Source organism: Taudactylus pleione, unplaced genomic scaffold (assembly GCF_031769625.1).
Source record: "Taudactylus pleione unplaced genomic scaffold, aTauple2 ptg001107l, whole genome shotgun sequence".
NCBI classification, from domain to species: domain Eukaryota; kingdom Metazoa; phylum Chordata; class Amphibia; order Anura; family Myobatrachidae; genus Taudactylus; species Taudactylus pleione.
Genome location: NW_028285508.1, coordinates 1,187,270 through 1,259,358, shown reverse-complemented (window position 1 = coordinate 1,259,358; position 72,089 = coordinate 1,187,270). Strand labels below are relative to the sequence as shown.

General features: G+C 46.5%; 1 long non-coding RNA gene across 1 annotated transcript; it reads left to right on the top strand.

Moving 5' to 3' along the window:
* The first annotated feature begins 25,843 nt into the window (after positions 1–25,843).
* Positions 25,844–70,824, top strand: LOC148453715 (uncharacterized). The gene is made up of 3 exons (XR_015874880.1): positions 25,844–25,869; positions 46,264–46,417; positions 70,576–70,824. It is a non-coding gene; the product is annotated as an uncharacterized LOC148453715 (long non-coding RNA).
* The last annotated feature ends 1,265 nt before the right edge of the window (positions 70,825–72,089 follow it).

Genomic DNA, 72,089 nt, shown 5'->3' with positions numbered 1-72,089 from the left:
TCCCCTGTTGTGTTATATTGATTTTACTAATGGAGTGGGGGTTGGTCTTGTATCTGTTTCAGCACCAGAGGCTCAGGGGATATCTTCCCCTATGTCACGTTGTCACACTTTGCCCATCTGCGCCATCTGTCACGTAAGTATTGATAAAGATAAGGTTTTCCTAGTTTGTGAGGATACAAAATTCACAGTGAACATTCCTGGGAAAGCCATTTCCCTGCCCTCTGACACCTAATAATTAGATAGCATGGCCGTTTAGTCGTAGGCGGTGGTGAAATGAACTATATATGACTGATAACTGCAGGAGAAGACAGCCGGTGGCCAGTCACACGTTCTGGTGTCCTGTACTTTCTCACTAGTATTATAGACAGCCGAGAGACAGACAGAAAAGTTAGATTAGCAGTGCCGGAAATATTGGTCCACGCTGAGCAAGTGACATTTTGTGATTTCTGATGTCTATTTTTTGCAATGCTTCCTTTATAGAACAAAGTGCACGGTTAGTGGGGATGGCAGTGACTACAGATGTGCGGCATTTTACCTCTCCTGATGAGGCAGATAGGGGCGCCCCTTGCAGAGAGCTGGCCGGTATTTCAAGCACATGCAAAAATCAGATTATGGGTCCTATTTAGTAATGAAATTGAAGCTATGAGTCAGCGACATTTATAAAGGAAATCTCACCGAGACGGCTTAGGGTCAACTTATCTCTTTGCTGAGCCCATCTCTGCAGATGTGCACAGCGGAACAGAAAGCCCAAATAAACAGAGTCTAAAAATAGATGCAAGTTGGTTCACGAATGAACAGTTTGGGATTTTTTACAAAGCATTGAATCCAAAAAGATGCTGGTGCTCTAAGCACTAACAGCCTGATTCATTGTTGTATACTATGGACGCAGCTGCTGTGTGCATATTAGCTAATAATGCAGGAAGCGTCTATAGGAAAAAAATGCCTCCAGCCAGGACCTCAGATCCGATGCCTGCGCCCAAAAACGATGCATTGAATCACCATCGCGACCAACGTTCTCGACGTCCGCAGTCATCGCCTCTTTGAGTACGCTTGCTTGGAATTGGCACCGGAAATGCACAGCCGGAAAACCTAGACAAGCCCCCGTTTTAAGGAACACTGGCCAGCCCCGCCCACTTCTTGCCCCTAAGCAGCACTGTGGCCTAGGCGCACTCTAACAATCGAACTTGTACTCAAACCATCAGGGTTGTGTACAAGTCTGAATTAAGACCTAAGAACACTGATATTCCAAACAGGGGATGTAGTCAGATTACCGGTGGCCGGAATCCCGATAGTGGAAGCCTGACCCGGGACTAAAGATAGGCATCGAAATCCCAACGCCTATCTTTAGCTACACGCTGAATCGAAGGTAAGTGGGGATTCTTAGGTCTTGGCCGCAGGGGGAAGGGGGGGAGGGTTAGGTTTAGGCACCCCCCGGGGGGATTTAGGATTAGGCACCCCCCTGGGGGGACTTAGGTTTACAAAAATAGAAAAAAGGAAGATTCCTGCACTAGTTAATGATTGTAATACACAAATTTTTGATCAACCCCATATACTTCAAATTAATTAAAACATAACTTTTAATTCATCTTATAATAAACATATATTACACAGAAATGAACAGCTACATATTAAAAGGAAACAGAATGTTTCAAGACTATAAACAAACGTATATAGTGTGGACTAGACAATAGAAAAAGTATCAATAAAAAACTCTATGTCCCGCTTTGTGATTAATATGAAATTAATAGAATAATTTGTAATGGATTATGGGAGAGACTGCAACTAAGGTTCTATAAACTTCTCAATAGTTGCAACATTATTATCATGTGTCAGACTCCCAATAGATAAATGTAACTATCTGTGTTGACTATAGCCACAGTATTTAGCAAAAAATGATCGTACTGTCTATGATTGCTATAGTCCTATCACAACCCAATCCACTACAAGAGCTATGATGTGGATTGTCACAATATGTTGTAAATAATAATAAATAATAGGACACGGAAAGGAAGTTATTAAATAAATCTATTCTAATACAATAAATAGGTTCTGAATTATGTTATATTATAAAGATCCTGTTGGTCTTAAACACCTAATGGTATATGTGTTATTGATCTCAAAGCCTCTTACTGTACATAATTACTGTCCATGTAATTTAGATTATCTGAGAGCAGTGTTACTTTCCGTGTCCTATTATTTATTATTATCTACAACATATTGTGACATACAGATTATTCAAAACAGATATAATAATCTCTGCAAATAACTTTCTCCTGCATGGCACTACAAGTCTCAGCATGGTAGCTCTTCTTGTCATGTTTAAAATTAGGTTGTGTGGCCCTAGCCCACTTCCTTTTGCTTGGTATCAGAACTCCTCCCATCTACCCTTAGGTGTTTCTAATCAGCATTGCTGTCTATATATTATTAGGGCCCGGAGGGGCTCATGTGCGGTGGCCCATCTCCTTATACTTCTCCTCTGTGCAGTCATCAACTCCCCCTTCCTCTTTAATTTGTGGCACCATCTTTCTGGAGTTTTTACTGGAAATATTGAGCTGGCTGCCGAGGGACCAGCTTCCCCTCATTCATGACTGGTAGTTTCTGGCTGCAGAGTGTGCGGTGAGGGACACCCTGCACTCAGTATACATACACAAAAGATTAGGGGGCTCTATTATGCCAAGTCCTTGATACATTGACATACGGGCCTATTTATCACATCCTGCATTAATGTGTGGATCATGGACGCGATAATATGATCTAAATTTGCAAGTAAAATTAAATATTTTTGCTGGAATTCTTTTCCCGGGACATGGGCTCCGATAAGACCCCCATCCGCTGAAGTGCTGGAAGCAGACTGATAGCTAACAAGGAGAAAATAATTGTGAATCAAGAGGTTCCTCTGGCAGCTATCTCATCTGGCACTGTGCTTAATAATATAATAACTAAATACAAAGTTTATATTCTTTCCCCTCTCCAAAATAACAGCACTAGCACTCCAAGTCTAGGTTGGTAGCTGCGAAATAGAGGGGACAAAGAACATTAAGGTTGACTCAAAATTGCTACCAGCACTAAGCTTTGCAAGACAGGACTGGAGGCAGTCAGTGGCACAACAATGGGGGTGTGTGTGGGGCACCTTGCCCTGGACGCCATCTGACAGGCCCGTCAGAGGGGGGCGCCGCCAGCCAGAGCACAGTCCAGCACTGGGATCAAGTGTTGAACCCAGCACCGGAAGTCCTGGTCTAGTGAGATGTGTCCCCAGCAGGACACATCTTACCGGACTGTTCCCTGCAGTGGGTGACATTTGGAGCCAGCTGCAAGCTGGGTGCAGCTTGCGAACTTGTGGCCATTGAAGAGCGGCGGTCATTTCAATTTGGCGCTGGGCGTGAGTCATGGCTCTAGGACTGGAAACCAATAGAAAGCGGCAGTAGTGAGCCAATCACAGCTCGCTGCTTCATGATTGGCTCCACCAGTGATGTCCAACGCCACTGAGCGGAAGAGTAAGTTTTGATGGTGGGTAAAGGTGAGATCCAGTGACTGTGGAAGAGGCCAGAAGATGCTGGGCTCAATAGAGAAGAGCTCCGGCGGTGGCAGAAGAATGCGGCTGAGGACCAGAGATTGCTGCATTGATGGGAAAGTAAAAGAGCTAACAAAGTTCCCCACTGCAGCCTCTCCCACCGAACTGGTAGGCCCTCTATGAGGCCTTCCCGGCATTAACCCCACCCTAGACCAGAGGATGTCAGGCACTAGGCCCGTGGAGGTTATCAAGGCCTGTGGCACTGATAGGTGGGCATTAGGCCTGTGCTCCTGAGGGTGTAAGTAACCCTGGTCAATAGGCCCAAGTTACATAAAAGGTAGAGATGAGCGGGTTCGGTTCCCTGAGAACCGAACCCACCCGAACTTAGCAGATACGAGGCAGATACGAGTCGGCTCGGGTTTTCCCGCCTGACTCAGATCTCAAAACGAGGCAAAACTTCATCCCACTGTCGGATTCTTGCGGGTTTTGGATTGTATAAAGGTCCCACGATCACCGCCATTTTTCATTCCAGCTGTGACGAGTGAAGAGGGGAAGAGGGAAGGAGCTGGGAGCTGTGCTGCTGTCGCATAATTGTGACTTGTGAGGTTGTGCTGGGAGCTGTGCTGCGCTGCTGTTGTGCATAATAATTGTGGGGCTGGCTGTTGTCTATTCCATACCATATAGGGTCTGGCTGTTGTCGTGCCCATAGGGGTTGGCTGGCTGTAGTCCATAGGGGCTGGCTGGCTGTTTTGAGATTGTCCTGTCCATAGGGGCTGGCTGACTGTTGTCCATAGGGGCTGGTTGGCTGTTGTCCATATTAATCCATATAAGGCTGGCTGTTGTCCTGTCCATAGGGGCTGGCTGGCTGTAGTCCATAGGGGCTGGCTGGCTGTAGTCCATAGGGGCTGGCTGGCTGTTCTGCTGTGTTGTACAGGGGGTCCTCTTTCCATCAAGGGTGCTCTTCTTCACCCCCAGTGTAAAAATAATGTGTGTGTGCGTGTTAGCCACACCACTAGTGTGAAAATAAAAACAATTTTTTGTGTGTGCTGTGTTACTCACATTTATCAGCAATGTAGGTGCGCAGGGGTGCTGTGCTGCCTGTGTCGTTTATCAAGAGACTGCTTCCTGGTCCCCTTCTGGGATGAAAATCCACTCCTAGCAGCAGAAGTTGGCACAGGATTCTCAAGAAAGACAACGTAAGACCTTAAGGGGTAAATTTAATTTACTAAAGTGAGAGTTTTTAGAAGTGAGTTTTATAAGTGATGTTGCTTGCCCATAGAAAATAATCAGATTCTAGCTATTATCTTCTAGAAATTGATGTTAAGTAGAATCTGATTGGTTGCTATGGGCAACAACACTTCTAAAATGCATTTCTAAAAACTCTCACTTCAGTAAGTTACATTTATCCCTTAATATCTTTGTGCTGGTTAAGTGGCAGTTTGGAGGCCAATAACTATGTTTTTTTAATGTCCCTGTACAGGTTGGGAAATGCTTTTTCATATGGAAATCACTAATAGAAGTCTTCCTAGACCCCTTCTGGGATGAGAAAATCCACTCCCAGCAGCAGCAGGCATGGCGCCCAAGGATTCTTCTTGGGCAAGGACTGATGTGAATGTGTCAAATATTTTTTTGTAACTGCCTCCTCCCCTCCCCTTCTCCCTCATAAATTTTCTTCAGAATCAAATAATGAAATTCAATTTATTACCAATCAACCCTTCCTGTCGCTGCCCTGCCTTCAATTACATACATACTCCAACTCCCTCATGCCTCTCTTGAATAATACAAACATTTGTTTCCTGAAGTGCCATGTTGGAAGTTGTACTGCCAATTTGTTTGTGCTACCCATTGATGCCACTTAGCTTAGTCAGCCAGCTAGCTTGGTGCAAATTTTGGGCCTAAACTGGATGAAAACAATATAGTGAGCTGTGAGGAGGTCAAAATTGCCTGGAAATGAGTGAAAATTAATGTTATTGAGGTTAATAATACTGTATGAACAAAAATGGCCCATTTTATGTGATTTTAGCGGTTTTTATGATTTTTTAAGAAAAAATCCAGATCCAAAACCAGGGGAGATTGAAAACCAAAACACGAGGGTCGGTGCACATCTCTAATAAAGGGGGGGGGGGGCATTTTTCCAGCTTGCCCTAGGTACCAAACACCCTAAATATGCCCCTGGTGTCGGTGCTATAGCAGGGAAACTCATATCATAAAGTCCCTTACCTAGACCAGGCAGCACAGCGCAACAGGTGCTAGGTAATATAATGATAAGAGACTAACAGGTATATTTATCGCAATCCGCATCTCAGATGTGGATGGGATGTGGCAAATTCCCCCAAAATTGCAAGGATGTATCAAATAAGGCATGCAGGGACAGAGCTCTAACCCTGTGAATCTCTCCTCTGCACTTCACCCCCCCCGCGCACCTCCCCCTCCCTGCAATACGCCTCCCTTACCCAATAAGCTAACACTTACCCTGGTTGCAGCTTGTGGTCTATTTAGCTGATCACAGACACCAGCTCCCGACTCTGCTCTGCCTGTCAGTAGTCTGTGACATGGAGGAAAGCCGTAATTAGCCGTAGTTATTATCACAGGCCTCCCTCCCATTTTTTTTTTTACTATTTCTTTTAGTAAATCTGAAACATATCGCATTTCCCATTACAAGTATTGGAAATGCGATCTACTTACTAAAAGCATGCACTTTTAAGCTTTTAGATGAGTTTTTTTTTTATGAAAACTGCTCCAAAAGCCCTTTGATACATTTAAATGATACTAAAATAATGTGAAACGGGTGTGAAAACACCCGTTTGCAGTTTTGCACATTATTTTGTAAAAAAATAAGATTGATATATAATGCCCCTTATACTTCAAGGAGTTCATGTAGAATCTGCAATCCTGGCTTTGCAAAATAAAGCCCCACACGCAGATCATGCAAAAACAAAAATAATAGGTTGATTAACACTGTCCTTCAAAGTCTAAGAGGGGTATTCAATATGAAAGGTTAACTTCCCTGGCGAAGTTAACATTTCATATCGGAGTTTTTTTCTGCGTAAAGGTATGGTGCGCGCTCCCGCTTATCCCCGTATTCAATATCAAATTAACGAAAACGGGAAACTCCGAAGTTGGATTTGCGTAAAGTTATGAATTTTTCCTTAAAATAATTGTAAGACCCTCCTAAAGTTGTAAAAACATGGGGGAACACTATGGGTACCCCCGTTTTAGCCTTTAATTGAAAGTCGGGGCTTTAAATAGCTGCAGCAGGTGCTTTTTTCCCGACATTGAAGAAGTGATGCAGAAGAGCACTTAGGTTATTTTTTTCGTTTTTTTAAGTGGTCCCATCAAATTTGGGGTACATGAAAATGGGTACTAGCATATTTTGATGTCCCTAAAGTAAGTTTTTAAAAATTCTGTATTTGTGCACCTGCCGCTATAAATCTATTCTAGAAAACATCTGCCGCATACTTGCAGAATAGCCCTGAACCTATTTCCCTATTGTTATACAATTTTTTTAAATTTTATTTTTGCACCCCAATTTTTACATTAATTTTTTGGGGTGTCCCTATTTTTTTAAAAACTTTTTTGACACAGTTCTTTTTTAAATGTCATTCCCAGGGGTGCAGGCAATGTTTTTAAAGCCTGCACCCCTAAACCCCAATTCTGCACTTTTTTCGACACCTATTCAATGGTGAAAAGTTATCCCCGTTTTTTATCAAAGACTTTTCAAAACTGTGATAAGTCTTTAAAATTGAATACGGTGTAAAACTAAAACAAGTGATATTAACGCAAAAACGTTAAAAAGTGCGATATTAACGCAAAAAACGATGTTATCGCACCCATATTGAATACCCCTATATGACAGATAGCAAAGTCATATTGTAGCAGTACTCACTGGAAAAAGCAACAATTGTAACTGGTATCTGACATATGCTTTCTTTTTATTGTGATTATATTGATGTGTTCGTGACCCCACTCCCGGGTGTTTTATAAAGTGTTGATTGTCTATTTGCCAGAGCCGTAACTAGACTTTTTGGTGCCCTGTGCCAGATAGAGCATTGGCGCCCCCCTCATTTTTCAAAGGGACATAATGCACCCAAAAAAGGGCCATGGCCTCATGGGGAAGGGAAGAGATAGGAGAGGCCAGGAGATGTTGGGGATGAAATAAGAGGAAGCTACAAGTGAGAATGATAACAAACAGAAATTTGAAAGGCCCAAACAGCGCCCCCTGCCCTGTGGTGCCCTGTGCCATGGCACCGGCCGCACTACCCTAGCTGCAGCCCTGCTATTTGCTATTTATGAACAACACCTTGTGTTCTTAATACATTTCCATATACTATCCCTGGCTGTGTCTGATAAGCGCCACCTACTATTTTTGTTTATTCTCTGTTTAGTGTTAGAGGTGTGGCAAAGCCTCTTGTAGGTGTGCAGCATTGAATACCAGCAGGGGAGTTAGATCTTTACACCCCCACTGGTGCCTCGGCTATTATCTTGCACAAAGATGATGCATGACTTACTCAGTGAGGAGTCACGACGCAAATGACAGGTTAGGCCGCTCATTGCTTTCCTCTGATTGGTTTCAAGACACTGCGTCTAAAATTAGCAAAATAAATGGTCCGATTTAGACGACAGAGTTTTCTCTCTAATATCCCTTTTACACCTAAATTCTGGGTCTGACCCGAAGTGTGAACAGGGTTCCAATCCGGTTCAGAAACGGAATTTAGCCAGCGCCGACCCAGGACTTTCCCGAGTCGGTGCCGTTCACACTGGAGTCCGGTCTGCATAGAACCGGCTTTTCCGGCATTGAAGTGGACGCTTGGAGATGACGTAATCTCCAAGCGCCCTTGAAGTTGGATCAATTGGCCGGCATGCGGCGCGCTTCAGGTCATCGTGACCCGGAGCGCGCCGTTCAGACTGCAGGGTTTCACAGGTTACTCCCGTGTTAAACCCTGCAAGTTACCTGGGTTGGATTGCCGGGTCACTCGACCTGGCGAACCAACCCTCTCCCCTTTTACACCAAGGAGCTACCTGGGTTAACCCTGCAATAACCCGGGTTAAAGCTCCGGTGTAAAAGGGGTACAAGTTTCCATGTTTTTTTTATGTTTATTTATTTTAACTTTTTTATTAGTGCTATATTAATAAATATGCAACATTTTATTTATGCAGCTAAAGCCTTGAACAATATTTAGATGCCGTAAGACCTTGGAGAGTTTAATCACTGTGGGTAGGTTCAAGAACTGACAAACATGTTTACCAAAATCCCAGCTCGGGGAAGTTAACCTTGATGCTTGCAACATATGTCTGAATATTCTAACAGGATGATGCTACTGAGTGTATATGTGTGAGTAGGCAGGTAGGAGAAGGATAGCAGAGCTTCATGGCAGAAGGTTGTTTGGGAGAAGCCATATTAACTATCTCTTCATGGAAAGAAAACTTAAGGTCAGTTTCCGAGACGGACTCAGCAGCGATGTCGGACGCAGTGGGGTAATCGTTTCCTTCTGCTCATCCGTCAGCCACTGAATGGGTCAGGGTCCTTCAATCCAAGTGAAAGACACATATATTAGCAAAGTAATATGCTGGAACACTTTGAGGACCCTATTTACTACAATTCGCATTTAAAATATGGTTGTAGTGTGATATTTTTTGACTAAATTCGCATTGCGAATTTCAGAAATATCACATGGATGTACTAACATTCACATGCAGGGACCGAGCTTGTGATAAAACTCTGGCCCTCATTCAGAGGCGGTGGCAAGAAGCGATCGCTCTCTCTGAATGAGGGCGGCCGCTTCTTTTTTTTAGTGCGGCCTCCTGGTCGCTAGCTAAGCTATGGGTTACCACCCACAGCTTAGCGACTGACCAGGGTGATGGCTGCGATGGTCAAGACCATCGCGATCATCGGGGCTTGCGACGAGACCCTAAGATTGGGTCTCGGGAACCGCAAGCCCCAGGGAGCTTCCTGCTCTAATCGAGCAGGAAGCTCCCCACTGACATCACTGCTGATGCCAGTGCGGCCGCCCACAAAACGGCAAGCGTTCCATTAGGAACGCCTCTGTTTGTGTAACCACCCCCCCAGCCTGCCTACAAAATGGGCCAAGCTGTCGATCAACATCGACAGCCTGCCCTTTTGTAGAGAGCTCCGGATCGAGAAAGTTTCTCTCTCGCTCCGGGGCTTGCACACGCACAGTGCGGCCGCTGCGTGTGCGCAGACCAAAACATCGACCCGGGTGGGAGCACACAGCGCTTGCGACCGGGTCTGAATGAGGTCCTCTGTCCCTGCGAATCCCTTTCGCACAGTTCTAACTGTATTTTTCACAAAAAATACAGTGAGAAGGTGCCAGTGCATTCGCCGCCGGCTCACCATACCTCCCCCGCAACCGCAATCGCCCCCCTGTTACCCCCAGCTCAGTTTACAGTTTACACTTACCTCGGTGATCGGTGCTCCGGAGAGATCCCCTCTATGGGGCTCTGGTAATCTGGTCTCCCTGATCCCGCACTGTGACCCCGGTCAGCTGCTCTATGTTGCAAACTGAGGGTCTGATTCACTATCGATCGCAACTGCACTTACGTACACAATCGGCCAATTGGTGTGTCCTGCACATGCATATGCATCGCAGTGCTCGTGCCCGAAGCCTCCACTGCGATCGGGACTGCGATCGCAGTGACTACACAGACCCATCGCAGAGTGATTATCAGGAAGTAGCAATTGGGGGTGATGTCGGGGGGGGATGGTCGGCAAAACGCAGGCTTGTCAGTGCGTTTGAAAGCCATTGCATGGGCATGCATAAATTAGCCACTGCGATGCCTTACACAGCTTATGTACTGACTGCGTGCGATGAGGTTAGCAATTCCTGAGTAAGGTCAGAGCTTGTGCAAGTGTGCGTGAGGCTGCTATGGTACTCGATGTTACCGATGGTTTTCCAGGCTTGCTAAGTATTAGGGTTGTGATGGTAAAGTGGGCGTCCTTATGTTAGGCTGCGACAGCATTGTGATTGCAATCATTAGCATACCTTCGGAGTAAGACCACGTGCGTGATCGCTATTGCGATCGCAATAGCGTTCCTTATTGAATCAGGCCCTGAGATGTCGGTATAGAGTAGCTGACCAGGGTCACAGTGCAGGAGCCAGGAGACCAACTGACCAGAGTCCCAGAAGACCTCACCAGAGCACCGATCACCAGTCCCTGGATGTAGATAAGTGTTTTCTTTTTTTTAACTGTTTTTTTTTTTTTTTGCAGTGACCAGCTTGATGTCTATTTAGACCACACAGCTGATCACAGGGGCTGGCTCCGGGCTCTGCTCTGCCTATCAGAGCAGAGCAGGAGTCGGGGTACCGGGGGAAAGCCCCAATAATGCCATCTGAAGGTAGCGTTATTATCACAGGGATTCCCACGGTATTTTTTCACAATATATTTTTAGTAAATCTGAGCAGATCACATTTCCCATTACAAGTATGGGAAATGCGATCTGCTTACTATGTGAATTGAAGGGATTGGGGTATTTTTCATGAAAACTACTCCAATTGCCCTTTATTAAATCTATGTGATACTAAAATATGTGAAGAGTGTGAAAACACCCGTTTTCACATTATATTAGTAAAAAATATTGTTAATAAATATGCACCATTGTCCATAAACTATAAGCAGAGCAATGGCAGAGTTATCAGTTATAGTACCTGTGTGCAGTTGTTAATAGGGAGTGTGAAGTGGATTGTGCTGGCTACAGTAGTTCTCCAGACACGTTGGTGCACCAGGGTATAATGTATCTGGCCAGAATGTGAGTGGTATTGAATAGGTGTATAGCGCAGTAGTTGGTGCTGATGGCGGTTAGTCCATGACTGGAAGAGCTTAACCAGTTCTTACATTTACTTTAGCAAGTAGAACATGACCCACATGACACAGGGAATTACGCAGGTGTAACATATGGATTGTGGCAGCATGGAGCTCAGGGTATCGCTGGGCAATATAGTGCCCCAGGCATAATCGCAGTACTGGCACCTGCGCATGGTAGCACTGGTGGTTTAGTGTACAACGGGGGTGGTATAGTGTACTTGCTGGTAACATAGAAACACTGCTAGGCTCCAAAGTGGTGAGAGTCTCCAGAATCCAACTGTCCATGTAGAACGTCAGGGAGCAAAGACGGGAATCGGTATGGGATCTCGGCTGTCAGAATCCCGACACCAGCATCCCAACAGGGCTAGCATACAGACACATGTTGGTTGGCATGCTAACCCTCCCCCTCTCCCTATCCTAACCCTAAACCTCCCTCTTTGGTGCCTAACCCTAACCCCCCCCCCCTAGTGCCTGAACCTAACCCCCTAAACCTAACCCTCGCCCCAGTGCCTCCATCCCAACCTGCTACTCCCAGTGACCACCGGCTCAGTCTGCTTGTCAGATGCCAGATGGGCGCAGTGCAGGAGTGCATGCAGAGGTTTGACCTCTTTAGCTGAGCTCCAGCAGGTCCTAGTGACCGCCGGCTCAGTCCTGCCTGTCAGATGCTGGAGGGAGACAGCGCAGGAGCGCACTCCTTCCAACAGCAAAAATAAAACCAAGAGAAAGGCAACACACATTTGCCTAAAATAAATAATACAATTAATATCCCTTATATAAATAATTAGCGCCATGAATGTTCTGCCCAAGCCAATGGCTGGACTTATACAAGTTTCCTTCCCAATATGATGTCCAGTAGTATTTTTATGACTGGCTCCGTATGTCTCAGAAGAGCCCAGGAAGCTAGAATGGCATCTCTGGGCCCCTAACCAAATTTTGCCATGGGGGATTGGTGATGCACTTCTTCCGCCTATGGATATGAGTGACATTATCAAAATGTTTCTGCAAAATATTTGACCCATTCCCCAATTTGGTCTAAGGAATTTCACCTGAAGAGAAGTAGGATGGAAAAAACGTGAAGAGTAAAGAAAAAACTGGTTAAAATATAAAGTGTTGAAAAGAAAACATGAAAGAGAAAATGACTCAATGTGCTAAAATAGGGGGTACTCTGCTTCCTCCTGCCAAATTCTGCCACCCTGTGCCCAGGCCTGTGGGACCTTTCTATAAATCTAGGCAGAAATATATACTGATATTTATCAAATGTACTGTATAATATTTTCTAACAAGGATTTACCATGATGATCGCTTCCAACATTGAGGACACAAGGGGGTGTATTTACCAAAGGTCAATTTTAATCGATTATGATCAGGTCCGATGGTCACTACCATAAGCGGGCTCTGCCATAACTCCATCGCTGCCGGCATCAGCAAGTGTGTATGCACTTGCCGATACCAGCACCCCTGCCGGGTCCCGCCGCTGACGATGTTGCACACACTAGACATCGCCTAGTGTGTACCCGGCTTTAGTCCAGCACTACAAATCTAGACCTGACTATTTATCTGAAGCCTGTCATTACGATGGTGGACAAAAATTATAAAATAAATAATTTTTTTCACATAATAGGGGAGATATATCAAGGCTTGGAAGGCGGGATGTACTAAGCATTGCATCAGCGATGCGGTACATTCCGAATCTCTTCGGGTACTGTACATACAGTGGTTGATTACTGCAGTATTTATATGGCAAAGGTCAGCTCTCCCAATAAGAGCTGTCCTCTGTGATGCCCCTGAATAGAGGAACTTCTGGGTTAAACACCCAGAAGTTCTTCTGGTAATTTGTGCACATGTGTAGAAGGGCACGCGCGCAGGGGGAAATGGGAGGGATCCAATTGGATCCCTCTCAAGGGAGGCATCCCCAAAAAAAGCCCATAGGCACAAGTGGCTGTGCTGCTCTTAGTTAATGTGTATAGGGGTGGGGCATGCTGCTTTATGCTGTGCTGCACTCTGTGTATATAGGCTGTGCTGTGTCCAGACTCACAAGTTGCTATGCTGCTCTTAGTCAATGTGTATAGGGGGGACATGCTGCTGCATGCTGTGCTGTGCTCTGCTGTATAGGCTTTGCTATGTCCAAACTCACAAGTGGCTGTGCTCTCTGTATATTAGTCAATGTGGGTAGGGGGTGGCACGCTGCTGTTTGCTGCACTGTACCCTGCTGTATAGGCTGTGCTTTGTCCAGACTCACAACAAGTGGCTGTGCTGCTCTTAGTCAATGTGTATGAGGGGCACGCTGCTCTATGCTGCACTGTACTCTGCTGTAAATTGGCTGTGCAGTGTCCATCTAAAGACGTTCACGTGTATATATAAGCTCTGTGACTTCACGCAGTTTGAGTAGAGCTGCAACCTCAAAAAATAAAATATATAGTTAAGTTCTTTTGTTTGTACTGTTTGGTGAGCTTTACCCTAGTGTGCTTTGTTCCTGTGCATATATAAGCCCTGTGACTTCATGCAATTTGAAATGAGCTGCGACTTCAAAAAATAAAAATCCAAAGAAAAATAGATGTGTCCAGCTACATCTTTGCCGATCGTGCTACAAAAGTGTGCATGCATCGCACCATGCAATTACCCGCAGCAGCATATGCTACGGTATGCTATGGCGCGCACTGCAATCGCACCATGATATCCTATGGAGGCGTGGGTGTGATTGCAGTGCAGGTATCCACTCAAGTGCGCACTCCTCGCGCCATGCTTGTCGCAATTTGCTGCAGCTGGACACATCTGTATATATAGTTAAGTTCTATTGTGTGTACTGTTTGGTGTGCTTTACCCTAGTGCACTTTGTTCACGTGCATATATGAGCCCAGTGACTCCACGCAGTTTGAATTGAGCTGCAACCTCAAAAAAATCTAAAATCAAAAGAAATATATATTGTTAAAATCTATTGTTTGTACTGTTTGGTGCGATTTACCCTAGTACGCTTTGTTCATGTGCAGTTAGAAGCTCTGTGATTCCATGCAGTGATCTGCAAATTGAAAAATGGATAACGTACAGTTAGAGAAGAGCAACCAAATAATGTCGCTGCAGCTGCTGCCAGCAGTCATGATGGTGACGGTAGTCCTTCAACGTCATCTACTAAAGCCGATGCTCAAAGGCAGCCAGGGCAACTAAAATAAAAAAAATATGCAGTGCTAAAGAAAAAAGCACATCTAATTAAGGGAAAGTGTGATGCAGAAAAACATAAAATTGCCAAGATGCCATTCACCACACGCTGTGGAAAGGAAATATTGAGGCCTTGGCCTTTATTTATGAGTGTTGGTTCTGCAAGTGTCAGTGAGGCATCTTCCTCTGCCTCTCATGATGATGAAAGACCTTATCACTTAGAGTATAGAAGATGTGTAAAAAAATGAAAACCACTATGACAGTAGAACAAACTGTGCTTTCAGAAACAGAAATGTCACAAATCCCTTAGGAGAGTCTAAGCATGTCCACAAGTATGATGTGTGAGCATGACCTTTCTGATACTGTTGTTCTCCCACCTTTCACCATTTCTGTTGCCTCTGCAAAAGTGGGGATGAGCAGCACAAATATAGCTGATGACATAGAAATTGAGGATGCCACAGAGGAAGTGCAAGAGGATGAGGGGGATATTTGTGTAGCTGATGCCGACGCTAATGAGGATGTTGAGGATAAGGATGTTGTTTGTGTAAGTCAGGCAACAGTGGAAGCAGCTCTTGACCATGATAAGAGGAAGGCCATTATTATGCCTGGACATAGGACCAACAAGTGCATCTTTTATGTGTGGAATTATTTTTACCCAAATTCTGACAACAATTGTCAAGCCATCTGTATTGTTTGTAAAACTACAGCAAGTAGAGGTAGGGATGTTAACTGTCTAAGAATCTCCTCCCTGTTCCGTCATTTGCAGCAAACTCATAAAAAGTTTTAGACAACATTAGAAACTGGTGCTTTTCTCTCAAGTTCAACTAGATCCCAGCACCTGCAGTCTCTACCACCAACACCTTCATCATCAATATCCACAGTAATGATCAGAGGTAGTCCTGCATCCAATTTGTTAAGGCTAGGTAACTCCTTCCTTATCCAGGATTCCTCAGAAGAATCATTCAGTGCTAGGCCTGCTGCTTCTACTGCTGGGGATGGATCTTCATCGCAGAAGGGGACCAAGAAGACTACTATTTAAAAAAACAACTCACTGTGAAGCAATTGTTTGCAAGCGGAATCAAGTTTGACAGCTCTCACCCAGTCACATAGCAGATCACTGATGCCATCACGGCTATGCTAGTAATAGATCTACGTCCAATATCCGCCATTAATGTAGTGGGTTTTACACAGTTATTTGAGGTCCTGTGTTTCCATTGCGAAATTCCATATCGGTTCCATTTTACCTGAAAAGCCATTCCTCGGCTGTACCAGGATGTAAAAATAAATCTAATTATTGGCCTACAAAATGCCAATGTATCCACTGCCTACAGTAGCAGTATATAGTGCTGGAAATTTGGGATCAGGGATGTGCGGAAAGGTAGACAGGGGAGGCAGTGCCTCACCTCCCATACACTTTATACTCCAGAGTTTTATTAGAATAATACAAAGAAGATATTTAATATTTTCTTTACATTTTTCTTATAATTTTTATAGTCAAAACTCTGGAGTATACCAAAGTATGACAGGAAAGGTTCTGCCTCACCGCACATCATTTCTGTCCACATATCTGTGGTTGGGTGGTTAAGAAGAGGCAGTGGGCAAACTAAAACTAACGATTACATGACTGTGACAGCCCACTGGGTGGGTGAATCATCCTTAGCAGCAGTAGTATCTAATAAACAACACCAGCTCATTCAGAGGCAGGTTACTCTATGTATGTATCACCAGCTTCACTAATACTGAGTATACACTGTACGATAAGCTGTCAGATTTTATCGATAATGTTTTGCTCACTCAATCAACTTGATGGCACAAATGGCATGATTTAGAGCCGCTCGCTAGATGCGATTGCTCGCACGATGTGTATGCAAATTGCATAGGCAGCGCTACCGCACAGCAATGCATTAGCACACCCAGTATTTCTGAGAGAGGCGGAGGCTCACCTCTCTCAGCCAATGAACGCTCAGCCCCAACACTTCTAAGGGGAATACCGTGGCTGAGGCTGTTACTTGGGAGGTACCGTCAGCCCAGGGGTGCCGGGGATAGCCCCGGGCAATCAGCCTAGGCCTGGGGTGCACTGGAGAGGGGTACCCATTTATTGGGGGGCTCCCCAACTCCCCCGGGATTCCTGGCATGGGCTGATTAACGGTCAGGGGTAATGCTTTGGCCGGGGTACCCCACGGCAATTTTTTTTAAAATGAACACTTAATAAGCATTTAACACTAAGGGTCTCATTGAGACTCGCTCGCAAGCGCCCACACGCTTGCAAGCGGGTCGATGTTGAGGCCCTGCGCATGAACAGCGGCCGCACTGCTTGTGCGCTAGCCCCGGAGCGAGAGAGAAATCCTCTCGTTCCGGGTCTTACTACAAAAGGGGCGGCTGTCGATGGTGATCGACAGCTCACCCCATTTTGTAGACTGGGCGGGGGGGTGGCTACACAAACCGAGGCGCTCCCAATGGAACGCCTGCCGTTTGGGGGCGGCCCCACTGACATCACTCGTGATGTCAGTGGTGAGCTTCTGGCTCTATTAGAGCCAAAAACTCACTGGGGCTTGCGGCAGACAAAACCCTACCACAAGGGTCTCGTCGCAAGCCCTGATGGTCGCGATGATCTTGACCATCGCGACCATACACCTGGCCGCTCGCATTTTGCGAGCGGCTCTGAATGAGGTCCTAAGATACATGCAGGCATCCCACTGATGTATGCATGCATCTGTGTCTATAAGACCTGCTCATGCTAAAAATGAAAACATGAAGCAGGTCTATTCATTTGGGGATTTGAAGTTCAATTTGGAGTGGGATTTGGTGTTTGATTTGTACATGAACATGCAAAATCGAACATCAAATCCCTTCTTAAAATGAACCAAAATTGAATTTGATGAGTTGCAAAGATGAAGGAGAGATGACCAGGAGTCGCGGAGACCACCGGACCGGTAAGTTTCTTTACACCACGGGTATCGGGAGCGCGCATACCCGCGGTAATCCAAAATTGGGCGCAAGGTCTGCAAGGTTTTTTTGTGGTTAAAACCTTGCGGACAAGTAAATATGCCCCTTAGAAATTAATACTGTCAATCACATCTGCAGATGGTCCAACACAAATGTGCTTACTTGTAAACTTTTGCATGTATTTGTGCAAAAGTAGATTTGTGATGTCACAAAAGAGCACAAGTACATGTTTGCACACTCATAAAATAGCCTGTGTGGCTTAGTGGCTTCATCAGTGGCTTCATTTTGACATGGTGGAATCCAATGTGTGTGAGCAATTTACAGGCGATAATGATCCCGTTAAATATTTTCATATAAAATTCTGATAGGGAATATGCTACAGTACCTGCATTCAGTGGAGGTTCTAGGGGGCGGGCTAACAGGGCCGTAGCCCAGAGCACCGGCCCCTAGAGGGCGCCACTGAGTCGCTAAGAAAAAAAAAATCCCAGAAAAAAAACAAAACCAGCGCCGGTCCCCCCGCTAGCCGCCGCAGGGAGGCTCCATTTGCCGGGCGCATATATCAGCGGGCACTCGGCTCCCTCCCTACAGCAGCAGCCGAAAGCCGGAGCTCACTCCTTAGCTCCAGCTACCGCAGAGAGCACTATGGGAGGGATGTCATGACGTCTCTCCCATAGATCCGTGGTGGAGCTGCGGACGCAGGAGCGGGGCTTAAAGTAAGTATTGTGTTTGTTTATAATTGTATTTTTTTTCAGAAGCACCAGCACTGGGGGCATGGCTATAGGGGGTTTACTATAGGGGGCATTACTACTGGGGGCACGATTATAGGGGGGCAATACTACTGGGGGCATTATAACAGTGGACACTACTAATGGGGGCATTAATATAGGGGGCATTACTACTGGAGGCACTACTATAGGGGGCATTACTACAGTGGACACTACTAATGGGGGCATTACTACTGGAGGCATTACTATAGGGGGTAATACTACAGTGAACACTACTAATGGGGGCATTAATATAGGGGGCATTACTACTGGAGGCGCTACTATAGGGGCATTACTACAGTGGACACTACTAATGGGGGCATAAATATAAGGGCATTACTATTGGAGGCACTAATATAGGGGGCATTACTAATGGGGGCTTTACTACTGGAGGCACTACTAATGTGGGCATTACAACTGTGGGCACTATTATAGGGGGCATTACTATTGGGGGCATTACCAATGGGGGCACTACTATAGTGGACATTACCAATGGGGGCACTACTACTGGGATCATTAACACTATGGACATTACCAATGGGGGCATTAACATTGTGTGCATTACCAATGGGGCATTACCATTGCAGACACAACTAATGAGGGCACTGCATGGGGGCACCACTTGGGGGGCCATTGTGTAAGAGGCACCACTGCTGTTGGCATTGCATAAGGGGCACTACTACTGTGGGCATTGTATTAGGGGCACTACAATTGTGGGCCTTGTATATAAGGGGCACTAATTTGGGCATTGTGTAAAAGGAGCACCACTGTGTGTCATAACATGAATAAGGGACTCCTGTGTGGCGCAATTTGAATTGGGGATAATGTAAAATAAAGGGAATTACTGTGTGTGGCACAATGTATTATACAGGACATTACTGTGTGTGGCATAATGTATTATACAGGGCATTACTGCGTGTGGCATAATGTGTTAAACAGGTTATTACTGCATATGGCATAATGTGTTATACAGAGCATTACTGCATGTGGCATAATTTGCTATACAGGGCATTACTGCGTGTGACATAATGTGTTATACAGGGCATTACTGCATGTGACATAATGTGTTATACAGGGCATTACTGCGTGTGACATAAAGTGTTATAAAGGGCATTACTGAATGTGACATAATGTGTTATACAGGGCATTACTGCGTGTGGCATAATGTGTTATAAAGGGCATTACTGCGTGTGGCATAATGTGTTATAAAGGGCATTACTGCATGTGGCATAAAGTGTTATACAGGGCATAACTGCATGTGGCATAATGTGTTACAAATAGGGGTGAGCGGGTTCGGATTTCTGAAATCGGAACCCCCCCGAGCCTCCCCGATCTGAGGCCGATCCGAGTCAGGCTCGACTTTTCCCGACTGACTCGGATCTGAAATCGAGGGAAAACGTCATCATCCCGCCTTCCGAGTCTCGCGGGTTTTGGATCCTATATAAGGTACCTGCGTCGGCGCCATTTTCTCACTCGGCTGTGGACAGTGAAGAGGGAGGGTGGGAGTTAGGGCTGGCTGGGCTGTGTAGTGTAGTGTAGTGCAGAGTAGTGTTGTGCTGTGCTGTGCTGCGCTGTGCTGCTGTTGTCCACTACTTCAAAGTCCATAGGGGCTGGCTGTGTTGTGCTGTGCTGCTGTTGTTAATAGGGGCTGTGTCCACTACTTCAAAGTCCATAGGGGCTGGCTGGACTGTGTTGTGCAGTCAGTTGTCCATAGGGGCTGTGTCCACTCCAAAGTCCTGTGCAGTGTCCCAGTCCTAAAGGGGTGCTGTAGTGTTGTCCAGGGGGTGCTCTGTCCATCAGGGGTGCTCCCCCCAAGTGCTAAAAAAATAATATTTTTTTTGTGTTTGTGAATTGTGTGCGCAGTAGCCGCACGTGCATCAACAAAGTAGTGCCAAGCGTGCGCCTGTGTCATAAGTAAAGGGCCGGCTGGCTTGACCGTTAAAGGGTGCTGTAACCCCCAAAGTACACTCCAGTCCAAACCAAAAAAAAAATTATTTTTTGTGTTTGTGAATTGTGTGCGCAGTAGCCGCACGTTCATCAACAAAGTAGTGCCAAGCGTGCGCCTGTGTCATAAGTAAAGGGCCGGCCGGCTTGACCGTTAAAGGGTGCTGTAACCCCCAAAGTACACTCCAGTCCAAACCAAAAAAAAAATTATTTTCTGTGTTTGTGAATTGTGTGCGCAGTAGCCGCACGTGCATCAACAAAGTAGTGCCAAGCGTGCGCCTGTGTCATAAGTAAAGGGCCGGCTGGCTTAACCGTTAAAGGGTGCCGTAACCCCCAAAGTACACTAGAGTCCAAACCAAAAAAAAAATTATTTTCTGTGTTTGTGAATTGTGTGCGCAGTAGCCGCACGTGTATCAACAAAGTAGTGCCAAGCGTGCGCCTGTGTCATAAGTAAAGGGCCGGCTGGCTTGACCGTTAAAGGGTGCTGTAACCCCCAAAGTACACTCCAGTCCAAACCAAAAAAAAAAATATTTTCTGTGTTTGTGAATTGTGTGCGCAGTAGCCGCACGTGCATCAACAAAGTAGTGCCAAGCGTGCGCCTGTGTCATAAGTAAAGGGCCGGCTGGCTTGACCACTAAAGGGTGCTGTAACCCCCAAAGTACACTCCAGTCCAAAGCAAAAAAAAAAATATTTTCTGTGTTTGTGAATTGTGTGCGCAGTAGCCGCACGTGCATCAACAAAGGAGCAGCGTCAAGCGTGCGCCTGTGTCCCATAAGTAAAGAGCCGGCTGGCTCATTTCTTAAAGGCTGGTGTAACCCACAAAGTGCACTACTCTCCAGCAAAAATAAAAAAATATTTTCTGTGTTTAGCCGCACGTATATATCAAATCGATATAACATAAATGGAGGACCAAACTTTCTCCGATAAAAATAAAATAGAGAAAGATCAAGAACCACTTCCTCCTAGTGCTGAAGCTGCTGCCACTAGTCATGAAATAGACGATAACATGCCATCAACGTCGTTTGCCAAGGCCGATGCCCAATGTCATAATAGAGGGCACATACAATCCCAAATGACAAAGTTCAGGAAAATGACCTTGAAAAAAACATTTAAATCAGCTGAAGAGAAACGTAAACTTGCCAATATGCCATTTACGACACGGAGTGGCAAGGAACGGCTAAGGTCGATCCCTAGTATGTTCATGACTAGTGGTTCAGCTTCACATGACGATGGAAGCCCTCCTCCCACTAAAAAAATCGAAAGAGTTAAGCTGGCAAAAGCACAGCGAAGAACTGTGCTTTCTAAGAAGATATAACAAATCCCCAAGGAGAGTCCAAGTGTGGTGGTGGTTGTGATGCCTGACCTTCCCAGCAATGGACGGGAAGAGGTGGCTCTTTCCACCATTTGCACGCCCCCTGCAAGTGCTGAAAGGAGCACCCACAGTCCACTTGCTGATATGCAAATTGAAGATGTCACTGTTGAAGTACAACAGGATGAGGATACTGGTGTAGCTGGTGCTGAGGAGGAAGTTGGCGAGGAGGATTCTGATGGTGATGTGGTTTGTTTAAATCAGGCTCCGGGGGAGACAGTTGTTGTCCGTGGGATGAAAAAGCCCATCACAGTCATGCCTGGGCAGAAGACCAAACATTCCACCTCTTTGGTCTGGCAATATTTCTATCCAAATCCGGACAACAACTGTCTTGCCATATGTACCTTATGTAAAAGTGGAATAAGTAGGGGTAGGGACGTTAACCACCTAGGAACATCCTCCCTTATACGGCACCTGCAGCGCGTTCATAATAAGTTACTGTCAAGTTCAGAAACTTTGGCTAAGACCGTAAGCAGTCCAGGGACACCTAAATCCCATTGTCCTGTTGTATCCAAGCGCCTGCAAACCACACCGTCAACTCCCTCCTCGTCAATTTCCTCCTTAGTCAGGATCGGAAGTAGTCCTGCAGGCCATGTCACTGGCATGACTGACTCTCCTATCCCGGATTCCTCCGGAGGATCCTGCATTGCTACGCCTCCTGCTGCCGCTGCTGCTGTTGCTGCTGCTGGGAGTCGTTCATCATCCCAGAGAGGAAGTAGGAACACCACTACTTTTACTAAACAATTGACCCTCCAACAGTCCTTAGCGAGGAGGATGAAGTACGACAGCAGTCATCCTGAAGCAAAACGTATAACTGAGGTCTTGACTGCTATGTTGGTGTCTGACGTGCGTCCGGTATCCGCCATTAGTGCAGTGGGATTTAGACAACTGATGGAGGTAGTGTGTCCCCGGTTCCAAATCCCGTCTAGATTCCACTTCACTAGGCAGGCGATACCGAGACTGTACAGAAACGTCAGAAAAAGTGTCCTCAGTGTCCTGAAAAATGCCGTTGTACCCAATGTCCACTTAACCACGGACATGTGGACAAGTGGAACAGGGCAGACTAAGGACTATATGACTGTGACAGCCCACTGGGTAGATGTATCACCTTACGCAGCAACAGCAGCAGCGTCACCAGTCACAGCATCTCAGAAACGCCAGCTCGTTCCAAGGCAGGCTACGCTGTGTATCACCGGTTTCAGTAAGAGGCACACCGCCGACAACCTCTTAGAGAAACTGAGGGAAATCATCGCCCAGTGGCTTACCCCACTTAGACTCTCCTGGGGATTTGTGATATCTGACAACGCCACCAACATTGTGCGGGCATTACATCTGGGCAAATTCCAGCACGTCCCATGTTTTGCTCACACAATAAACTTGGTGGTGCAGAATTTTCTGAAAAGCGACAGGGGCGTGCAGGAGACGCTTTGGGTGGCCCGAAAAATTTCTGGCCACTTTCGCCATTCAGCGACTGCGTGCCGAAGACTGGAGCGCCAGCAAACACTCTTGAACCTGCCCCGCCATCACCTGAAGCAAGAGGTTGTGACGCGGTGGTACTCAACCCTCTATATGCTTCAGAGGATGGAGGAGCAGCAAAAGGCCATTCAAGCCTATACATCCACCTATGACATAGCTAAAGGAGGGGGTATGCACCTGACTCAAGCGCAGTGGAGAATGATTTCCGTGTTGTGCAAGGTTCTCCAGCCCTTCGAACTTGCCACACGTGAAGTCAGTTCAGACACTGCCAGCTTGAGTCAGGTCATTCCCCTCATCAGGCTTTTGCAGAAGCAGCTGGAGAAAGTGAAGGAGGAGCTAAGATGGAGCGATTCCGCTCGGCATGTGGGACTTGTGGATGAAGCCCTTCATTCGCTTTGCCAGGATTCCAGGGTGGTCAATCTGTTGAAATCAGAAAACTACATTTTGGCCACCGTGCTCGATCCTAGGTTTAAAGCCTATGTGGTGTCTCTCTTTCCGGCCGATACAAGCCTGCAGAGGTGCAAAGACCTGCTCGTGAACACACTGTCAGCTGAAGCGGAACGTGACACGTCAACAGCTCCTTCTTCATTTTCTCCCGCAACTGGGGCTGCCAGGAAAAAACTTAGGTATCCTAAGCAACCCGCTGGCGGTGATGCAGGGCAGGCAGGACCAAGTTTGGACATCTGGTCCGGACTGAAGGATCTGGCAACAATTTCTGACATGTCTACTGTCACTGCATATGATACTGTCACCATTGACAGAATGGTGGAGGATTACATCAGTGACAGCATCCAAGTAGGCATGTCAGACAGTCCATACCTGGACTGGCAGGAAAAAGAGGCAATTTGGAGGCCCCTGTACAAACTGGCTCTATTTTACCTGAGTTGCCCCCCCTCCAGTGTGTACTCCGAAAGAGTGTTTAGTGCAGCCGGGAACCTTGTCAGCAAAAGGCGTAGGAGGTTGCTTCCACAAAATGTGGAGAAGATGATGTTCATCAAAATGAATTATCAGCTCTTCCAGGGAGACCAGCCTCCAGAACGTACAGAGGGACTTGTGGTGGTGGATTCAAGTGGGGACGAGTTAATACTTTGTGAGGATGAGGATGTACACACTGAAGAGGGTGAGGAATCGGTGGATGAGGAGGATGAGGATGACATCTTGCCTCCGTAGAGCCAGTTTGTGCAGGGACAGATTAATTGCCAGCTTGTTTTGTGGGGGCCCAAACGAACCAATCATTTCAGCCACAGTTGTGTGGCAGACCCTGGCGCTGAAATGATTGGTTTGTTAAAGTGTGCATGTCCTGTTTATACAACATAAGGGTGAGTGGGAGGGCCCAAGGACAATTCCATCTTGCACCTCTTTTTTTTCTTTGCATTACGTACAGTTTGGGGCCTAGTTTTTCAAACTGCCATCCTGTCTGCCACTGCAGTATCACGCCTAGATGGGTCACGTGTTTGTGCCGCCCACTCGTGTCGCTTAACATAGTCATCCAGCTACCTCGGTGCAACCTTTTGGACATGAAAACACTATTGTGAGGTGTGAGGTGTTCAGAATAGACTGGAAATTAGTGGAAATTAAGGTTATTGAGGTTAATAATAGCATAGGAGCAGAAAAACCTACAAATTCTGTGATTTTAGCTGTTTTTATGCTTTTTTTCAAAAAAATACAAATCCAAAACACAAAACCCAGAACCCAAAACACGGAGCGGTGGTTTTGGCAAAACCAATCCAGATCCAAAACACGAAGAAAGATCCAGATCCAAAACCAAAACACAAAACATGAAAAGTGGCCGATGCACACCCCTAGTTACAAAGGGCATTACTGTGTAAGACATACTGTGTAAGGCGCATTACTGCACTTGGCAATTATTCGCCACGAGGGGAGAGCTTGGGGGAAGCTGGGCACACCCAACAGTTTGATGAATTGGGGGTCTTCCGCAAGGACACGCCCCCTTTCCGGAAGCGTGCGTGCAGAGGAACGCCATCTAAAAAAAGTTTATTTTTTTATTTTTTTATTTTTTTTGGGGGGGAGGGGGGTTCGCAACTGGGAACTTTCGCCCTGAGCTCCACAATGGCTAGAACCGGCCCTGCCTGTACTAGAATAATACATACTGAACTGTACATATCACTCATAAACAGAATGCTAACAACTACAGGTGAGAAAATCTACGTGACATTAGTAAAGTCTACAAAAGAAACGTGTCATTTACTGTGAAATGAATTCGTCCTACTGTGTGTGGGCTATATTTGTGCACGGACTTCAGTGTTTCGTCACGCACTGTGTTTTTCAGCCTTTTCTCCCTGTGGTAGTAGCTGAGATGAGCACAACTGCAGCAACATGTTGGGAGAATTGAGTTTCTTGGGGTAACAAGTTGTTTCTCAAAAGGGCAGAGTACAGCATAGAAAACCATATTGTCCAATGAGCATATTGCAAGTATCACTGTGAGGGGCCTATTCACCAACATTAAAATAACGTTTTTAAGGACATTTTCCTTAATTACCGTTATTTTAGTATTCATGAACACACTTAGCACAGGAGATATCACTGATATCTCCTGGTTAAGTCTCCCTGCATTAATTTCCACACTCCCCATACATTAGTACATTAGTACATTAGCACATTAGTATGGGGATGTGGAAATAATTTCAGCTGTGCAGGTCCCCCGGCGTCTCCCTCCGTCACTCTGGTCCCTACTCTGGCTCCAGTGGCTGTGCTGACACTGTTACTATTACTATTAGTATTTTGTACTGTGTGTATGTATGTACACTGGAAGGACGAGACTCCTTCCACCTTGATTAGCACCCCTCCCACCTGTTCCTGGGTGTTTTTAATTAGCAAGGAGTCCTTGCACTCCAAGACTGCACATCTAATGAGGCACACTGAGGGTAAGGCCTATTATATTTATGCTGTATCAGTTTTGGGACTGGTATTGGGGTGCAGGGCTCTCTGGGCTGGTGTGGCTGGACTGTTTCATGGCATCATAATGTACACTTTTTCAATTCTTTAGTTTGTTTTTTATATATGTAGCACTTTATACACTTTGTATTATAACCTCCTACTTATGTAGGACTTAACACATAGGCTTTCTTTATTATACTTTAACCCTCACTTTAAATCTCACACTAGTGTGATGCCATGGGGCGGTTCTGCTGGGTTGGCCTGGGGGGTCCCGTGCCCTATATTTGTTCCATAGGAGTGTTAGGGACCTGCCTGATAGAGGTCATCTGGACGCGGTGGGCACCTCTTTGATGCTATTTATCAGTTATATTATTAGGTTCAGCATGGTTAGAGGACCTCATTCAGAGGCGGTCGCAAGGAGCGATTGGTCGTAGCGAGCGATGTTTTATTCAACTGCGCATGCATGTACATGGCAGTGCGCGTGCGCAAGCCTGTCTTTCCGACCGCAATCCTCTTGCTCGCTAGTCACTACGAGGTCGTAGCTGTGATTGACATTTCGTGCCATTTGTGGGTGGTTACAGGGGAAGGTGCTTGTGAACGGGGGTGTGGTGGTGCGCACGCAGGCGTGGTTGACCTTAAAAAGGGCGTTTTATGGGCATGCATATATTACTGAGCGAGTCATCACACACGTCTTCTCGTTGCAATAATGATGCTACTGCTCGCAGTGCTACAGGTAGCCCAGGGTCTACCTTAAGCATTGCGAGTGCATGCGATGGTTTCTGCCTCAACCGATGTTTGTAGGCAACTTACAATGTAACAGGTGTTAATCATGCTGACGTAGGTTGCCGCCTGCGACCGACTCTGAATTAGGCCGTAGAGATATGGGTGTGCTTTCATTGTTGTGGGTGTTTCCGTGCTTACGATGTGCGTTGCGACTGAGCGCTCGTTTTGCATATTCTCGATCACTTTGGGTGCGACTGATCGTTCCCGAGCGACCGCCTCTGAATGAGGTCCAGAGTGTGCACTTGCATTTGTCTCTTTATGCTTGCAGCACTACAAGTCTCAGCAGGTAGCACCTCACATTGTGCTTAGGGTGTGCAATCTAGGGCTCTTCCCCCTATGTAGTTATGGGAAGGATGAATGATGAATTCCTCAGGTAATTAGGTAGATCTCCATGTGAGTTCTAAACCTAATTACCTCCAGAGAAAGTTTAGGTATGATGAATAGGCCCCTGAGTCTTAAAGCTTGTTCCTATTAAAATGGTATGAACTGTGCAGGCCAAACAGTCAGTACTTGTGACTCCACATTCAGTATAAGGATTAAGGCCCTCATTCAGAGCCGCTCGCTATTTGCGGTCGTTCATTCAAAAACAAGGGGTGGCTATTCAAATGATCCGTTCGCTCTTTGCGGTCTGTTCACGCCTCTAATTCTGAACGAGCGAGCAAAACTTGCGGTTGTAATTTTGACAAAAACGCCCCCTTGCCGCTCGCACCATACGTCATGTCCGCTATTTATTTGATTAATCGAGTACATCGTACAGCGTATGAACTGCTCGCTATTCTTGTGGTTGGTTTTTTCAACCGCTATCTTGCGAGCAGTTCTAAGTAAAAAAAAAACAAGTGACGTGGTCAATGACGCTCCAGTTTTAATTATGCACACCCTTAAAACGCCCGTTTTGACCTTTAAGCACGCCTGCGTTCTGATCTCCACTCCCCGTTTTCAAGCACCTTCCCCTGTTACCACCCACATACGCCTCCTCCTGTCACTCAAATTAGCAGGCACTCGCTATTTAGCGAACAAACGATTTTCGGCTGCACTGACTGGTTCGCGCATGCGTATTACAAACCGTACGCATGCGCAGATGTGCGAACATCGCTCGGAACGAGCGAACGGCCGCTTACGAGCGGCTCTGAATGAGGGCCTAAATCCACAGAATGGTCCAAGCGTTCCACAGTGGTCAATGATAGGTCCTTGCTTGTATATGGAAGCTCACCTAGGAGGGAAGGGGCTGCCTGGCTTATGCTGTGCACAGTAATGGTGTCTGCAAATTCAACTCATGAGGACCTACAGTAAAGAGCACACTGCATACACCTGCTAGGAATTGTATCTTTTGCACCAGTTAGAAGACAGGTGCAAATACACACTGATAATCAATATTATTCTAATCATTTCTATGTAGCACCACATACAGTATTCCACAGTGCTGTACTGAGAATACTTCAGTCATTCACATCAGTCTCTGCACCAAAAGAGCTTACAATCTATGGCCCTCATTCAGAGTTGATTGCTAAATACAAGCGGTCCCTCTGAATGAGGGCGGCCGCTTGTGGTGTGAAGTGCGGCCTCCTGGTCGCTAGCTAAGCTGTGGGTTACCACCCACAGCTCTAGCGAACGACCAAGTTGATGGTCGCGATGGTCAGGACCATCGCGACCATCGGGGCTTGCGACGAGACCCTAAGGTTGAGTCTCGGCAAGCGCAAGCCCCAGGGAGCTTCCTGCTCTGATCGAGCAGGAAGCTCCCCACTGACATCACTGATGATGTCAGTGGGGCCGCCCCCAAACGGCAAGCGTTCCGTCGGGAACGCCTCCGTTTGGCCGGCCACGCCCCCCTGCCCGCCTACCAAACGGGGCGAGCTGTCAATCACCATCGACAGCTCGCCCCCTTTGGTGTGAGACCCGTAGCGACGGAGCGCCTGGCTCTGACGTGCGCATGCCCAGTGGGCAAACATCGACCCGGTTGCAAGCGCTCAGCGCTTGCGACCGGGTCTGAATAAGGCCCAATATTCCTTACTACAGTGGTTCTCAAACTCCACACAGTTCATATTTTCCAGGTCACCCAGCACGTGCACAGGTGTAGTCATTAATCTCTGACACATTTTAAAAGATCCACAAGTGGACATAATTATTTCACTTTTGATTCTGTGAGGAGACCTGGAAAACATGCACTGTTTGGGGTCCTGAGGACCGAGTTTATGAACCTGTGCCCTACTGCATGTACACGCACACTAGAGCAGTGGCTCTCAAACTCGGTCCTCAGGACCCCACACAGGTCAAGTTTTCCAGTTCACCCAACAGGTGCACAGGTGTATTCATTAGTCACTGATACATTTTAAAATATACACAGATGGAGCTGATTACTCCACTTGCAATTCTTTGAGGAGACCTGGAAAACATGCACTGTTTGGGGTGCTGAGGAGCAACTTTGAGAACCTGTGCACTAGGGTTAACTTTTCTAAGAAGGCAATTAATGCACCAGTATGTTCTTAGGAGTGTTGGAGGAATCCAGAGCACGGGAAGGACATACAAACTTCACACATAGGGCCTGATTCAGAGCCGGACGCTATTTGCGGATGGTCATTCTGAAAAAGGGGCCGGATATTTAAATTAAGCGCTCGCTCTTTGCGGTCTGTTGACGCCTCTATGTCTGAACGAGCGAACGAAACATGCGCTCGCTGTTTTGAAATAACGCCCCCTGGCCGCTCGCATCATACGTCATCTCCGCTATTTATTAGATTAATCGAGTACATCGAAAAGCGTATGAACTGCTCGCTATTCTTGTGGTAGCATTTTCCTACCGCAATCATGCTAGAAGTTCAGACTAAAAGTCAACCAAGTGACGTGGTCGATGACGCTGCTGTGTTAATTATGCACACCCTTAAAATGCCCGTTTTGACCTTTAAGCACGCCTGCGTTCGGATCTCCACTCCCCGTTTTCAAGCACCTTCCCCTGTTACCACCCACAAACGTCTCATCCTGTCACTCAAATTAGCAGGCATTCGCTATTTTGCGAGCACACGATTTCCGACCGCACTGACTGGTTTGCGCATGCGCATTACAACCCATATTCATGCGCAGATGTGCGAACATCGCTCGGAACGAACGAGCAGCCGCTTAAGAGCGGCTCTGAGTCAGGCCCATAGGGCATACTTGCCTACTATCTGGCTGCTCCTTACGGATCGGAGCAACCAGATCGGCAGAACAGGGGGCGTGGCCGGTAAAAGAGGCGTGGCCGGATGGGCTGAGGTAATTTTGCGGGTGTGACAGGGGCGGGGCCACGTGATCGCATCATTTTGGCCCCGCCCCCGCTACACAATGCCGAAAAAACAGGCATTGTGAAGCAGGGGGCGGGGCCAAAATGACAAGATTCAGCGTCAGTGCCCCCCCCCCTGCTGAGGGGGTTTAACAGGTATTGGCCGGAGGGGCAAGGGATCGGCGGGAGGCTTGCCTGCCTTTCCGGGGGGGCCGGAGCTGCACCCGTTTATCAGGAGGCTCCCGCCCGAATCGGGAGGGTAGGCAACCCTGACATAGGGGAATAACACAAAAAGCACATAGGGCCCTGGTTGGGAATTGCTTTCAGATAAGGCTGTAAGGCAACAATACTAACCACTGTATCACTGTGCCAATGATAAGGTCTTGGTGTCAACCAGGTGCATATTGCTGCTGATGCAGAGCCAGACATATCTCTGGAGGTTTACAGGTCTCCATGTGGGTACAAAGCTGCTATATGTGCAGGCCCTTTTACTGTATTTGATTTTTTAGAATAAATTACTGTACTACACCCATTTTGCAAACAGCCCTGCAGCAGTCCCACTATACCTATACAGCACCATATCTCTTACATGGGCAGGCACAAAGCAGCCTGGCACCCTATGGTGTGGATGCTTCGTATGGTCGCAGCTTGTACCAGACATAACAATGCAGCCTGAGGCTTCTCTATCCTACCCCGTCCCAGCTTAGTCTGTGTTGTCTTCCCTGAAACTGTGCAGGCAGGATTCAAGCGCTAGGAGGTCTGGCCGGGCCCCAGACTGTGCTCCATGATACTACTGAGCAGAAAATGGAACTGTTTACTGCTGCTATTAGGTAATGCTTGATAAAAGCTGTCCCTTTCATCCACTGTCATTGCTCTAAAAGTATTCTGATATCACTGCAGGATACTCTCTCCCCAACAGCGCTGCATTGTGAATGGACACAGACAGAGACAGACAATTGTTAGTTGGACAGATTAGTATGTATAAAATGTACAGTATTTCTGGAATAATAATAATAATTTTGATGATTAGAATAAATAATCAACTAAGACAAGGTTCAAATTCCGCAAATATTCGCTTTATTACAGATATTATTTAAAGATAGAATTTGCCTTAGTCATTTGGAGCACTGACAGGAGCCCAAAGGGACATTGGGGCCCTCAGAAGTTTGCTACAGAAACTCGTAGTGTCTGGTGACGCCAGTACAGATCCACGTGACACGAGGCTGTTCCATTTCATAAGATTTGGGTCTTTAAATATTCTAGAATTATAAGCAGTGGCGTATCTATAATGGGTGCAGTGTGTGTGGGGCACACGGGCCCCCTGGGTCCAGGGGGGCCCCACACCGCACACACTGCACCCATATTATTTTAGACTTACCTGTCCGTGGTCCCCCGTCGGGTGTCTGCGCTGCTCAGAACACCGGAAAATGGCCGCCACGGCCATTTTCCGGCATTCTGCGCATGCGCAGTAAACTCCAGGCACACTCTAGTGCCCGGAGTCTAGTAAGGCTCCGGTGGCTGGCCAGCCACGCCAGTCGGCTGCTGGCCACCGGAGAGAGAGGAGGGGGCCCCGCCCAGGGAGTGCACACGGGCCCCCTCCTCTCTTAAGACGCCCCTGATTATAAGTACTGTATAAACTAGGGGTGTGCACCGGCCACTTTTCGTGTTTTGTGTTTTGGTTTTGGATCTGGATCTTTCTTCGTGTTTTGGATCTGGATTGGTTTTGCCAAAACCACCCTTCTGTGTTTTGGGTTCTGGGTTTTGTGTTTTGGATCTGTATTTTTTTTTTAAAAAAAGCATAAAAACAGCTAAAATCACAGAATTTGTGGGTTTTTCTGCTCCTATGCTATTATTAACCTCAATAACCTTCATTTCCACTAATTTCCAGTCTATTCTGAACACCTCACACCTCACAATAGTGTTTTTATGGCCAAAAGGTTGCACCGAGGTAGCTGGATGACTATGCTAAGCGACACGAGTGGGCGGCACAAACACGTGGCCCATCTAGGAGTGACACTGCAGTGGCAGACAGGATGGCAGTTTGAAAAACTAGGCCCCAAACAGTACATAATGCAAAGAAAATAAAGAGGTGCAAGATGGAATTGTCCTTGGGCCCTCCCATCCACCCTTATGTTGTATAAATAGGACATGCACACTTAACAAACCAATCATTTCAGCGCCAGGGTCTGCCACATGACTGTGGCTGAAATGATTGGTTCGTTTGGGCCCCCACAAAACAAGCTGGCAATTAATGTGTCCCTGCACAAACTGGTTCTACGGAGGCAAGATGTCGTCCTTATCCTCCTCATCCACCGATTCCTTGGATAAAACTGGAAAAAGGGATTTAGGTGTCCCTGGACTGCTTAACGTCTTAGCCAAAGTTTCTGAACTTGACAGTAACTTTTTATGAACGCGCTGCAGGTGCCGTATAAGGGAGGATGTTCCTAGGTGGTTAACGTCCCTACCCCTACTTATTTCACCTTTACATATGGTACATATGGCAAGACAGTTGTTGCCCGGATGTGGATAGAAATATTGCCGGACCAAAGAGGTGGAATGTTTGGTCTTCTGCCCAGGCATGACCGTGATGGGCTTTTTCATCCCACGGACAACAACTGTCTCCCCCGGAGCCTGATTTAAACAAACCACATCACCATCAGAATCCTCCTCGCCAACTTCCTCCTCAGTGCCAGCTACACCAGTATCCTCATTCTGTTGTACTTCAACAGTGACATCTTCAATTTGCATATCAGCAAGTGGACTGTGGGTGCTCCTTTCAGCACTTGCAGGGGGCGTGCAAATGGTGGAAAGAGCCACCTCTTCCCGTCCATTGCTGGGAAGGTCAGGCATCGCAACCGCCACCACACTTGGACTCTCCTTGGGGATTTGTGATATCTTCTTAGAACGCACAGTTCTTCGCTGTGCTTTTTCCAGCTTAACTCGTTTGATTTTTTTAGCGGGAGGAGGGCTTCCATCGTCATGTGAAGCTGAACCACTTGTCATGAACATAGGGATCGACCTTAGCCGTTCCCTGCAACTCCGTGTCGTAAATGGCTTTTTGGCAAGTTTACGTTTCTCTTCATATGATTTAAATGTTTTTTTCAAGGTCATTTTCCTGAACTTTGTCATTTGGGATTGTTTGTGCCCTCTACTATGACATTGGGCATCGGCCTTGGCAGACGACGTTGATGGCATGTTATCGTCTATGTCATGACTAGTGGCAGCAGCTTCAGCACTAGGAGGAAGTGGTTCTTGATCTTTCCCTATTTTATTTTTATCGGAGAAAGTTTGGTCCTCCATTTATGTTATATTGATATATACGTGCGGCTAAGGCACACACAAACACAGAAAATAATTTTTTATTTTTGTTGGAGACTAGTGCACTTTGTGGGTTACACCACCCTTTAAGAAATGAGCCAGCCGGCTCTTTACTTATGGGACACAGGCGCACGCTTGGCGCTGCTCCTTTGTTGATGCACGTGCAGCTACAGCCCACACAATTCACAAAGACAGAAAAAAAAGAAAAATGAAGATTTTACTTCGCTTAAGGACCACCCAGTTCCAATAATAGTCAACTAAACATCAAAAATTTGTATCGAATTAACAGAAAATAACAATAGGTTTAAAAAACAAATATTTTAATAGATCATGTATATCGCAATGGTTGTATAAAAATGCAACACAATATTACTTTGAGCAATGAGCCAGCCGGCCCTTTACTTATGGGACACAGGCGCACGCTTGGCACTACTTTGTTGATGCACATGCGGCTACTGCGCACACAATTCACAAACACAGAAATTCATTTTTTTTTGGTTTGGACTGGAGTGTACTTTGGGGGTTACAGCACCCTTTAATGGTCAAGCCAGCCGGCCCTTTACTTATGACACAGGCGCACGCTTGGCACTACTTTGTTGATGCACGTGCGGCTACTGCGCACACAATTCACAAACACAAAAAAAATATTATTTTTTTAGCACTTGGGGGGAGCACCCCTGATGGACAGAGCACCCCCTGGACAATACTACAGCACCCCTTTAGGACAGGGACACTGCACAGGACTTTGGAGTGGACACTATGGACAACTGACTGCACAACACAGTCCAGCCAGCCCCTATGGACTTTGAAGTAGTGGACACAGCCCCTATTAACAACAGCAGCACAGCACAACACAGCCAGCCCCTATGGACTTTGAAGTAGTGGACAACAGCAGCACAGCGCAGCACAGCACAGCACAGCACAGCACAGCACAACACTACTCTGCACTACACTACACTAAACTACACAGCCCAGCCAGCCCTAACTCCCACCCTCCCTCTTCACTGTCCACAGCCGAGTGAGAAAATGGCGCCGACGCGGGTACCTTATATAGGATCCAAAACCCGCGAGACTCGGAAGGCGGGAAGATGACGTTTTGCCTCGATTTCAGAATCCGAGTCAGGCGGGAAAAGTCGAGCCTGACTCAGATCGGACTCGGATCGGGAGGGCTCGGGGGGGTTCGGATTTCAGAAATCCGAACCCGTTCACTCCTAGTATAAACTTAGGGGACGCTTTATCTATACTAATATAATAAGAATGTTGCGTCTCTCTGTTTGTTCTAATTTGGCGCAAAAACGACTGAACCGATTCTCATGAGAACTGTATCACTTTGTAGTGGAAACTCCTAGATATAACCTGCACTGAGCAATAACAAAAATAAAATGTATTGACCTGATCAATGCAAGAGATAGGTTTGGCACCATGCACGCGGCCGGTAAGGGGTGGGGGGAGAGGGGCTTTGTACCCGTGGTCACATGATTAGGATAGGCTACATAGCAGTGTGTGCACAGGGCACACAGTGACATTGGTGAGATAGGTGTGGCTCCATGCACGCGGCCGGTAAGGGTTGGGGGGAGAGGGGCTTTGTGCCCGTCGTCACATGAATAGGATAGGCTACATAGCAGTGTGTGCACAGGGCACACAGTGACATTGGTGAGATAGGTGTGGCACCATGCACGCGGCCGGTAAGGGGTGGGGGGAGAGGGGCTTTGTGCCCGTCGTCACATGAATAGGATAGGCTACATAGCAGTGTGTGCACAGGGCACACAGTGACATTGGTGAGATAGGTGTGGCACCATGCACGCGGCCGGTAAGGGGTGGGGGGAGAGGGGCTTTGTGCCCGTCGTCACATGAATAGGTTAGGCTACATAGCAGTGTGTGCACAGAGCACACAGTGACATTGGTGAGATAGGTGTGGCACCATGCACGCGGACGGTAATGGGTGGGGTTAGAGGTGCTTTGGGCCTTCGGTCACATGAATAGGATAGGCTACATAGCAGTGTGTGCACAGGGCACACAGTGACATTGGTGAGATAGGTGTGGCACCATGCACGCGGCCGGTAAGGGGTGGGGGGAAAGGGGCTTTGTGCCCGTCGTCACATGAATAGGATAGGCTAAATAGCAGTCTGTGCACAGGGCACACAGTGACATTGGTGAGATAGGTGTGGCACCATGCACGCGGCCGGTAATGGGTGGGGGTAGAGGTGCTTTGGGTCCGCGGTCACATGAATAGGATAGGCTAAATAGCTGTCTGTGCACAGGGCACACAGTGACATTGGTGAGATAGGTGTGGCACCATGCACGTGGCCGGTAATGGGTGGGGGGAGAGGGGCTTTGTGCCCGTGGTCACATGTATAGGATAGGCTACATAGCAGTGTGTGCACAGGGCACACAGTGACATTGGTGAGATAGGTGTGGCACCATGCACGCGGCCGGTAAGGGGTGGGGGGAGAGGGGCTTTGTGCCCGTGGTCACATGTATAGGATAGGCTACATAGCAGTGTGTGCACAGGGCACACAGTGACATTGGTGAGATAGGTGTGGCACCATGCACGCGGCCGGTAAGGGGTGGGGGGAGAGGGGCTTTGTGCCCGTCGTCACATGCATAGGATAGGCTACATAGCAGTGTGTGCACAGGGCACACAGTGACATTGGTGAGATAGGTGTGGCACCATGCACGCGGCCGGTAATGGGTGGGGGTAGAGGTGCTTTGTGTCCGCGGTCACATGAATAGGATAGGCTAAATAGCAGTCTGTGCACTGGGCGCACAGTGACATTGGTGAGATAGGTGTGGCACCATGCGTGTGGCTGGTAATGGGTGGGGGTAGAGGTGCTTTTGGTCCGCGGTCACATGAATAGGATAGGCTAAATAGCAGTCTGTGCACAGGGCACACAGTGACATTGGTGAGATAGGTGTGGCACCATGCACGCGGCCGGTAATGGGTGGGGGTAGAGTTGCTTTGGGTCCGTGGTCACATGAATAGGATAGGCTACATAGTATTGTGTGCACAGAGCACACATTGACATTGGTGAGATAGGTGTGGCACCATGCACGCGGCCGGTAATGGGTGGGGGTAGAGTTGCTTTGGGTCCGTGGTCACATGAATAGGATAGGCTACATAGCATTGTGTGCACAGGGTACACAGTGACATTGGTGAGATAGGTGTGGCACCATGCACGCGGCCGGTAATGGGTGGGGGTAGAGGTGCTTTGGGTCCGCGGTCACATGAATAGGATAGGCTACATAGCAGTCTGTGCACAGGGCACACAGAGACTTTGGTGCGATAGGTGTGGCACCATGCACACGGCCGGTAAGGGGTGGGGGAAGAGGGGCTTTGTGGCCGTGGTCACATGAATAGGATAGGCTACATAGCAGTCTGTGCACAGGGCACACAGTGACATTGGTGTGAGTGGTGGTGCCACCAGTCTGTATTGTGCTGCTGGTTACATGGGCCACTCCCATGCCAGGGCCCCTATGCAAAGCTACAACTACAGTAGGACACTTCAAATAATAAAAAAAAAATGTTGGCAGAAGCGACTTCATCCTGGGCGAAGCCGCAGGCAACGGCTAGTTACATAATAAATATACCTAACTGCAAGCTGTTCCCATTTACCAGAACAGATGAACATTATAAAGATCAAGTAGTATGGGTTAATAAATAAGTAAATACTTATCACATAAAGTGCAGTAGCCTGGGAGATAAAACCATAATTACTAAAGACTTCATACACACGTAACGATTTTGTTAATGAACGATTCTCGTTAACGATTTTCATTCAGTTTTTCCTTTGAAAAAGTGAACACATTTTTGAACGATTTTTTTCAACGATGAACGAAAAATGTTCCTTCTCTTAATGAAAATCGTCATGTTGGGCAGTCTGAAATGAACGATGAACTGCAAGCTACAAACTACAAACGGGAACGTGCATGAACGATTATCGTTCATCGTTATAACTCAGAAACTGAACGATTTTTTTGAACGATAACGACGTCGTTATAGTTAAATCGTTCAAAAAATCGTTACGTGTGTATGCACCTTTACTTCACTATATGGTGCTTGGGTATACAATACCAATCAGGGGAAGCTAGAGCGATCATGGACCTCAGAAAAACTATAAACATAAAAATAAATCTGGAGATATATATATATATATATATATATATATATATATATATTTCAGGGAGCAAATATGTAGCTTGTCTCTTGTTGATCAGAAAAGGTCCATTAAGATAGGATAGTAAGGTTCCCAATGCAGTCCTACATCTTTAATTAAAATAAGCCATAATTAAGGTTAAGCTAAACAGTGTTTTAGCAAAACTTCTGATGTTCGGACTGGCTTCTAGGGGCTACAATTGCTGCAGCCCTAAGAAGCCAGTTAACAGTGATGGAGAGGCCGGGGAGTGGCCCTCATTGGACTGGCAGCCCCAAGGGAGAAAACACCTCACCCTGGGAGTGGCTGTCTGGAGTGTGATTAGTCTGGAGTGCGATTAGTTTTAATGGGAAGCCTCAAGCCTGCCAGTGGATTGAATGGGGGCACACTGGGTGGGGGGATTTTACTGGGTGAGGGGGGGTGCAGCCTCTAGGTAAAATCCACCACTGGTATCAAATACCACCGGCATATTTTGTTTAGTATCACAGTGATAGTCATTAATGTGCAGCCATGAGATGACGGGCTGCTAACTAATTCGCATTTGCGATGCCCGACTGTGCATGCGCATAGTAATGCAACCTGGCAGAGAGTCAGCAAAGCCTTGAAGGTTCGCTCAAGCTAGAAAGAATATTGATTAGCTCCCCATTGTCAGCAAAGGGGACAGTGATGCTAACACCATCTATAAATGGCGTTAGCAGTACAGTCACAGATAGAGATTAGCCATTTGCAAAGTACAGAACGGATGTCATAACCCACTTAGTGAGTGCTAAAGCGGTTATGACTCATTCTTAAATGGAGTGTTCTGAGGGCGTGTCTTGGGGGTCCAGTCGGGATGCCAATGGTCTAAATGCCGACCGTCGGCGTCCGCACTGTTTAATCCCGGCAACTAATGACCGACGTCAAAATCCTGACGCCTGTCATTAGACCTATGCCGGGAGCCTGACACCCAGCTTACCGATCGAAGGGGCGGAGGGTTAAGTTAGGGGCTTCCGTGGAGGACTTAGGGTTAGGCACCCCCTGGGAGGTTAGGGTTAGGCTAAGGGAAGGGGGGTTAGGGTTAGGCACCCCTGGGGGGAGGTTAGGGTTAGGCATTTGGGGGGGTTAGGGTTAGGCATTTGGGGGGGAGGTTAGGGTTACGTACAACTAAGGGAGGGTTAGGGGGGAGGTTAGGTTAGTTAATAGAAAAAAATACGTAACTGTCGGGATCTCACTGCCGGGCTTCCGCTGTCAGGATTTGAACCGCCGGCCGGCTGTAAATCATACTGATCCCGTTTCTTGGGCATGGAGACGGAAGTGCCAGCTATTTACAGATAGGCATAGGCAGAAATCCATCCGATTTCAGAGAGATCTCTTGCGAATGTGCGTATTTCATTATGCAGAATAGTGTAAGCATGCAGAGTGTTACTTTCGGGATGGGGTAACCATACAGCACGTTTCATGAGGCACTACGTTCATTTGCTTTTCCTTTTTCAGTAATAAAACCCCCCAACAGCTTCAATAGTATAATTTTAGCAGCTGAACGGCAGATTTTTCATGACTTCCTATGGGAAGAATTTCCTAGGAATATATTTTCAACTTCATAAACCACAAAAATAAAATAGATTGCAACTTGATCATGGAAGAAAGACTTCACATCGCATTTATAAGTATTGCTGGATTTCAAAACACATGAATAAAATTCTCCTCTCCTTTCTGCTTCCAAGCATCACACTGGGAGGTTATCAGCGAGCTGCAAACATTGACGCAGCGGCTGGACAATAGGTCGCCGGGTCACCAGAGTGCTAATACGGAGCTCCAGGTAGACAGGTTTCAGAACTGTAAATCACATAAAATGAGGATTATTTTACAAGTAACTACTTTTTAATATAAATTTAATAGCATTTCAGGGAGCGATTGCTTATTATTCTATTCCGCAAAAGTTATTCGCTCAAGGTGAATACGGCTATAAAATCTTCTGGCAAATGCAGAACAACACAGCAGATTCATCAAGCAGAATCTCACTAGAGAAGTTATATTTAACTGGAGAGTCAAAAGGAGAGAACTAAGAAGGGAGAGGAACAGTTTGATGTCAGCCATAAGTCACTCAAAAAGCGACAGCTGATCAAATAGTCAGAGAGAGAACTGGATGATGAAATGCAATTGGATTCAGTCTGTGAATTATTTGCTCACTTAAGGGCTCATACAACGATTAAAGGCAATGTGTCAGCTGGAGAGAACTAATAGACAAAATTGTTGTTTATTTTATAAAGAAAGGTATCCTGATAACATCTAGTAAATGATGTATTACCTCTTAAAGAGAACTGAAGGTATACATGTGCCGGGGTGGCAGCCATTTGTAGGGATTAGACCACTTATCATGACAATCAGGGCCGTAGCTAGGGTAGTGCGGCCAGTGCCATGGCACAGGGCAGCACAGGTCAGGGGGCGCTGTTTGGGCCTGTACAATTTTTGTTTATTAATATTCTTGCTTGTAGTTCCACTTATTTCATCCCCAGCATCTCCTGGCCTCCCCTATCTCTTCCCTGGCCCTTCCCCATGAGGTCATGGCCCTCTCTCAGGTGCACTATATTATGTCCCTATTTATCCCCAGCATCTCCTGGCCTCCCCTATCTCTTCCCTGGCCCTTCCCCATGAGGCCATGGCCCTCTCTCAGGTGCACTATATTATGTCCCTATTTATCCCCAGCATCTCCTGGCCTCCCCTATCTCTTCCCTGGCCCTTCCCCATGAGGCCATGGCTCTCTCTCAGGTGCACTATATTATGTCCCTATTTATCCCCAGCATCTCCTGGCCTCCCCTATCTCTTCCCTGGCCCTACCCCATGAGGCCATGGCCCTCTCTCAGGTGCACTATATTATGTCCCTATTTATCCCCAGCATCTCCTGACCTCCCCTATCTCTTCCCTGGCTCTTCCCCATGAGGCCATGGCCCTCTCTCAGGTGCACTATATTATGTCCCTATTTATCCCCAGCATCTCCTGACCTCCCCTATCTCTTCCCTGGCTCTTCCCCATGAGGCCATGGCCCTCTCTCAGGTGCACTATATTATGTCCCTATTTATCCCCAGCATCTCCTGGCCTCCCCTATCTCTTCCCTGGCTCTTCCCCATGAGGCCATGGCCCTCTCTCAGATGCACTATATTATGTCCCTATTTATCCCCAGCATCTCCTGGCCTCCCCTATCTCTTCCCTGGCTCTTCCCCATGAGGCCATGGCCCTCTCTCAGGTGCACTATATTATGTCCCTATTTATACCCCAGCATCTCCTGGCCTATCCTATCTCTTCCCTGGCCCTTCCCCATGAGGCCATGGCCTTCTCTCAGGTGCACTATATTATGTCCCTATTTATCCCCAGCATCTCCTGGCCTCCCCTATCTCTTCCCTGGCCCTTCCCCATGAGGCCATGGCCCTCTCTCAGGTGCACTATATTATGTCCCTATTTATCCCCAGCATCTCCTGGCCTCCCCTATCTCTTCCCTGGCCCTTCCCCATGAAGCCATGGCCCTTTTTTAGGTGCATTATGTCCCTTTGAAAAATGAGGGAGGCGCCAATGCTCTTTCTGGCACAGGGCACCAAAAAGTCTAGTTACAGCTCTGATGACAATGCAGTCTATCCATGCACTAAGAACTAGAGATATCACTGAGACAAGAGGCACAATGTGACACTTTGTGCCCCATGCCTGTGTGTGAATTGGTAGGCTGTTTTGTTATGGATACTATTCCAACCGACAAGATGGCTGCCTATATGTGTTGTGTGTTACCGATGGGCTTTTCATGTTCTTTTATAACACCAGGCAGAGTCTGTGACATAGGCTAGCTGCCACGTTACCATTGGAGTCCAGAGCTAGCAGCACAATGCAAAATAGATAGGGTGTTCATGTGGCGTCCTTAGACTATAACGTAGAGATGTGCGGTTCGGTTCTCCAGAAATCCGAAACCACCCGAATTTCATGAATCCGGGTCAATCCGAGCCGTGGTTTTAATCTCATTAGGAGATCCAGGTAAATCCGGATCGCTATTCTGAACTTTTTTGCGGTTCGGAATTCTGATTTTAAATCCGAATTTTGGGTTTTGGATTGCATAAATTACATGATCTTTAAAACTTTTTATCTATTTTTTATTTAAAACATCCAGATCCAAAAAAAAAAAAACACTACAGATGAGCGGGTTCGGTTCACTGAGAACCGAACCCACCCGAACTTAGCAGATACGAGGCAGATCCAAGTCGGCTCGGGTTTTCCCGCCTGACTCTGATCTCAAACGAGGCAAAACGTCGTCATCCCGATGTCAGATTCTCGCGGGTTTTGGATTGTATAAAAGGTTACGCGATCGCCACCATTTTTCATTCCAGCTGTGGAGAGTGAAGAGAGAGGGGGCTGTGAAATTGAATGTGCTGTTGCTGACGCTGTGCATACTGCATAGGGGCTGGCTACTGTTGTCCATATAGGGGTTGGCTGGCTGTTATCCTGTCCATAGGGGCTGGCTGTTGTCCTGTCCATAGGGGCTGGCTGTTGTCCATAGGGGCTGGCTGGCTGTGCTGCTGTGTTGTCCAGGGGTGCTCTGTCCACCAGGGTTGCTCTTCACCCCAGTGTAAAAAATAAAAAAAAAATGTGTGTGTGTGCGTGGTTGGTTGTGTGCGTTAGCCACAACTTAGCTACACTATAATTGCATGGTGACACTGCTGTAAGACCGCAGTGAGTATGGAGGACAGTCAAATAAGTGGAGAGCAGGATCCACATACCAGTGTAGCTGCCGGCAGCAGTCATGATGATGATGCAAGGCCGTCAACGTCATCTATGAAGGCCGATGCACCAGGGCTTAAGTCAGGCCATGTAAAAAGATCAACTTTTACCCTGTTAAAGAAAATAAAATCTAAAGCTAAGTCAGCTTTAGAGAAACAAAAAAATGGCAATATGCCATTCACTACACAAAGTAACAAGTAAAAAGGATAAGGCCTTGGCTTTTATTTATGACTGGTGGTTCTAGTGATGATTTAAGATCCAAGCACCTGCAATATCCACCACCAACACCTGCATCATCATCAACATCCTCGTTCGTGATCGGAAGTAGTCGTGCATCAAATATCATAAGGACTGACTCCTCTCCTATCCGTTTTTACTCAGGAGGATCCTTGAGTGCTACGCCTGCTGCTGCTGCTATGAGTGGATCTTCATCCCAGAAGGGGATCAAGAAGAAGACTACTTTTAGTAGTTCAACCAAACAATTGACTGTCACACAATCTTTTGCACTGGCGAACAAGTATGACAGCAAACACCCAGTTACACAGCGGATTACTGATGCCAAAACAGCTATGCTGGTATTAGATGTGTGTCCAGTATCCGCCATTAATGCAGTGGGTTTTACACAGTTAATGGAGGTCCTGTGTCCCCGCTACCATGTCCCTTCTATGTTCCACTTCTCTAGAATAGCAATTCCCAATCTGTACAAGGACAAAAAAAATACATATTAATGTCCTCAGAAATGCCGTTGTGCCCACTGTCCACTTAACCACAGATATGTGGACAAGTGGGACAGGGCAAACTAAATACTACATGACTGTGACAGCCCACTGGGTAGGTGTATTGCCTCCAACAGTGCAAACAGCAGCAGCAGCTAACAAATGCCAGCTCATTCAGAGGCAGTCTACTCTGTGTATCACCGGTTTCACTAATACCAGTGCTGCCGCTCACCACCCCCCGCACCGTTGGCTGTGGCACTGTGACAGTGACCTTGGCCGAGTCGTCAGGCACAAAGAGCCCCATTTGGGGACACCCGCACTCCCGCTGGGCCACCAGGGCAAATAGGTAATAAAATAAATAATTTAATAATAAAATAAAATAAACAAAATGGCTGCATTGTGATTGGCCGGCTGCTTGCTGCATGATGATGACATCATCAGCGGCAGCCGCAGAAGGTATAGGCTAGGAAGGGCAGAGGAGATGCAGGCAATATTAAAAAATGCATAACCCGGCTTATGTCTGAATATTGCGACCTGGGAATTTCCTGGTAGTAGCTGTAGTGTGAAAGGGGGGTCTCAACCAAATACCCAGGAATTTTCACAGGAGAAATTCCCGGATCTCAGCAGGAAATTTTTCGGGTCGTATGTCTGAAAAGGGTATAAGAGGCATACCGCTGAGAACCTCTTAGAAAATGTCAGGGAAATCATTGAAAAATGGCTTACCCCACTTGGACTCTCCTTGAGATTTGTGGTTTCTGACAATGCCAGCAATATTGTGAGAGCATTACATCAGGGCGAATTCGAACACTTCCCATGTTTTGCTTACACAATTAATTTGGTGGTGCAACATTTTTTTTTAAATGACAGGGGAATGCAGGGGACGCTATCAGTGGCCTGAAAGATTTCTGGACATTTTCAACATTCAGCAATGGCGTGTCGAAGATTGCAGCACCAGCAAATACTGTTGAATTTGCCCTGCCATCAGCTGAACCAAGAGGTAGTAACTAGGTGGAATTCTACCCTCTATATGCTTCAGCAGATAGAGGAGCAGAAAAAGGACATCCAAGGCTACACTATGGCCTATGACATAGGGAAAGGAGCGGGAATGCACCTTAGTCAAGCGCAGTGGCAAATAATTTCCGCATTGTGCAAGGTTCTCAAACCCTTTGAACTTGCCGCATGTGAAGTTAGTTCAGACACTGCCAGCTTGAGTCAGGTCATTCCCCTAATTAGACTTTTGCAAAAGCAGCTGGAAAAACTGAAGGAGGAGCTGAAATGGAGTGATTCCGCTAAGTATGTTGGACTTGTTGATCAAGCCCTTCATTTGCTTCGCCAGGATCCAAGGGTCGTCAATCTATTGAAATCGGATCACTATATTTTGGCGACCATTATTTGATCATAGGTTTTAGTCATACCTATTTTCGACGGACATAAATCTGAAAAGATGCAAAGAGCTGGTGGTGAAAAAATTATCAGCTCAAGTGGAACGTGACACAGCAGCATCTCCTCCTTCAGTTTCTACAGCTGCCAGGAAAAAACTAGATTTTCCTCTGAGACCCACTGCTGGCGGTGATGCAGATCAGTCATCAAAACCTAATGACATCTGGTTGGATCTGAAAGAACTGACTACAATGAGTGAAATGTCTACCGTGACTTTGTCTGATACAGTCACCATTCAGAGAATGGTGGATGCTTATTTTAAGGAGAGCATCCAAATATGCATGTCACTAAGTCCCTTTCACTACTGGCAGGAAAAAGAGGCAATTTGGAGTCCCTTTTACAAACTGGCTTTGCTGTACTTAAGTTGCCCACCCTCCAGTGTGTACTCTGAAAGAGTTTTCAGCGCAGCCGGGAACCTTGTCAGTGATCGTCGTAGGAGGTTACTTCCCCAAAAATTCAACGAGGAAGACCTGTACCAGCACTTAAGTAAAAAAAAATACAGAAGCGTTTGTAATGGTGGATTCCAGTGGGGACAAGTTAATATTGTGTGGAGAAGAGGAGGATGCACACACTGATGGGGATGATGATGACGACATCTAATTGAATGTATTGTAAAGCCAGTTTGTGTATGGGATCATTGCCACCAATGTCTACTGCGCATTGGCAGCTTGTTTTGTGGGGGATCCAAACAAACCAATCATTTCAGCCACAAGTGGGAGTCCCTGTCGCTGAAGTGATTGGTTTGTTAAACTGTGAATGTCCTGTTTCATATATACAACATTAGGGTGGGTTGCAGGGCCCAAGGACAATTCCATCTTGCACCTTTTTCCTTTGCATTATGTACTGTTTGGGGCATTGCTGCCTGACATTTTTAATGTTATGGTTTATGAATGTCCAGAAATTGTAATGGCCACAGACAGCATCTCCTGCATGCCCCTTTCATTTTTATTAAAGAAAATTCTCAACAAATTGCTGCTTGTTGTGTCAACCCGACAGCACAAGTCGCACAATAGTGACATTCAGCCAAGGGTTCTCAGCTCTTAAGGCTACTACACGGCCCAGAGGCCACATCCTGCTTCACAACCTAAGGGCCACCTGTGATCACTCCTCACGGCTGTAACGGCCACAACTTGCCAAGAGTTCAGCCCTCAAGGCTTTTGCAGGACTGGTTGCTTTCTAATCATAGCTCTGTATCAAAATTCAGCCAGTGGCTGCACCAATTATCAAGTATCAACTCTTTCTACTTCAGCCAGTGGCTGTGCCAACTATCAACATTCAATTCTTCAATCCTCAAGGGGTACCCCAATCACCATCTTTGCATAGTCCTCAACTCTATTTATCACTCAGTTTTGAGCTAGCTAGCTGGATGCAACCTTTTGGCCCTTAACTAGATTAAAAAAATCATTATTGTGAGCTGTGATGTGGTCAAAATAGACTGGAAACAAGTGGAAATAAATGTTATTGAGGTTAATAATACTGTAGGAGCAAAAAAAGGCCCATTTATGTGATTTTAGCTGTTTTTATGATTTTTTAAGAAAAAAATCCAGATCCAAAACCAAAACCGAAAAACAAAACACGGAGGTGAGGTTTTGCAAAACCAATCCAGATCCAAAACCAGCGGAGATCCAGATCCAAAACCAAACCATGGGGGTCCGCGCACATCTCTACAAAACATTTGAGGGTGGTTTGCACAACCAAATCCAGATCCAAAACCTTGAAGGAGATACAGATCCAAAACCAAAACACGGGGGTCGGCGCATATCACTTCCATAAAGACTTGGTTTTCTCATGTCTGTGGAGAGGCAGCCATATTGCTAGAGACCAGGGTCAGAGTTAGTAAGTTCTGGGTACCCAGAGCATTTGGGGCACTATGTGGTGGCTGCCATGTATCATAATCTTGTTAATGAGAACGACCATGCCGCTTATAACTCAGTTCCTCCTGTAGAAGCCAGTTGCTCAGAAGGGGAGTTGCCTTCATTTTATTGACAGGGTGAAGAGTTGTCCTGTGCAGAAACTGCAATTGAAGTGCCTGCAGTGAGGGAGAGAGACCCTACATCATGTTGAGTCCCCTGCAGTGTAAAAGAGTGAGACACAAGAGGCCACTGTGATGCCATCCTGGAAAGAGACAGCCAAGATGTGAAAGGTGAGTGCTTCCATGTGGAATGCTGAAGGATCCCTGTTGTATAGCCCCCTTATAAGTGCCCCATAGTGAGGCTGCATCCAGGGGGAGCCCAGCTGTGGAAATAGGGACTTATTTAAAGATGCACGCAATCCCATTTTAAAACTACGTATGGTGGCGAGTAAAGAACGGTCTAATATAAGAAAGCTTAATAACTAAATACATGCAAATAACATAAAGTATATACAATGCACCTTAAACCACTGACAAGGAGGAAAGCTACTCGCCCTACCTCCCTGTCAGACAACTTGCTTCCCATCCAACCTGATGGAGCTTGAGAGGTGCTGCAAAGAGGAATGGGCGAAACTGCCCAAAGATAGGTGTGCCAAGCTTGTGGCATCATATTTAAAAAGATTTGAGGCTGTAATTGCTGCCAAAGGTGCATCAACAAAGTATTGAGCAAAGGCTGTGAGTACTTATGTACATGTGATATCTTAGGTTTATTTTTTTTTTTTATTACATTTGCAAAAATCTAAAAAAAAACTTTTTACACGTTGTCTCTATGGGGTATTGTGTGTAGCATTTTGAGGATAAAAATTAATTTATTCCATCTTGGATTAAGGCTGTAACATAACAAAATGTGGAAAAAGTGAAGGGCTGTGAATACTTTCCGGATGCACTGTAGCGTACACACACAGTTTTACTACGAATTTATGCTAATCCATAGCAATCACAATGCCACTGCAGCACTGCACAAGGATGCCCACTTCACCTACTTGCACATCCGTAATGTTTAGCAAGACTATGAAAAAATCGGTACAATCGAGTACCATCGCAGCCTCATGTACAGGTAAGGCAGGTCAGACCTTATTTAGGAATTGCTTACTTCAGTGCACGCTATAAGGTTTCAGGCTGCGTATGGTATCGCAGTGGATAATTTATGCACGTTCCTGCAACGCCGTTGAAACGCACTGGCACACCCACGTTCGGTCGACCACCCTCCCCCCATCACCACCCACAAACGGCACTTCCTGTCGATCGCACTGCCATGGGTCTGCGTAGTCAGTGCGATCGCAGTGGCTAGTTCGCGCACTGCAATGCATACGCATGCGAGGAATGCAACAATTGGCCGATTGCATGCGTATAAGCAACTGCGTTCCTTGCTGAATCAGGCCCCAAGTCAGGCAATTGGGTATAATTACTGTTGTGTTAGAGTGCACACGTATGAGAGTGAAGTGGAAAGTGGCGTGTTGTCCCCTAGATCCTGATTGTAGAGGGCTATGGACAGATAATAAATAAATGAAAGAAATAATCAAGGCTATGGATAAACATGTAAATAGAAAAGTAAATATAGATAAAAAACATGTAGTAGCCAAAACGCATTTCGCCACCAATTGCCTGGCTTCCTGTGTGGGATTCCTCCAAATTACATGTACTCCTACAGTCCTCTCCCTTCTCTACTAGGCATGTAAGAAAGCCTGTGCATGTGATATGGGGTAATGCTTCAGGGCCTGATTCAGCAAGGAACGCAGTTGGTAATACGTGCGCAATCGGTCGATTTTTGCGTATGCATCTCAGTGCGTATCCAAAAACTAGCAATTGCGTTCGGAATGGTGATTGCAGAGGCTACGCAGACCCAGAGCAGAGTGATAGACAGGAAGTGCCGTTTGTGGGTGGTGACGAGGGGTGGTCGGGCAAACGCAGGCGTGCCAGTGTGTTACAACGCCATTGCAGGGGCGTGCAGAAATTATACACTACATGTCCATAAGCAGCCATAGCACTGATAGCGTGCGTGGATGTGAGCAATTTCTGATTAAGGTCAGGTCTTACGCAACTGTGCCTATGGGTCCGATGTTACTTGATGTTACCAATTGTTTAGCTTTGTTGCCCTGGTATACGGATGTGAGTAAGGGGATGTGGGCGTCCTCATGTCAGGATGCGGTCGTAATGTGAATGCAAACATTTAAATAGCACCACTGATATTAGCAACTGCGCTGCGTGCGTATAAGCAGAATAGCGATCCGTAGTGAATCAGGGCCACAGTTCGCTGTGCTTGTACTGACACGATAGAGTGTGTAGGCAGTGGAGGAACAAACCATATTAAACATAGTCTAGGGGCCATGGACAGCTGCTTATCTAAGGCCCCATGGCCTCTTCACACCCTGCAAAGGAAGTAGTCCCGCCAGTGGTGGAAATCAGGGCCTGATTCAGAGCTGCTCGCAAAAAGCAAGCGCTCACTGTGAATCAGGGCGGCTGATTTTTAAAAAAAAACCCGGCCTCCTGGCCACTCACTAAGCTATGGGTGACCACCCACAGCTTTAGCGGGCGGCCAGGTGACAGTCGTGACCATCGGGCTTGCGACGAGCCCCTTGCAGTCTTGTCTGCCGCAAGCCCCAGTGAGCTTCCGGCTCTAATAGTGCCGGAAGCTCACTACTGACATCACTGGTGATGTCGGTAGGGCCCCCCACAAACGGCAGGTGTTTTTTCAGGAACTACTCAGTTTTTCCAGCCACCCCCCTACCCCCCCCACCCCGCCTACAAAATGGGGCAAGCTGTCAAGCAACATCAACAGCCGCCCCGTTTGTAGTGAGCCCCGGAAAGCGAGTGAATTTCTCACACACTACGGGGCTTGCTCATGTGCATTGCCCACGCCGCACGTGCGCAATGCACAACCATCGACCCATTTGCGAGTGCATAGCGCTTGCGAGCGGGTATGAATCAGGCCCTGAGTACTTGATAGCCGAAACTTGTACTGGAACAATGCTGCTTAATAAACCTCTGCTGTGAAGTATGGTTTGGGTTAGGGATGTGCGCCGACCCCCGTGTTTTGGTTTTGGATCTGTATCTCCTTCAAGGTTTTGCATCTGGATTTGGTTTTACAAAACCACCCTCAAGTGTTTTGGTTTTGGATTTGAATTTAAAATATATATATAAGTTTTAAAAACAGCTAAAATCATGTAATTTATGCAATCCAAAACCAGAAATTCGGATTTAAAATCCGAATTCTGAACCGCAAAAATAGATCAGAACCGTGACCCGGATTTACCCAGATCTCCTCTGGAGATCAGAACTGCGACTCCGGTTTACCAGGATTCACAAAATTCGGGTGGATTCGGATTTCTGGAGAACCGAACAGCACATCTCTAGTTTGGATACGACTGGATATACTTAGGGCCATGATCCACTGTAGAAACATGCATACTTTTGTGGTTAAATATGGAAAGAGTTAAATATTTTGCAGACCCAGTTTTGAAAACGTTGCTCATTTTTGATCAAAGACAAATGGGTTAACAGCTCAAGACAAAATGAAAGATTTGAACAAATGATTCAACAAACATGAAGCTATCTCGCTAATGACTGCAAGTCATTTACAGCAAACGCAGGATGTTGTCTCCTCTCCAGTCCTATTCGTAATGCCTTTATTTATTTGAAATTTGCCACAAAATTTATTCCATATAAAAACTGGTTTTATGCTTTTGTTAATAGAAGCAATAAACTCCAATAACATTTCGCAGCCAAAAGGAAAGTGTGCGGCGCGCTGGAGTAAATGATCTGACTCCATTGTGGGGCAGACAATAAAACACGCTGTTTCTGATGAGATGACAAATGTGAACAGAAAACATTTTTTTGGCACAAACAAAAGCGTGAACAAGCCATAAATAGAGCAAACCCCATAGAAAGTCCTTGTGACTCATGCGGCTGGCTGTGATTGCCAGCGTGGTGCGAGAGAGCCGCAGGACGGTACAATTTACACTGGCAGGCTTCAGGAAGCGGAGGGTCAAAGACGTATATTTTACTTCTATTGTGCTGAGAGCATTATAGCAACTCTTCCAAATGACGGTCATTTAGCGGCTCTGATGGTCATATCGGGCCTGATTCTGAGACGCACGCAATGCGCACACAAAGTCAGATGTTCTCATAGTTTATCGATTTTTTTGCGACTGTGCATGAAAGAATAATTCTGAAATCTCCTACAGCGCATGCGTTATACAGAGTACACGCACAAAGGTACTATTGCGACAGACAGTCTCAGAAATGTGGTGGAAAAGTGATGGGAGGTGACTGGGAGGTGGCTAGAAATTAACTTTAAAATGGTCCATTCAGTGGGCATGTTATGGGAGTGTCAGTGGGCGTGTCAGTGGGACTGTTATGGGCGTGTCAGTGGGCATGTTATGGGAGTGTCAGTGGGCGTGTCAGTGGGCATGTAATGGGCGTGTCAGTGGGCATGTAATGGGCGTGTCAGTGGGAGTGCTATGGGCGTGTCAGTGGGAATGTTATGGGCGTGTCAGTGGGCGTGTCAGTGGGCATGTAATGGGAGTGTCAGTGGGCGTGTCAGTGGGCATGTTATGGGAGTGGGAGTGTCAGTGGGCGTGTCCGTGGGCATGTAATGGGAGTGTCAGTGGGCATGTAATGGGAGTGTCAGTAGGCGTGTTATAGGAATGTCAGTGGCCATGTCAGTGAGAGTGTTATGGGCGTGTCAGTGGGCATGTTATGGGAGTGTCAGTACAAGCTCCTGCGTTCGCAGATGCACTGCCACAGGCATAAGAGGCCATGTTTCGATGATGCGACTGATAGTGGCGTGTAAAGACGCACCCATAAGTATTACCTCACACATAGTTGCTAAAAGTGGGCGTCTCAGTCTTTTTGGGCAAACGGATATACACAAGGCCAGAAGTTTGTAGCGGCATTTACATAAACTCGCAGGCAGATGACCGCCAATAGACGCTGCTGCGGAGGCTTTTGAGTGCGTCTCAAAATCAGGCCTACTGTACAGTATCATACCTCCCAACTTTTGTGCCGAAGGCGCGTGTCCATGAAAAGGGGGGGAGGATTCATGGAAAGAGACGGGGGCTCATGGAAAATGGGCGGAGCCGCACGGCAACCCCCGTTAATGTCACTATAGGGGGCGTGCCCAGCACTCTATGAGATGCTGGGCAGCCCCCAGGCTTTCCCTACACTGGTGGACAGATGCCCTGCGCATCTGTAAATATACTATGTTTAGTAAATATACCCCTGAATCTGTGCAAGAAGGGCTTCAATGCAGCAGCCGCAGCTTTTCCTCACGCCAAGTCCATTTGTGCGTCATCTGCGACTTTGAGGGGTATTCAATATGGGAGCGAAAAGTCCATGCTGGACTTTTCACTCTACATCGGAGCTTTTCCTGAGATAAAGTATCGGGCGCGCGCCCACTTTATCCCCATATTCAATTAAAAAGCTCAGAAAATGGGAGCCGGCGAAATAGGATCGGCGTAAAAAAACGGGATTTACCTGGTATAAATTGTAGGATCCCCCTAAAGCTGTCAAAACATGGGGGATCACTATGGGTACCCCCGTTTTAGCCTGCAAATGAAAGTCGTGGTTTTAAATAGCCGTGGCAGGTGTTTTTTTTCCTGACATTGAAGAAGTGATGCAGAAGAGCACTTAGGTTATTTTATTAATTTTTTTAAGTGGTCCAATCAAATTTGGGGTACATGAAAATGGGTACTAGCATATTTTTCTGTCCCTAAAGTAATTTTTTTTTTTAATCTGCAAAAATGCACCTTCCGCTAATAATCTATTCTAGAAAACACCTGCCGCATACTTACAGAATAGCCCTGAACCTATTTCCCTATTTTTAAACATTTTTTTTCCTTTTTTTTCTTTCACCCCAATTTTTTAATTAATTTTTTGGGGTGTCCCTATTTTTATTTTTAACTTTTTTTGACACAGTTATTTTTAAAATGTCATTCCCATGGGTGCAGGCTATTTTTTTTAAGCCTGCACCCCTAAACCCCAATTCTGCACTTTTTTTCGCCACCTATTCAGTGGTGAAAAGTTATCCCCGTTTTTTTTCAAAGACTTTTCAAACCTGCGAAAAGTCTTTGAAATTGAATACGGGGATAATTGAAATTGGAAAATAATGACGTCATCAGCGATAATTTATCGCCGATTCTGAAATTTTCACTCCAAATTGAATACCCCTGATTGTACGTGTTTAAAATTAATTCCCGTGCAGTTAGAGTCGCAGCCCAGCGTCTATGGTACACTGCGACTGGGGTTTTGCTGTGTTTGCGGAGCGCATAGAACGAAAACATTTTAAGAAAACGTCACTACGCTAGACCTCAGCTGTGTCAGAACGGAGTGCATCAGGGATGTGTCCTAAAATGTCCCAGTTTCCAAACCGATGACTGCTTAGAAGTTTGAAAAAGGAGGATTCTGAGATTCTGAGACTCTTGCTGTCAGATGCAACTAGCGAACAAAAGTGACGCCTTTATGAGCAGAAAGTTCTTCCAGTAAATCCTCACCCAACGCAGTAAACAGCGGTTGAGTGGGGATGATTAAAAGAATAAAAGAACATTTTCTAATTACTATAAGATGCTTGAAGGGTTTAGCTTCTTCCTCTCCCTGCCTCTTCACAAAGCAATTTCATCTCTGAATGCGGATAAAAAGGTGCTGCCGCCCATGGTGTTTTTATTTTGTCACATGTAAAATAGTGGAGGTGAAGCCTTGCGTCTAGACCTGTAAGAACAGACTACGTACGGAGAACAGATTATCGGCACCAGGCAGGTTCCTACTTGTCTTTGAAGCTGGCTCTTTTTGAAGGTATGCAGAATCCGAAATGATTACATCCCCACTTCACCTGCAGGCGAGCCACAATGCCCGCCTCTGGTAGCTCTCCAGAATCACTAATTAGCTTGCAAACACTTGGGTCAGATGTTCGCTAAGCTGATTTAATTACCAAACCAACATTATACCAAGCCTGTCAGCACTAGGGAGCGGAGGCACCATGCTGAACGCGTGTGTCAGGAAAACTCAACATTAAAGAGTGTTTTATGCCTCAAACCTTCCTAATGGTTTATTACGGAACAGGGAAAGTTTGGCCGTCGCCAACAATCAATATGGAGAAATGGGGTCAGCTGATGGATCTAGGAGAGGGGGAAATACGAGGGCAATGGGGGATGAGAGGGACAATTGGATCAGTTAGCTGGAAAGTGCTCATCATTACAGCATGACTAACTGCTCTTCTGCAACAGCTGTTATTGGCGGATCGGGTTATGGAGATGCAGTAGATTAAATCACACAAATATACATAGATGCATATATTATCATGTGTTTTGCATATCATTTTATTTTTTATCTGAATGCTCTAAGCTACTGTAGCTATATGAAAAGCCAGTGACAAGCATTTGCAGCAGGTCTGACACAGCGATGTCTACTAGGGGCAAGGACGGGCGCAATTAACTGTGTGTGAATATTGCTGTGTTAGATTAGGGATGTGCGCCGTCCGCCGTATTTTGGTTTTGGATCTGTATCTCCTTCAAGGTTTTGGATCTGGATTTGGTCTTGCAAAACCACCCTTAAGTGTTTTGGGTTTGGTTTTGGTTTTGGATCTGGATTTATAAAAAAAAAAAAAAAAAGTAAAAAAAAATCTTTAAAAACAGCTAAAATCATCTAATTTATGCAATCCAAAACCCCAAAAATTTGGATTTAAAATCCGAATTCCGAACTGCAAAAAGATCAGAACTGCGACCTGGATTTATCCGATCTCCTCGGGAGATCAGAACCGCCACTCGTATTTACCCGGATTTCTCGAAATTCAGGTGGATTCGGATTTTTGAAGAACCGAACCGCACATCTGTAATATTCACGCACAGGGGCTGATTCAGATTTGGGAATAGAGGGCCTGATTCATTACGGATGGCAGCTGCGATCACGCACGCAGACCCACTGCGAAAATATGCTAATGTCTGCGATCGCCAGGGCCGGATTAAAGGGGGGGGTGACGGGGGCAATCGTCCCTGGGCCCCCACACCTGAAGGGCTCCCACACCCAGTCATCGGGGTTAAAGTGAACCGGAGGAGACTGAACCAGTTCCGCCTCCTCCGGCCAACCTAACCCCGGCGCCGCATGGAGACACCATTTGCCAGGTGCACGCTGAGGGCCTGGTTCAGAGCCGGATGCTCTGACCAGAGCGCTCGCTCTGAATCAGGGCCCTCCTACCTGTTTTAGGAGCGTCCTCATGGACGCTCGCATAGCTGTGGGTTACCACCCACAGCTTATGCGAGCGTCCGTGATGATGGTCGTGATGGTCAAGACCATCGCGACCATCGGGCTTGCGATGGAGACCCTGCAGTAGGGTCTTGCTGCCGTAAGCCCTGGAGTGATTTTGGCTCTATCAGAGCCAAAATCACTCCCACTGACATCACTAGTGATGTCAGTAGGGCCGGCTTGAGACGGTAGGCGTTCCCATGGGAACGCCTCCGTCTGGCAGGCACGCCCCCAGCACGCCCACCAAAGGGGGCGTGCTGTCAATCAACATCGACAGCACGCCCCCTTTGGTGCGAGACCCGGAGCGATGGAGAGCCCATCGCTCACCGGGTCTCGCGCATGCTCACGACGGAGCTCCCTCCGTCGTGCGCATGCGCAGTGGGGGAACATCGACCCGCTTGCGAGCATACTGTCGCTTACGAGCGGGTCTGAATGACCCCGTGAGATTGTAACCAGCGGGGGCCCGGCTCCCTCCCTGCAGCGGTGCAACAATCGGCCGTCTGCGTGCGTAATCGCAGTTGCGATCAGGCCCAGAGTAAGAAAGAGCAAATAACTGTGCATCTTGGTAAAACCATGCGGCACGATATGTCATCCGATTTCGGCAATATCGTCTAGTGTGTACACTCAATGGCCCCCACTACCGCGGTATAGCTCGCGATATCGGCAAGTGTGTATGCACTTGCCGATGCCGGGACCACCGCCGGATCCCCTCACACGATAGTTTGGCTGGGCACACATCGTTAAATGTGTACCCAGCTTTAGATTTGGTAGGGGTGTGTCCCAACTGAAATCTTAATTCCAATTTAAAAATAAAAGCATTGCAACACGGTTTGTCCAGGATACAGAGTTACTTGCACTATCTTACTCAGGCATGGTGTGTTAGATAGACAGTTAAATGGTTGACAATGTCTAGATAAACCCCAGATATTAGACAGACAATAGGTGGACAGGGACAAAAGGTTGATACACTAAAGGTCGACATGCGAGATGGTCGACAAGTACAAATGGTTGACAGGGTCAAATGGTCAACATGAAAATGGTCAACACAAAAATGGTTGACACATTATTTAATTTTTTTCTAACCCTACTCTCCACCCTAACCCTCCATCCTGGTGCCTAACCCTAACCATTGGGGTAGGTCCTGACCCTAACTGTCCCTTTTAGTGCCTAACCCTGCCTCCTGGTGCCTAACCCTAGCTGTCGGGGTAAGTGCCTAACCCTAACCCTCCGCTAAGTGCCACACCATTAAAAAAAAATGTGTCGACTAGTTGTGTGTCTACCATTTTCATGTCGGCCTTTTGACCCTGTTGACCTGCTTCCATGTCCTTCCTTTGGTGTGTCAACCTTTTGTCCCTGTTGACCTTTTGTACCCGTCGACCTATTGTCTCTCTAACTTCTGGTGTCTATCTAGTCCAGGGGTGGGAAATCTTTTTTCTGTGGAGGGCCATTTTGATATATATATATCATTATTCGCAGGCCTGGTGCAGTCCACGCCCCCTCCATGTGATATCACAAGGGGACGGGCCACAATCGCCGGTGATTACAGCAATGCCCGGAGCATCCTGTGGATGCTCTGGGGAGCTGTAAGGGCATCGGTGTTACCATCTGAAGAGTCCTAAGGACTCTCCAGGTGGCACTGCTGCATAGATTCTGGCTACAGGCTGTAATTCTAGGCACACTGCTACCCAGATGAGGTTAGCAAAAAAAAGCTCTGAGGGCCAGACCAAAAATTCCGGGGGCCTTCTACGCATGAGCTGAAGAACGCTGGAGGGGCCTCTGGGTCATAGACCCGGAAGATCCCCCAACGCAAAGGGCAGCTCTTACTGCTCTTTCAGTTTTTGGGGTTTTCTGAATTAGGGGAGGGGTGGGCACATGGGTCCCCTAATAATGAATGTGGTTGTTACTTAATACTGGCAGAAGCTATTGTAAAGGACAATGACTAGACCCCTATATAACATGGCATAATGATACACTGTAACCAATCAAAACCAATTATACACGACCTTTTAAGCGGCTATTGGAAACAGCACACGTTACACTTGTGCCAATTAATTAAACAAACCCATATATTCTCCTGTACAGCAAATGGACTTCACAGGTCAATAAATATAGTTTTATATACTCACAGCTGCTTTTCTTCTCCATAAATGACTCCTTCATTCTCACTTTCTGACTGTTCCCTTATCCTCTAGCCATAAATATTTTCTAAAAGTGGATCCTGTGTGTGCGGAATAGAAATATACTTAGGCTGAAGAAGACTGAATTATCGTGTGATTGCTGGAGCCGGTATTTCTGATCTAGAGTTTTCTGGTGCTGATAAAATCGATGGCGGTTTAGCTTTGCGTTATGCTGTGTGCATAGACAATACTTTGTGCAGCAGATGCTGTCCGGGTGTTGTCTGTGTTGCAGAGAGCTCTAACATTGTTACACCAAAGTAACAAACAAATGAAACAAGTAAAGTAAAAAATCTGCTGTCTTGGAGGGGAAAGAAAAGTCTCAGACTGCTAACATCGCAAACTAACTCAATTCATGTCACCGCACACTTCCATCACATAGGTAGATAGGTTAGGAACAACTTCTAAATATTGCTATTATTTTTATCCCAAACAACAGCGAAAATGTCAATAAATGTATAGAAGTTGAGTCTCCCATATCCAAAATGCTTGGGACCAGGGGTATTTTGGATATCAGAATATTATGTGTGCATACCATAATAAGAAATCTTGGGAATGGGACCCAAATACACATACAGAATGCATTTATGTGTTATATACACCTTATACACACAGCCTGCAGGTCATTATATACACCTTATACAGCAAGTCATTATATACACCTTATACACACAGCCTGCAGCTCATTATATACACCTTATACACACAGCCTGCAGCTCATTCTATACACCTTATACACACACAGCCTGCAGCTCATTCTATACACCTTATACACACACAGCCTGCAGGTCATTCTATACACCTTATACACACACAGCCTGCAGGTCATTATATACACCTTATACACACAGCCTGCCTGCAGGTCATTATATACACCTTATACACACAGCCTGCAGCTCATTCTATACACCTTATACACACAGCCTGCAGGTCATTATATACACCTTATACACAAAGCCTGCAGCTCATTATATACACCTTATACACACAGCCTGCAGGTCATTCTATACACACAGCCTGCAGGTCATTCTATACACCTTATACACACAGCCTGCAGGTCATTATAGACAACTTATATACACAGCCTGCAGGTCATTATATACACCTTATACACACAGCCTGAAGGACATTATATACACCTTATACACACAGCCTCCAGGTCATTTTATACACCTTATACACACAGCCTGCAGATCATTATAAACACCTTATACACACAGCCTGTAGGTCATTCTATACACCTTATACACACAGCCTGCAGGTCATTCTATACACCTTATACACACAGCCTGCAGGTCATTCTATACACCTTATACACACAGCCTGCAGCTCATTCTATACACCTTATACACAGCCTGCAGCTCATTCTATACACCTTATACACACAGCCTGCAGGTCATTTTATACACCTTATACACACAGCCTGCAGATCATTATATACACCTTATACACACAGCCTGCAGGTCATTATATACACCTTATACACACACAGCCTGCAGGTCATTATATACACCTTATACACACACAGCCTGCAGATCATTATATACACCTTATACACACACAGCCTGCAGCTCATTATATACACCTTATACACACAGCCTGCAGCTCATTATATACACCTTATACACACAGCCTGCAGCTCATTCTATATACCTTATACACACAGCCTGCAGGTCATTATATACACCTTATACACACAGCCTGCAGATCTTTATATACACCTTATACACACAGCCTGCAGCTCATTATATACACCTTATACACAGAGCCTGCAGATCATTATATACACCTTATACACACAGCCTGCAGCTCATTATATACACCTTATACACACAGCCTGCAGCTCATTATATACACCTTATACACACAGCCTGCAGGTCATTCTATACACCTTATACACACGCAGCCTGCAGGTCAATAAATACACCTTATACACACAGCCTGCAGGTAATTATATACACCTTATACACACACAGCCTGCATCTCATTATATACACCTTATACACACAGTCTGCAGGTCATTATATACACCTTATATACACAGCCTGCAGGTCATTACATACACCTTATACACACACAGCCTGCAGCTCAATATATACACCTTATACACACAGCCTGCAGGTAATTATATACACCTTATACACACACACAGCCTGCAGCTCATTATATATACACCTTATACACACAGCCTGCAGGTCATTATATACACCTTATACACACACACACAGCCTGCAGCTCGTTCTATTCACCTTATACACACAGCCTGCAAGTCATTATATACACCTTATACACACACAGCCTGCATCTCATTCTATACACCTTATAGACACAGCCTGCAGGTCATTATATACACCTTATACACACACAGACTGCAGGTCATTATAAACACCTTATACACACACAGCCTGCAGGTCATTATATACACCTTATACACACACAGCCTGCAGCTCATTATATACACCTTATACACACAGCCTGCAGGTCATTATATATACCTTATACACACAGCCTGCAGGTCATTATATACACCATATACACACACACAGCCTGCAGGTCATTATATACACCTTATACACACAGCCTGCAGGTCATGCTATACACCTTATACACAAACACAACCTGCAGGTCATGCTATACACCTTATACACACATACAGCCTGCAGCTCATTATATACACCTTATACACACACACAGCCTGCAGCTCATTATATACACCTTATACACACACACAGCCTGCAGGTCATTATATACACCTTATACACACAGCCTGCAGCTCATTCTATACACCTTATACACACACAGCCTGCAGCTCATTCTATACACCTTATACACACACAGCCTGCAGCTCATTCTATACACCTTATACACACACAGCCTGCAGCTCATTCTATACACCTTATACACACACAGCCTGCAGCTCAATATATACACCTTATACACACAGCCTGCAGGTCATTATATACTCCTTATACACATAGCCTGCAGGTCATTATATACACCTTATACACACAGACTGCAGCTCATTATATACACCTTTTACACACAGCCTGCATCTCATTTTATACACCTTATACACACACAGCCTGCATGTCATTATATACACCTTATACACACTGCCTGCAACTCAATATATACAACTTATACACACAGCCTGCAGGTCATTATATACTCCTTATACACACAGCCTGCAGGTCATTTTATACACCTTATACACACAGCCTGCAGCTCATTCTATACACCTTATACACACACACAGCCTGCAGCTCATTATATGCACCTTATACACACACACCCTGCAGGTCATTATATACACCTTATACACACAGCCTGCAGATCATTCTATACACCTTATACACACACAGCCTGCAGGTCATTCTATACACCTTATACACACACAGCCTGCAGCTCATTCTATACACCTTATACATACAGCCTGCAGCTTATTATTTACACCTTATACACACAGCCTGCAGATCATTCTATACACCTTATACACACACAGCCTGCAAGTCATTCTATACACCTTATACACACACAGCCTGCAGCTCAATATATACACCTTATACACACAGCCTGGAGGTCATTATATACACCTTATACACACACAGCCTGCAGCTCAATATATACACCTTATACACACAGCCTGCAGGTAATTATATACACCTTATACACACACAGCCTGCAGCTCATTATATATACACCTTATACACACAGCCTGCAGGTCATTATATACACCTTATACACACACACAGCCAGCAGGTCATTCTATACACCTTATACACACAGCCTGCAGCTCAATATATACACCTTATACACACAGCCTGCAGGTAATTATATACACCTTATACACACACAGACTGCAGGTCATTATATACACCTTATACACACAGCCTGCAGGTCATTATATACACCTTATACACACACAGCCTGCAGCTCATTATATACACCTTATACACACAGCCTGCAGGTCATTATATACACCATATACACACACAGCCTGCAGGTCATTATATACACCTTATATACACAGCCTGCTGGTCATTATATACACCTTATACACACACAGCCTGCAGGTAATTTTATACACCTTATACACACAGCCTGCAGCTCATTATATACACCTTATACACACAGCCTGCATCTCATTATATACACCTTATACACACAGCCTGCAGGTCATTTTATACACCTTATACACACAGCCTGCAGGTCATTCTATACACCTTATACACACAGCCTGCAGGTCATTTTATACAATATTTTCCATCATTTTGTGGCTCAAATAAAGTTTGTGTACATTAAACCATCTGAAAATAAAGGTTTCATTATCTCAGTCATTCATAAAAAAAAATCTGTATTTCGGAATATTTGGATATGGGAGACTCAACCTGTATTTCAAATAATGGGGGAGATTCAATTCAGTGCGCCTTGTGGTCTGAGAATGACAGTTATTGCGCCTTAACAAGGGTGTTAAGGCGTGTTAACCGGCATTCTCTGACGAAAATACCGGGCACGCGGCTGTTAGCGCCGCGCTAAGAAGAAAAATAGGAAAACAGCTGTGCGACCAGCAGTGGCATAAGTAAGGGGGTTCGAGCAGGGCGTGTGCTGGGAGGGCGCCTCCGGCCATGGTACTGGCCCACCCTAGTTAGCCAGTGTAGCGTAGACCGCAATAAGTGTGGTCAGCACTATACATTTACACATGCCCGGCGCTAGGCTTCCTTGCACCGGTCCTGTTCTGCACAGCTGAGCCCCTTCCCTCCCCCTGAGCACTTACCCAATAGTTCCATGAGGAGGGTGGGAGGCGGGCTCAGGCTGTGATAACACACACATCACCGCCAGCGCGGCAGCGATGTGTATGTTTACCAGCAGCCATTGAGAGTCAGACAGACTCTCATTGGCTGCAGCGCCCACTGCAAGAGCGGGGCTGGTACTCACTCATGAGCTCCATCTTCCGGCTCATGTAGTGGGTAATGGGAGAGATGTCATGACGTCTCTCCCATAATGTTGAGCGCAACAACTGTGTCCGGAGCCGGTGCATGGATTCAGGCAAGTGTATTTGTTTTTAAATGTGTCTGCACTACTGGGGGCACAACGGGGGAGGGGTTGGCTACTACTGGCAGCACCATTACTGGAGGTGGACCTCTACTGGGGGTGGGGCACATTACTGGTGTCTACTACTGGGGGGGGCTACTACTGGGGGCACTTCATCGGGAAAGGGAACCTCTACTGGGGACTGCTACTGGGGGGGAAACTACTCATGGGGGCACTGTATAAGGGGCCTACTACTAGGGGCACTGCACTGGGGGGACCACTACTGGGGGCAATAATAGGAAGGACATCTACTGGGGGTCTGAATCAGGGGGAACACTACTGGGGGCACTGCATGGGGGTGGACTACTGCTGGGGGCACCACTATATAAGGGGCTTACTGCTAGGGGCACTGCACTGAGGGGACCACTACAGGGGGCACTGTATAAGGGGCACTAGATAGGGGGGTACAAAGTAGTCTTCAAACTTTTGCATTATAGAGTTTAAAACCATATTCTGCCCTATTTATAACTATTATATATGTCCAGCACATCCTCTCCTATTACATGGAGGAAAATGGATGCCTTGTTCTTATCTTCCTCATTATCTGTTCCACATGCAGTAAGGTCAATATTAAACCTTTGTTTAAATCTTTTCCTGTTTTCAGACAAGTTACCAGACATTTGCATGCCTGTTGGAGGAGACAGCTTATCCATTACTACTCACAGTTTGATGTGACAAGAGCACATGGCAGAGTTTTCACACACTGAGTATCACAGCTTTGCAGTAGGGGTGAGTGGGTTCGGATTTCTGAAATCCGAGCCCCCCTGATCCGAGGCAGATCCGAGTCAGGCTCGACTTTTCCCGCCTGACTCGGATCTGAAATCGAGGCAAAATGTCATCATCCCACCTTCCGAGTCTCGCGGGTTTTGGATCCTATATAAGGTACCCGCGTCGGCGCCATTTTCTCACTCGGCTGTGGACAGTGAAGAGAGAGGGTGGGAGTGCTGGCTGGGCTGTGTAGTGTAGTGTAGTGTAGTGTAGTGTAGTGCAGAGTATAGTTGTGCTGTGCTGTGCTGCAGTTGTCCACTACTTCAAAGTCCATAGGGGCTGGCTGTGTTGTGCTGTGCTGCTGTTGTTAATAGGGGCTGTGTCCACTACTTCAAAGTCCATAGGGGTTGGCTGGACTGTGTTGTGCAGTCAGTTCTCCATAGGGGCTGTGTCCACTCCAAAGTCCTGTACAGTGTCCCAGTCCTAAAGGGGTGCTGTAGTGTTGTCCAGGGGGTGCTCTGTCCATCAGGGGTGCTCCCACCAAGTGCTAAAAAAATAATATTTTTTGTGTGTTTGTGAATTGTGTGCGCAGTAGCCGCACGTGCATCAACAAAGTAGTGCCAAGCGTGCGCCTGTGTCATAAGTAAAGGGCCGGCTGGCTTGACCGTTAAAGGGTGCTGTAACCCCCAAAGTACACTCCAAACCAAAAAAAAAATATTTTCTGTGTTTGTGAATTGTGTGCGCAGTAGCGGCACGTGCATCAACAAAGTAGTGCCAAGCGTGCGCCTGTGTCATTAGTAAAGGGCCGGCTGGCTTGACCGTTAAAGGGTGCTGTAACCCCCAAAGTACAATACAAACCAAAAAAAAAATTATTTTCTGTTTGTGAATTGTGTGCGCAGTAGCCGCACGTGCATCAACAAAGGAGCAGCGCCAAGCGTGCGCCTGTGTCCCATAAGTAAAGAGCCGGCTGGCTCATTTCTTAAAGGCTGGTGTAACCCACAAAGTGCACTACTCTCCAGCAAAAATAAAAAAATATTTTCTGTGTTTAGCCGCACGTATATATCAAATCGATATAACATAAATGGAGGACCAAACTTTCTCCGATAAAAATAAAATAGAGAAAGATCAAGAACCACTTCCTCCTAGTGCTGAAGCTGCTGCCACTAGTCATGACATAGACGATAACATGCCATCAACGTCGTCTGCCAAGGCCGATGCCCAATGTCATAATAGAGGGCACATACAAACCAAATGACAAAGTTCAGGAAAATGACTTGAAAAAAACATTTAAATCAGCTGAAGAGAAACGTAAACTTGCCAATATGCCATTTACGACACGGAGTGGCAAGGAAAGGCTAAGGTCGATCCCTAGTATGTTCATGACTAGTGGTTCAGCTTCACATGACGATGGAAGCCCTCCTCCCACTAAAAAAATCAAAAGAGTTAAGCTCTCAAAAGCACAGCGAAGAACTGTGCTTTCTAAGAAGATATCACAAATCCCCAAGGAGAGTCCAAGTGTGGTGGTGGTTGCGATGCCTGACCTTCCCAGCACTGGACGGGAAGAGGTGGCTCTTTCCACCATTTGCATGCCCCCTGCAAGTGCTGAAAGGAGCACCCACAGTCCACTTGCTGATATGCAAATTGAAGATGTCACTGTTGAAGTACAACAGGATGAGGATACTGGTGTAGCTGGCGCTGAGGAGGAAGTTGGCGAGGAGGATTCTGATGGTGATGTGGTTAGTTTAAATCAGGCTCCGGGGGAGACAGTTGTTGTCCGTGGGATGAAAAAGCCCATCACGGTCATGCCTGGGCAGAAGACCAAACATTCCACCTCTTTGGTCTGGCAATATTTCTATCAAAATCCGGACAACAACTGTCTTGCCATATGTACCTTTTGTAAAGGTGGAATAAGTAGGGGTAGGGACGTTAACCACCTAGGAACATCCTCCCTTATACGGCACCTGCAGCGCGTTCATAATAAGTTACTGTCAAGTTCAGAAACTTTGGCTAAGACCGTAAGCAGTCCAGGGACACCTAAATCCCGTTATCCTGTTGTATCCAAGCGCATGCAAACCACACCGTCAACTCCCTCCTCGTCAATTTCCTCCTTAGTCAGGATCGGAAGTAGTCCTGCAGGCCATGTCACTGGCATGACTGACTCTCCTATCCGGGATTCCTCCGGAGGATCCTGCATTGCTACGCCTCCTGCTGCTGCTGCTGCTGTTGCTGCTGCTGGGAGTTGTTCATCATCCCAGAGAGGAAGTTGGAACACCACTACTTTTACTAAACAATTGACCCTCCAACAGTCCTTAGCGAGGAGGATGAAGTACGACAGCAGTCATCCTGAAGCAAAACGTATAACTGAGGCCTTGACTGCTATGTTGGTGTTAGACGTGAGTCCGGTATCCGCCATTAGTGCAGTGGGATTTAGACAATTGATGGAGGTAGTGTGTCCCCGGTTCCAAATCCCGTCTAGATTCCACTTCACTAGGCAGGCGATACCGAGACTGTACAGAAACGTCAGAAAAAGTGTCCTTAGTGTCCTGGAAAATGCCGTTGTACCCAATGTCCACTTAACCACGGACATGTGGACAAGTGGAACAGGGCAGACTAAGGACTATATGACTGTGACAGCCCACTGGGTAGATGTATCAGCTTACGCAGCAACAGCAGCAGCGTCACCTGTAGCAGCATCTCAGAAACGCCAGCTCGTTCCAAGGCAGGCTACGCTGTGTATCACCGGTTTCAGTAAGAGGCACACCGCCGACAACCTCTTAGAGAAACTGAGGGAAATCATCGCCCAGTGGCTTACCCCACTTAGACTCTCCTGGGGATTTGTGATATCTGACAACGCCACCAATATTGTGCGGGCATTACATCTGGGCAAATTCCAGCACGTCCCATGTTTTGCTCACACAATAAACTTGGTGGTGCAGAATTTTCTGAAAAGCGACAGGGGCGTGCAGGAGACGCTTTGGGTGGCCCAAAAAAATTCTGGCCACTTTCGCCATTCAGCGACTGCGTGCCGAAGACTGGAGCGCCAACAAACACTCTTGAACCTGCCCCGCCATCACCTGAAGCAAGAGGTTGTGACGCGGTGGAACTCAACCCTCTATATGCTTCAGAGGATGGAGGAGCAGCAAAAGGCCATACAAGCCTATACATCCACCTATGACATAGGGAAAGGAGGGGGTATGCACCTGACTCAAGCGCAGTGGAGAATGATTTCCGTGTTGTGCAAGGTTCTCCAGCCCTTCGAACTTGCCACACGTGAAGTCAGTTCAGACACTGCCAGCTTGAGTCAGGTCATTCCCCTCATCAGGCTTTTGCAGAAGCAGCTGGAGAAAGTGAAGGAGGAGCTAAGACGGAGCGATTCCGCTCGGCATGTGGGACTTGTGGATGAAGCCCTTCATTCGCTTTGCCAGGATTCCAGGGTGGTCAATCTGTTGAAATCAGACCACTACATTTTGGCCACCGTGCTCGATCCTAGGTTTAAAGCCTATGTGGTGTCTCTCTTTCCGGCCGACACAAGCCTGCAGAGGTGCAAAGACCTGCTGGTGAACACACTGTCAGCTGAAGCGGAACTTGACACGTCAACAGCTCCTTCTTCATTTTCTCCCGAAAATGGGGCTGCCAGGAAAAAACTTAGGTATCCTAAGCAACCCGCTGGCGGTAATGCAGGGCAGGCAGGACCAAGTTTGAACATCTCGTCCGGACTGAAGTACCTGGCAACAATTTCTGACATGTCTACTGTCACTGCATATGATACTGTCACCATTGACAGAATGGTGGAGGATTACATCAGTGACAGCATCCAAGTAGGCATGTCAGACAGTCCATACCTGTACTGGCAGGAAAAAGAGGCAATTTGGAGTCCCCTGTACAAGCTGGCTCTATTTTACCTGAGTTGCCCCCCCTCCAGTGTGTACTCCGAAAGAGTGTTTAGTGCAGCCGGGAACCTTGTCAGCGAAAGGCGTAGGAGGTTGCTTCCACAGAATGTGGAGAAGATGATGTTCATCAAAATGAATTATCAGCTCTTCCAGGGAGACCAGCCTCCAGAACGTACAGAGGGACCTGTGGTGGTGGATTCAAGTGGGGACGAGTTAATACTTTGTGAGGATGAGGATGTACACACTGAAGAGGGTGAGGAATCGGTGGATGAGGATGACATCTTGCCTCCGTAGAGCCAGTTTGTGCAGGGACAGATTAATTTCAGCCACAGTTGTGTGGCAGACCCTGGCGCTGAAATGATTGGTTTGTTAAAGTGTGCATGTCCTGTATATACAACATAAGGGAGAGTGGGAGGGCCCAAGGACAATTCCATCTTGCACCTCTTTTTTTTCTTTGCATTATGTACAGTTTGGGGCCTAGTTTTTCAAACTGCCATCCTGTCTGCCACTGCTGTATCACGCCTAGATGGGTCACGTGTTTGTGCCGCCCACTCGTGTCGCTTAGCATAGTCATCCAGCTACCTCAGTGCAACCTTTTGGACATAAAAACACTATTGTGAGGTGTGAGGTGTTCAGAATACACTGGAAATGAGTGGAAATTAAGGTTATTGAGGTTAATAATAGCATAGGAGCAGAAAAACCTACAAATTCTGTGATTTTAGCTGTTTTTATGCTTTTTTTCAAAAAAATACAGATCCAAAACACAAAACCCAGAACCCAAAACACGGAAGGGTGGTTTTGGCAAAGCCAATCCAGATCCAAAACCAAAACACAAAACACGAAAAGTGGCCGGTGCACACCCCTACTTTGCAGACAGGTTATCTGTGTATATATGTGGCTGTGTGTGTATATATATATAGTTATCTCTGTATAAATGTGGCTGTGTGTGTATGTATGTATATATATATATATATATAATTAGGGGTGAGCGGGTTCGGATTTCTGAAATCCGAACCCCACCCGAGCCCCCCCAATCCGAGGCCGATCCGAGTCAGACTCGACTTTTCCCGCCTGACTCGGATCTGAAATCGAGGCAATACATCATCGTCCCGCCTTCCGAGTCTCGCGGGTTTTGGATCCTATATAAGGTACCCGCGTTGGCGCCATTTTCTCACTCGGCTGTGGATAGTCAAGAGGGAGGGTGGGAGTTAGGGCTGGCTGGGCTGTGTAGTGTAGTGTAGTGCAGTGTAGTGTTGTGCTGTGCTGCGCTGTGAAGCTATTGTCCATAGGGGCTGTGTCCACTCCTCCAAAGTCCATAGGGGCTGGCTGTGTTGTGCTGTGCTGCTGTTGTCCATAGGGGCTGTGTCCACTCCTCCAAAGTCCATAGGGGCTGGCTGTGTTGTGCTGTGCTGCTGTTGTCCATAGGGGCTGTGTCCACTCCTCTAAAGTCCATAGGGGCTGGCTGGACTGTGTTGTGCAGTCAGTTGTCCATAGGGGCTGTGTCCACTCCAAAGTCCTGTGCAGAGTCCCAGTCCTAAAGGGGTGCTGTAGTGTTGTCCAGGGGGTGCTCTGTCCATCAGGTGTGCTCCCCCCAAGTGCAAAAAAAAAAAAAATGTCTGTTTGTGAATTGTGTGCGCAGTAGCTGCACGTGCATCAACAAAGTAGTGCCAAGCGTGCGCCTGTGTCATAAGTAAAGGGCAGGCTGGCTTGACCGTTAAAGGGTGCTGTAACCCCCAAAGTACACTCCAAACAAAATAAAACATTTTTTTCTGTGTTTGTGAATTGTGTGCACTGTGGTTGCACGTGCATCAACAAAGGAGCAGCACCAAGCGTGCGCCTGTGTCCCATAAGTAAAGGGCCCGCTGGCTCATTTCTTAAAGGGTGGTGTAACCCTCAAAGTGCGCTCCACAAAAAATAAAATATTCTTCTTTTTTTTTCCTGTCTTTGTGAATTGTGTCTGTCTGTTAAAGGATTTCATCGGTGACAGCATCCAAGTAGGCATGTCAGACAGTCCGTACCTGTACTGGCAGGAAAAAGAGGCAATTTGGAGGTCCCTGTACAAACTGGCTCTATTTTACCTGAGTTGCCCCCCCTCCAGTGTGTACTCCGAAAGAGTGTTTAGTGCAGCCGGGAACCTTGTCAGCGAAAGGCGTAGGAGGTTGCTTCCACAAAATGTGGAGAAGATGATGTTCATAAAATGGATTATCAACTCTTCCAGGGAGACCAGCCTCCAGAACGTACAGAGGGACCTGTGGTTGTGGATTCCAGCGGGGACGAATTAATACTCTGTGAGGATGAGGATGTACACAACACTGAAGAGGGTGAGGAATTGGTGGATGAGGAGGATGAGGACGACATCTTGCTTCCGTAGAGCCAGTTTGTGCAGGGACAGATTAATTGCCAGCTTGTTTTGTGGGGGCCCAAACGAACCAATCATTTCAGCCACAGTCTTGTGGCAGACCCTGGCGCTGAAATGATTGGTTTGTTAAAGTGTGCATGTCCTGTTTATACAACATAAGGGTGGGTGGGAGGGCCCAAGGACAATTCCATCTTGCACCTCTTTTTTTTCTTTGCATTATGTACTGTTTGGGGCCTAGTTTTTCAAACTGCCATCCTGTCTGCCACTGCAGTGTCACTCCTAGATGGGCCACGTGTTTGTGCTGCCCACTCGTGTCGCTTAGCATAGTCATCCAGCTACCTCGGTGCAACCTTTTGGACATAAAAACACTATTGTGAGGTATGAGGTGTTCAGAATAGACTGGAAATGAGTGGAAATTAAGGTTATTGAGGTTAATAATAGCATAGGAGCAGAAAAACCAACAAATTCTGTGATTTTAGCTGTTTTTATGCTTTTTTAAAAAAAAATACAGATCCAAAACACAAAACCCAGAACCCAAAACATGGAAGGGTGGTTTTGGCAAAACCAATCCAGATCCAAAACATGAAGAAAGATCCTAATCCAGATCCAAAACACAAAACACGAAAAGTGGCCGGTGCACACCCCTACTTTGCAGACTTTTGCAGGATCATCTCACACTCTAAGCACTAGCAGAGTCCATTTTACACTTCTTCTGACACCATGTTTTGTTTGCATGCTTGTATATGCATTCATGTGGACACTGATGCATGGGTTTCAACTGCTATGCTCTTTATTCATTCATTTGCAAACTATAGACAAACTGTACACCAGACTACACCCACTTCCCAGCATTCCCCATGGTCCTAGGGACCGTCACTGAAGATTCAGGCTTTCACATACAAATTAGGGAGTGTCTACAAACATTAGGCATATCTAATGCAATAACATCACAAGCCCCGCCTGCTCAGCAGGGACCCGCAAATTCCCCATTAAATCTCCCCATTTTTCCCACTTCACTAGGAAGTGGGCAGGGATGCGGGAGATTTGCCTACACTTCCGGGGGTGCGGGGGGCTACCTGAAAAATCGTGAGCCTCCTGAGACTTCCGGGAGTGTAGGCAAGTATGCCCCTTGCACCCATGGTAGTTATGCCCATGGTCTCAGTTGACTATACACCGTATCCTTTTAATTTTGTCTGTGTAGACCTAAATTAGGGAATGACTTAAGCTGGCCACACACTAGACCAACTTTCATCCAACCATCCAACTAGTTGTCTGGTTGGAATGAAAATCTGGTAAGGAATGGGAGTAAATGATGATCAGCAATTTGCTCCTAAATGCCAGAAAACAGATGAAAATCGTCATTCAGACAAGTTTGTTAAATATTTGATCTAAACAATTTGTTCAAACAACAGTTTTTGTCCATTTTCCGGCGTTTGGAAGCAAATTTCTGATTGTCATTTGCTTTCATACCTTACCAGGTTTTCATTGCGACCAATCAACTAGTTGGTGGTTGGATGTAAGTTGGTCTAATATGTGGCCAGCTTTTCTTTACCTGCTCCTGAGGAGGTGTTGGCAGCACCTACGGATTGTTACCACTGTCTCAGACCAATATAAACAGTTTCCTGTCCCAGGTTATTGAGCTCATCTCTGCGTACCCTGGCGCTCTGACAAATACCCTCTCTGGCACTGGACCCCGCGCTATTCTCTATACACGCTATTACTTGCACATCCTATCTGTGCTTAAAGATACATTACACCTTTCTTTATAATGGGGTACATTACTAAAATGGGAGATGTTGCCCAAAGCAACCATTTAAATTCTAACTATCATTTCCTAGAATGTACTAGATAAATTATAGCCATAATCTGATTATTTGCTATGGCCGACACCTCCACTTTTTTAAACTTATACTTCAGTAAATTGCCCTCTAGGACGCTTACCGGAAGTGGAATTGACCAATCAGGATCTGCTCCTGAGGAAGGATTAAACTATCCGAAACGCGTTGAGCAGGTGACCACACATGGAACGCTGAGACTGGGGAACTGTGAACTGCACGTGGGACCCGTTTGGTATCCTGAACCATTGGTATCTAACACCTATCATCGGTATCCCCATCCTGCTTTTTCAGTGTGATGCATCATAATGATACTATAAGCTGGATTTTATATTTATAAATGTGAGTGTTCTGTAGTCTTAATAAAACTTTCTGTAAATATTTATACAGTATTGCACTATTTGTCGTTATCTCCTTCTTTTTGAGCCATCCACATTTGATGTTGAAGTCCCCTATGATGTAACAGATTGGGAATATTACACGTGGTTTATTCACTTGAAACATGTGAGTGTTCCTTTGTTATCACCAGTACAAGTGTGTCTTTACTATCAGTATTACACTAAAGACCTCATTCAGAGGCGGTCGTTAGATGCAAGGGGTCGCTCTGAATGTGGGCGGCCGCTTGCATCTTGTAGTGCCGCCTCTTGGTCGATCGCTAAGCTGTGGGTTACCAACCACAACTCTAGCGACCGACCAGGGTGATGGTCGCAATGGTCAAGACCATCGCCACCATCGGGGCTTGCGACGAGACCCTAAGGTTGGGCCTCGGCACTCGCAAGCCCCAGGGAGCTTCCTGCTCTGATCGAGCAGGAAGCTCCCCACTGACATGTCTGCTGATGTCAGTGGGGCCGCCCCCAAACGGCAGGCATTCCTTTGGGAACGCCTCCGTTTGGCTGGCCATGCCCCCTGCCCGCCTCCCAAACGGGGCGAGATGTCACTCACCATTGACAGCTCGCCCCATTTGGTGCGAGACCCCTAGCAACGGAGCACCCATCGCTAGCCGGGTCTCACGCATGCGCACGTCAGAGCCGGCTCCGACGTGCGCATGCCCAGTGGGGGAACATCGACCCAGTTGCGAGCACTCAGCGCTTGCGACTTAGTCTGAATGACCCACAATGTTTGGTTTCTCTTTTTGAGATATCGATACAAAGGAATTGGAATTGAATACATATTGAAATTGGAGAAATAAGCTAAAGAAGATTTTCATGTTGAGAACTTCATTGTGGTGTTGGAAGTATAAAGAGACATTTTTTGGCAGCGCCAAAGGGTGAAACTTGACTTTTATCTAGTTATACGGAAGTGGAATCGACCAATCAGGATCTGCTATACAAAGGGCTCCATTCAGAATTCTACATTAATGCCACCGCGGCTGCGAAGTGGTACGCAGCTACTATGCAAAAATATGCAAATATTGCAGACACTGAGAAATATATTGAAACGCCCACCTGCGGCTTTACAGATCCAAGCAATCAGCGACACAGCAATGGTCACATATCCTTCGATTATCGGTTCTTCATGACAGTAATATGATTCAGATCTATATGGTGCTTTTGGGATGTAAGGCCTGATTCAGAGCCTCTCGTAAGCGGCCGCTCGTTCGCTCCGAGCGAT